At 36.1% G+C, this 67,019-nt stretch overlaps 2 protein-coding genes, 1 long non-coding RNA gene and 1 pseudogene across 4 annotated transcripts; 3 read left to right on the plus strand and 1 right to left on the minus strand.

Moving 5' to 3' along the window:
- Positions 1-8,419: 8,419 nt before the first annotated feature.
- On the plus strand, positions 8,420-22,423 carry LOC129264603 (glia maturation factor beta-like). 2 transcript variants are annotated; one of them, XM_054902505.2, is made up of 5 exons: positions 8,420-8,513; positions 10,188-10,237; positions 11,949-12,081; positions 13,103-13,176; positions 17,060-22,423. In XM_054902505.2, coding segments are annotated over exons 1-5 (330 nt in total). In that variant the 5' UTR covers positions 8,420-8,512; the 3' UTR covers positions 17,132-22,423. The 2 variants fall into 2 exon arrangements, with proteins under 2 accessions (XP_054758480.2, XP_054758479.2); XM_054902504.2 differs by having other exon boundaries at positions 8,423-8,517.
- Positions 14,059-16,427, plus strand: LOC129264601 (protein-glucosylgalactosylhydroxylysine glucosidase-like; annotated as a pseudogene).
- A 2,602-nt stretch (positions 22,424-25,025) lies between the features above and the next one.
- On the plus strand, positions 25,026-49,057 carry LOC129264600 (amino acid transporter heavy chain SLC3A1-like). The gene is made up of 12 exons (XM_054902502.2): positions 25,026-25,351; positions 30,778-31,041; positions 31,658-31,837; positions 32,037-32,200; positions 37,394-37,519; positions 38,173-38,307; positions 38,906-39,021; positions 39,962-40,175; positions 43,294-43,479; positions 45,140-45,280; positions 45,698-45,814; positions 47,765-49,057. Exons 1-12 carry the CDS (start codon positions 25,213-25,215, stop codon positions 48,047-48,049), a joined length of 2,067 nt encoding a protein of 688 aa, XP_054758477.1. The 5' UTR covers positions 25,026-25,212; the 3' UTR covers positions 48,050-49,057.
- A 6,060-nt stretch (positions 49,058-55,117) lies between these two features.
- LOC135154751 (uncharacterized) lies at positions 55,118-65,638 on the minus strand. The gene is made up of 3 exons (XR_010294160.1): positions 65,467-65,638; positions 59,171-59,437; positions 55,118-58,409 (listed from the first exon to the last, which is right to left on the minus strand). It is a non-coding gene; the product is annotated as an uncharacterized LOC135154751 (long non-coding RNA).
- Between the last annotated feature and the right edge of the window lie 1,381 nt (positions 65,639-67,019).

The following is a 67,019-nucleotide window of genomic DNA, read 5'->3' on the forward strand; positions in this document are numbered from 1 at the left end:
TCTTATATTTTGTATGAATTTTGAAAGGTATTCTCGGAGGATCTATTTTCTCACCGATACCGCACAGGTAAGTGAATTTCGATAACTTCTTGCTTTTCGGTCAAAATCTTACGAATTAGCGTCGATATGGCATCGTGTTCGTTGGAGTTTGTAGAGTCTATCGCAACGTGTACAAAGTCAATTGATTTCCGGGTTTCGGAGCGTCTCGTGAATATGCATGAATTGTCGAGTCTCGATAATTTTCGATCGATACTGGAGCGATCCGATCACGAACCAAGACCATTTCCCGCGTAGACAATGTGACCGGATATCGTTATCGCTATCGATACTATCGCACGCAGTGAGAAGGAATTATTTTGGCAACCACGTAGTCATGACGTGATCTGCACGATTGGCCAATCAGCGATCTCCGATTCGCTGAGCCGAGACAGTCTATCTGTGTTGTACAATTTGCCACAGCTAGCTAGCTGTGCGAAGATCGAAGGTGCGCTGCAGTGGTATACCGTATGCACGTAGTAAGTGCATATTTACTGCCCTGCGATGATTTGGAACTTGTAATTTCGTGATGGAGAGCAAGGAAATGATTTTTTTTTTGAAATAATTAAATTTTTTAGAAATAATGAAATTTTCATGCGGGAGGTTTTGGAGCATGCGGGCGGTGGACGCAAATCTAAAACTTTCATTCTCTTGGCCCAAACTCAAAGCAAATTGAGTTGGAATGGGGACATGTGGCAATAAAGTGTACTACTGTTTCGTCTGCACTATGACAGTGCTGGCAAGTTGAGTCTGCGGTCTTAGCAATCTTGTTCGGTCTAGTTTGAAGAAGGTAGGTGGAAGAAAGAAGCTGTGCTCTCACTGTCAAGGCCTTTCTTATCAATATCAAGGAGGATGGAGGGTTTCTTGGATAGAAGTCCTTGACATAAATAGGCAGATTACCTACCCAGACTGAAAGACTGGATTTTAAAAGGATGGTTTGCTCTAAATCCTTCTTGACAATGACTTTTCTCCTCACTGCTATGTTGATGATGCGCTTCCACTTGTTGTATTTTGGTGGATCTGTAATTAGATCTACAGGTGGTGGGAGATGATATTTGGACAGAGTATCAGCAAACATCCGGATGGTTCGAGTTGATTTATCTGAGGCATGAAGGAAGATTTTAAACTCAAACCGACAGCAATCAATAGAAAGAACTAACCCAAGGAGGAGGAGTCTGTCCAGTTCAATCTGAGCAGACACTGTAATCAAGTCTGTGAGAAGATAGACAATTTCATCATCTGCAGTGATTGGTACTCCTATGATCCTTTTGAATCTATAGCTGAAGCTGTGTTTCGTTCAGTTTCTTTAGCATTGCCTGGGTGAACTTCAGAGTAGCACAGCCATAGAGTATACGTGGGATGCAGTAAGATGTCCATAGGCGGGCAGTCACTAAAGGCACAAGACCCTCCGAGTATGCACCAGTTCCTATCATTTCATAGATTGGTCTGATTTCGTACTGGTCTTGAGAATTCCTAGATGGGTGTGTGAGTCCATCTATCCTGGTTACTGGCTTTGCGAGGATTGGTGACAACAATACCGGTACCTAAAGTGATGTTCGTGCAGGCTCCACTCCACTTCACTACCGCTACACTACGCTCCACCTACCCAAACCTTGAGGTACAAAACTCACTCGGATACTCCGAGTGGCAAAGCCAAAGGTGGGAAAAAATGCATATTCATTGTAAAAATTATACGACGAAAAGTCTTTATTTCTATACAACCTAATCACTCCATATCCATCCTCCGGTTAGCCTAAAAATTGGTGATTTAGAGCCAACATGGAGTTCCTCACACGTATATAATTCGCTGCCGATTTCAAACCATCGCATGGGCATGCGCGAGGGTCTGAGCTCCTCACGCCTTGATTTTGTTAATAGTCTTTTCTTTAATATACCTAACTCTAAAATTACCCGACTTCAAAAACTTCAGAATTCAGCAGCTCGGATTGTTTCTCTGTTAAATAAACATGATCACATCACTCTTGTTCTTAAAGACCTCCATTGGTTGCCCATAAAGGATCACATAGTTTTCAAATTTCTACTTTTGGTTTATCATATCATAAATAGATCCGCACCCGATTACAACAAGTCTATTAGGCCGTGTTTATGCTTCCACTTTTCAGGCCAGAATCAGCGTTTCCATACGTGATTAGTCCAAAACACTGTTGCGTCCATGTATTACGTCCATGCTTACTTTCATTTAAACAACGTTTCAAAACGCCTAATAAACTCACAAAAAGGTGCGTTTGTAAATGTCGTTTGACCAGAATCAGGCTTTCTGGGGAAGTATAAACAGAACCATGATCGTAAACGTGTTTAAATGAGGTAATTGGTACATGCTTCCGGTGAGATGAAAATCCGCCGGCAAATGCTGTCGCAATTGCTCCATGGTCGCATATGTTACCTCCACGGAATTACTTCTCATCTCCCTTGTTAAATTTGACTGTGTGATAATTAATTTAAGTACTATCACTAGTATTACTCTTCCAATTTGTCATCACATAAATGTTGAGGGATTTACAAAAAAAACCTGGAACATAAGTTATAATTATAATGAGGAGACATCGCCAGATGCCCCAGTAGCATAAACAAATAGATGTTTTATTATTTTATTATGTATACTTAAAGGAGAATGAAACCTTTGGAACAAGATAGCTTGTGTGGAAACAGAAAAATAAAAGAAATAGATCAACGAAATTTTGAAAAAAATCAGACAAATAATGAGAAAGTAATGAGCATTTGAATATTGCGATCACTAATGCTATGGAGATTCTCACATTGGCAATGCGATACAGATGTGTGATGTCACTTGTGAACAACTCTCCCCATTTCTGCCTCTTTTATCACATCTATCAGCATGTACCAGGTTTGAAGACAGATATTTTTCCTCATTTGTAATTAACCCTTTCTTGTTCTTCTCTTAGTTCTCTTTACTTTTATGCTTTGCTCTCTTCTAAGCGCCTTGAGCATTTAATCAAAATGGAAAAGACGCTATATGAATCATATATATTATTAGTTATGCATATTTATGCTTAACCAAAGCCCTTTGCTGAAAACCTTGCAATTGCGTGAAACCTTATGCCTACATAAAGATCCTGCTTCAGTAAAACCTAAGGTATAAACAAACATGCATGAACAGAAACCTCATGCTAAAAATCATCAATATCCTATGCTAAAAAATCATATTATAAACAAAACTTTATGCATCAACGAAAACCCTTGGCTTAAAAACCATATACTTGACCAAAAGCCTTATGCTAAAAAACCTTATACTTGTCCAAAACCCTATGCTAAAAAACCTTATCACTGACCAAAACAATGTCTAAAAACCTTATTCTTGACCATAAGCTTATGCTAAAAAACCTCATGCCCAAAACCTTATGCTTAAAAACTTTATAACTAACCCAAACCTTATGCTTGACAAAACCTAATGCTTGTCCAAACCCTATTCTTAAAAACCTTATGCTTGACCAAACTTTATACTTAAAAATCTTATGCCAAAAAACCATATATCTAAACAAAACCTGAAGTTTAAAAACCTTATGCTTGACCAGCATCTCATGCTTAAAATCCTTATGTTTAACCAAAACCTTATGCTTAAAAACCTTATGCTTAACCAAAACCTAATGCTTAAAAACCTTATGCTTAACCGAAACCTTATGCTTAATAATCTTATACTTAACCAAAACCTTATGCTTAAAAATTGTATACGTTACAAGACCTTATGCTTAAAACCCTTGGGCGGTATTTTGAAAGCTCAATTAGCAGTCAATAAGCATTTTGGTATTCTGAAAAGTCACTTAAGTGACCCTTTCCTTATTTGGCAGGGGTGCGTTGCACGCACTTGCAATAGTATGGGTTATGACCGCGCGAAGACTTAATTGAGTAGTTACTAGACTTTTGGTTTTTTGAAGTCTCATAGCACTCAATTAGCTGACTTACCAATGGGGAAAGATAATGGTGATAAAAGGTCCATTAAGTTTCATCATCTCTTAATATATTTGGTAATAAAGACATTTGAAAAGAGGCAAAAAGGAAACAGAAAATGTGTACATAACGGAAATATGACAATTTTTTCTATATTTCCTTTTGTTATTTGCATCATACAGTATTGTATTTTTGCACATTATTTTAAATCATCCTCCCTAAGAGAGGGAAAATCGAATATTTCAAAAGAAAAAACAAGCTACAAATGGATTCAAATAGGTGGATGTGAAAATCAGAACACGTTCGAAATTGAAAAAAATGAAAGCAACAAAGGTACAAGAATAATGACAGAGAAAGAGATAAGACAACAGTTAACTTAAACAACATAACGAACCTCTAATGCAAAAATATTTATCATTCTTTTTCAGTAAAATTTAATTGTATTAAGCTCGTGGCGCAGTGCACCTGCAGCAGCTGGGTGCTGCAAGCCAGCAAAGTGAAGAGACACTGCGCGCTTGTACAATATAAGTTGTAAGAGCGCAATTGATTGACCAATTCGGTTCAGTAAGGGAGTGACCTAAAGCAGAGGCGGCAGAACCGGGGGGGGGGGGGGGAGGGGAGCAGGAGGGGCAAGTACCCCCTCCCCCCCCCACCAAAATAAAAATCCCCCATGGAAAAAAATGCCTTTTTTTCAAAATGAAATACCCTTTTTGAAGTAAAACTAAATGAAGTCAATTGAGCGCTAATAGAGTTGTCAGAATCGGAACTTGGAGATCCATTAGTGCTTCATTAAATGGGGACTAATGAGGAAACTTATGAGACTTTTCAGAATACCCCCCACATGCTTAAGTATAATAAAGCATAATGTTTAAGTATAAGAACCTTAAAATTAACCAAAACCTCATGCTTAATACAACCATTGGCGTAGAACTTGATGTTTCCATACAACCGTAAGTTTATGAAAACCTTAACTAAATATATATCATACACTCAAACAAGACATTAAGTTTAGTGTTATGCTTTAAAACTTTTCTTAACTTATGATAAAAATCTGATGGGTAACGAAAACCCTATGCTTTATAAGCTTAAACGAAACATCATGCTTTATTAAGCCATGTATGTAAACTGATGTTTGCATCCAACCGTAGGCCTACTAAAACCTTATGCTTAACTAAAATCACACACTCAACCAAGACATTAAGTTAAAAACAAATAGGCTAGAAAACTACCTTAACTTAAAAAAACAACCTTGTGCTGGCTAAAAATACAGTTTACAATCTTAACATTCTTTGCTATCAAACCATATGCTTAAATCTTACCTCTCTAATTATGGAAATGCGAAAATTTGCTCTTAGGTAGTGTGAGATGCAATCTTAAATTTACTAGAATATGAAACAGTAACTCAGTAGCTTTTCATTAAAATTATGAAATCCTACTCATGTAAAAAACAAATCGAAAAAGTTCAAAGGCGAGGAAGCGAAGTTACCGTGCTGCTCAGTAGGGCAATTTTGTGGGGTGTTTTTTTACCAGTCAAATGAATGGATTTCGTGCACTCTTTTCGTAGCTTTAAGAATTAATTCAATAAAATATTCAGAATTTCTGAGGGCATCTGTCCCCTGCTCCCCCCCTCCCTCCCCGCTGCGTTCGGTTATGAAAAATTACTACTGCTAATTGTCTAAACTCATAATATAAATATTCATAGCATCGAATAAAGAATCATTGAAATAGGCTAGGTCAATTGATTTTTATATGTTATAGAATGAATATGCATCATCAATCATTAGTAAATTTAGGGTAGTAAGGACAACAATCGTGGATATGCTCATAAGGTGCTGATTTTTTTTTTTTTTTAAAGATGTCTCTTACATGTAGTTTTGGATATTTTGGGCATCCTTTTCCATCTTAGCATGCATTCGCTCCCGGGCACGTTATGGCCATCCCCTTAGAAAAATGACATGCTCTCAAGTTACAAAAAGACATTCATGGCCATGCCTACTGAACTGAATAAGTGGGATTTATCACAAAAGCATGTACGCATCAGTTTGAGTTTTGACTGCATTTATGTGCTTCTTATATACATGCGATACGCGTTTAAAGAAAGATCTGTTCTTGGGGAACACAGTTCAAAATTTGATACCTTGCACTGCTGGAAATGGCAGAAATTAATGAAAAGGATAAGGTGTCTGTATCGGAGCATGTAGTAGAGTCATGTATGTATTTAACTTCCTGTTATCCTTTCAGTCATTCACCTTCACTTGTTTACAAACTCCCCCAATGTCATCTAAGAATCCCAAAACCCCCAATACCATTAAAACTCCTAAACCTTGACCATTAAGACCAACCCTCAATGACGTCAGCTAACTTCAAGGAACATAAGTTATAGGAAGTATGACTCACACTTCCAGTCCCAGTCACTTGCAAAGAGCATTACCACACCCCTTATACCAGAGAAAGTTTGATAGACAGTTAACTGTAGACCAATCAGATCAAGTTTATATCACTCCCACCTTAAACTTTTACACCCCCAAAACTAATGATCTAAATAAGACTTCTTGATTTTTAGCGAGAGATATAATACTAGACCCACATTCATCGATATAGACTGACTGACTTCAAGACTTAGACGTCCATTCTAACTTCAGAATTTAATCATATACTTAAAATTAGCATTTTTATCGTCCTATTCAGTAGGTCCATGATCGGAGTGCCGGAGCTTGATTGAGTCGTGTTAGGAGGGATGTATGTTACTGGAATTTGTGAAAGACAGTAGAAAATGATTTGTGATTGTCGGATGTGATAGTTATGTACATTATAAAATACCGGTATTTAAAAGAAAAATACAGGGGGAACCTGATTTCGTGGGGGTGATGCCTATGGAAAATAATACACGCATCACCCCCAGGAAAATTTCTAGGGGTGCTGAAGCACCCCGCACCCCCAACACCCCCACTTCCCAGGTCCATGCCTGCCTGGATCTACGTCTAGACTGAGAATCCGCTGTTTTGGATAAGTTTTTCTCATCATTTTCTCAACATTTCCTGATTTAATTTTCCCCACTGAAACAAGCCCTCAATATTTTTTTTGACAGAACAAAATCTGCATATTTCCGCCTGTAAATTGGAATATCTCCGTCAATATTTTAGACAATGAGTTGATTCGCACACCATTATTTTTCTTATTTCACAAACTTTCCAATGGTATCAAATTTGTTGGGATTCCTTCGAGATTTCAAAAAGTCACTGAACTCCCTACCCAGATCTAAGTCTAGAATGATAAATCCACTATTTTGGAGGAGTTTTTCAACATTTTTTTATTTTGTTTGTCCTACTACACAGATGGATGACGGCCATTGGGCTCGTAATTGTGGAGCAAACAACCGCCGCTTAACTACAGTGTCTATGGAGAAAGGGTGCAAACGATTACTCAAAAATTTTGCTTTTTGACGGGGGAAAATTGAAGAAATAAGAAAGAGAAATTTATACCAAATACAATCAGCTTACATCCTTTCTGAAAAATATGCTGGAAAATAGCAAATTTTGATGATAAACAGAACAGGATCAGCCAGGTTCTTCATCGCTTGCCGTCAGCTACAGCTGAGCATACAGACGGACCAGTGGATTGGCTGGCATGTTCGTGCGCTAGCTCAGCTGTAGCTGCGCTGACGGTGATTGAGTGATCGAAGAAGAACCTGGCTGATACTGATCTGTTTGTCCTCAAAATTCGCTATTTTCTGGCATAATTTTCGGAAAGGTGGTAAGCTGAATGTTTTTTATATAAGTTTATCTTGAGTATTTCTTCCCTTTTACTCTGCCAAAAAGCAAAATTTAGGAGTAATCGAGGAGGGTGCAAAAGTACACCCTTTCTCCATAGACGCTGTAGTTAAGTGGCGGTCGTTTGCTCCACCATTACGAGCCCAATGGCCGTCATCTGTCTATTGATGGAGGGGATGCCGCGGAGCCAGAAGAAGTCTCAGCAGAGCATATCCCAGACAGAAATAGACCTATATATCGGACTAGATTTGAAAATGCGTTACCTCGCCATCTGCAATTTTTAAAAAATTTTAGACACCTGAAATCTGTATGTTAGAGGATTTTTAAAACATTTTTTTACTTTTAAAATTGTTTAATCGTACATGGGGCAGATACAATCGAATAAGATGTAGTCTAGTGCCACCGAAGAACAGAGACTGAAGCTTTTGTCTAAGTCAAAGTTGGACTTAAACGGTCCGTACAGTCCGCGCAACTTTTCTTGGGCGATGGTTTTAGCTGCCCCAACTATGCAGTTGATGTTCCCAAGCTGCCCCTGCAAGTTACCAATATTTGGTATCAAAATAATGATCATATAAACTTGCTTGTGATCTTTCAATGTTGAAAGTGGGGGCGATAATTGTTATCATAATAAGAGGGGAGGTGCCTCTTTTTTTGTATTTATTTTTCTTTTATTTTTTCTTTATGCAGGCAGCAAACTTAAAAGTCTGTGATATAGACGAGAGTTTAATACCGCTATTCAAGAAATTTCGCTACAGGAAGGACACAAATAATGCTGCAATAGTAAGTAAGTAGTACACTGCTGAATGAAATATAGGAAAATGAAACCCTTAGAACAAGCTCATGTGAAAAAAAGTTTCAGAACAATATGAAAAACAATAATAATTTTTTAAGCATTAGAATGTGGATATGGATAATGCTACTTCCATCACAATGGTGACCAAGATGTGTGATGTGACACATAAACAACTCTTCCATGCTTTGGACTCTGAAAATGTTTCCCCAAACATCTATTTTAGTCATTCTGTGATAGCACAAATTCTTTGTCCATTTTACATTTTAGGAAACATGTATTACATGTCCTCCCATAAAAGAACACTTAGGCTATGGATTTCGATAAAGTGGGGATGTAAGTGAAATGTATACATCAGTAATGTGGAAGTTGTTCAATATGACATTACAGGTCTGAACATCCAAATTCTCATAGCCTTATATTATCATTTATTCAATTTATCAACATTTCTTTGATTTGTCTGTTTTAAATAATTCTACTGGTTTCAATGGTTCCATATTGCCATTCTCTCATTTTACACCATGAACTTTGGATGATTATAGGCCTATCTTATAAAACTATTGTTAGTATTACTGATGACAGTCCAGAAATCAAAATTGTAAAGTCCTTCTTAGCTCCAGAAAGTAGAATTTGGCCATGCAACACATCAGTATGATGGCCAAATTTTACTTTCTGGAGCTAAGAAGGACTTATGGCCAAATTTTACTTTCTGGAGCTTAGAAGGACTTTACAATTTTGATTTCTGGACTGTCATCAGTAATACTAAAAATATAACAGGCCAACTGATGTTACTGCTCTACCAGAAATAATTGGTAGCCATTACACATGGGAAGGTTAACATGGTATTATGAGAAAACTTTGGAAAGAGAAGGCTTGAAGGACTATAAATAACATCAGGAAGTTAGTAAACTTTATAAAGCAAACAGACAGTTTGGGCCTTTGATGGATATTCATGCAATGCAATGATACCACACTGGAAGTATTTACCATCTCAAATAGGCATGTTAATTCCCCCCCCCCCCCCCCCAGTGAGCTCACTTGACTATTAACGTCCTTGTCTTGACCCCACTGGATGAGGACTGGATAAGGACTTCTAATAAAATGATACTTTAAAATTTAAATGAAAAAAATAGACACAAAAAAAAAACTCGAAAAATTATCCAATATTTTGCCTTCATATGACAGTTCCTTGGAGTTTGAAATTTTCCAATTATTACTTTTTAACAGGAGGACTGAGGAGGCCAAGGGGATAAGATACTATACACTATTTTGTTTAGTTTAAGAAGACAAACAATTTGACTTGTCACTTGACACAATCAGGGCATTTTAAGAAATTGACCTGACTTTAATCCTTCAGTTGGTCAAGATGGTCATTAGAAATTTCACAGCAAGCAGAAAGTTGTTCCTTGTGATGTAATTGAAGACATAAAAGGGAAAAATCAAGCTTTGAGAATGTTCTGAAGTAGATGACAAATGCTGCCTGACTAATTTTTTATTGTCAGACACTGGTTTTATTAGTACAATATTCTGTATTTCTTTATTACATCAATCTATTACAAACAAATCCGGTCTGCCAGGAATTGTTCTGGTGACTGGCAGCATTTGGTTTGACTTAGCACTAATGTTTAACATATGTATTTTCTGTTTGATTTCTCATTATACAGTGAAGATAGACAAAAGTAAGTTGCTGGTGGTGTTAGATGATGAGTACGAGGTAAGAATATCGTGCAGACCTGCCAACTGGTACTGATTTTCAGTATTTAGTACTGACAAATGAGAAGAATACCGATGGTTTCAGAATGCAAATTAATACTGATTTCTCAAATTTCTGTTTTATGTGTTTTCCTATGGCAGGGGTTCTCAAACTTTTTCTATGAAGGGCCAGATGAGACTCGAAATACACCTGAAAGGGCCAGGGTGAAGTGGATACTTAGAAGGAAAAAAATGTGAACGAAGCGCGAAGAACCTTGCGGCCGGGGTCCTAGATGCTCTCTGGTGCAATCTGGCCCGTATCTTGGGAGAATTTAACCCAACAAATTTATAACAGTTTCATATGAAACACAGGCAAAATTAGAAAAGATTTCAATTACAGCGAGAGTCAATAGTAATGACAACAAAATTGTACTTAGTTTAAAGGAATGTAGATTGTATCTATGTAAATTTTAACACATACCTGGAATTGAAGAGACAGACAATGTTTTGTAGTAGGCCTATCAATATTTTTTGAAGGCCAACACATTGGACTTCTGCTCGATTGCGGCAAAATGAATGCATACTTGTCTGTCCATTCTTTATGGAAAACACGATTTCAGCATCCATCTTGCTTTTCTTTGCCAAATTTGATGCCATCTTGACCTGGCTAAAAATTAATGATGACTAATGTACCCCTGAGAAACTCAGCATAACTGAACCGGCAATTAAGTTCACGTTTTAACCAAATTGATAGCGTGTTGGAATTTGTGCGCACGTGTTTTCAAATGAAACGTGTTATCAACGTTTGACGTGAAACTACTTTTTTTTCAATGTGGCGCTGCGCTGGTCATCTAATAAGAAAGTCGAAAAGACTCCACTAAACATTGTTTAAAAGTCAAAGTAATTTGACTGCCATTTCTTTTATTACAGTTTCATGGATACACAATGTAATCATATTGAGCTATGTTTCATATTGTGACTTAAAATTAGTGATTAAAAAAAAAACAGCAGTCTCGCGGGCCAGATCCGGGCAGTATTTTGAGAACCTGTCCTATGGTATTTCTTTGAAAATACTGATTTCCTCACCAAAATACTGATTTTCAGCTTTTCTAATACTGAAATGCCCTTTTTCAGGTTGGCAAGTCTGTTAGTGATAATGAAAGGACTTTAATTTCAATATTTTGGGGGCAAAGTCACTTTTTCAATAGGGTGCATATCTATATTATGTTTGCACAAATGGGGATTATAAATGAAGGGCACAAAAATTTCCAAAGCCAATCAGAAATGCATCAAGATCAATCAAGGCCATCCACAGCCATGTTTTTTGTTGGCCTTGGATTTATGAGTTAAGCAATTATAGACACTCCAGTTATCAGTTTATCTTCCAGCATGCAATGGGTCTGGCAAGCAGCAGGGTAAGGTCTCATTTTTAAAAAGCCTGTGATATGACTCAGGCTAGAAAATAGATTACAACTAGCTCCACATTTTGTGAAGTTACAGAAAATTTATTTTGTGTAGCAAGTTTTTTTTACATAGGACTGTACAGAACATGGATGAAAGCTTTTTTCTTACAACCAGAACTGCTGATCGAATTTGAAAAGTGAATTAATTTCCTGTAATCTAAAAAGGTATGTTCTGTAATTGATTTTTGCATTGTGGCCAAAAACCAAAAATACTTTTATCGTCATTATTTTTTTTATTGTATGATTCACTTCTTCATGTGTCATTTTTAGGATATGACCCCAGACGAATTAAGAGCTGAACTACCTGAACATCAACCAAGATATGTACTCTATAGTTACTGTTATCACCATGACGATGGAAGAATATCATATCCACAGGTGTACGTTCACATACATCCAGAAGGTGTGTATAACATTAAAAGAAAGTGTGTTTGGTGTATAATCAAGTAAAACAATAGTTTAAGATAAGGAGGGTCTTTTTTATTCAAAAAGGGTCCAAGCCAAGATTTATTTTCTGCAATTTTATATGAAATTTTTAAGTTATGATAATAACATATCACTGTTCCATGAAATAATGTACAACTACCAACTGTCAGAAATTCATATTAAGTTTTCATCCAAATTTGAGGGAATGTTCTGTTCTATTTTATTCTTTCATTTGCTCTACAGCGGCGAGTAGAAAACACCCGTTTTATTCATTTTAATTTAAACCACCTAAACATGTATGTAGCTGTTACAAAAAAGATGTTCAACCAGCTGTTTTCAACTCACTGTATGACTGCCTTAGAGCAAACGTGACTGGGGTATAATTTACTTTGCCTCAAATGCAACGTATTAGGATGCATGGCAAAAATGCATGAATGCATGTAATGCTTATGAGCTCTGAGGTGACTTGCTTACAGCTAAAAATCAATTTCAAGTGAGATGAAATTTACTATCTAATGATTGAATTGGTCTACTGCTTGGTTGAATCAAAATTGTATGCCAATCAGAGTTAAAGATTATGCAATATTTTCATCCTCTAAAAATGATAGTTTGGTGTTTTAGTGTAAGCTTTATATTCATACATGAGTAATCTCCCCACTGCACATTACATGTAGGCCCTATATAACAATGGTTTGGGGGGGGTTTTCTGGGTGCAAGGCAAAAATTTTGGTATGGGCATCTGAAATGATGAATTGCCTTGATGCTCCAAGCACCTAATCAGGTCAGCCGTGCTAAAGACCGGGTAAGAATTGCACAATTTGCCGTGCTTACAAACATTTATATTTAAGGGGTATTATTATTTTTTAACTGACAATATAGCAACGACTTCCATCAGCAACCAGAAAAGGGTAAATGAAAACAAAAATTGGCTGTAATGATTTATGTGTGAGGATGTATAGACTGCTTGACATCTGTTCTTTCTTTCTTTTTTAATTTAGGTTGCCAACCAGAATTATCTATGATGTACAGTGGGTCTAATAATTATGTTGTACAAGCAATTGGTGTTACTAAGGTATGTATAAAATACTTGATGACAATTCAACTACATTATCTTAGTAAGTAGTGTATGATGATAGTATTCTTGTTTTGTTTGTTGAATATAATGGAAATGGTTGATTAATTATGGGTACTTTTAAATCGTGATAGTTTATAAGAAAATGTAGGCTATGGATGGGCATTTCATGGAAGAAAGAATGTGAAACATGAATTTTCAGCTTTTAAAATAAAGTAATTTGAGGTTTTTGATATTTTTTTTTGGAATTTCAATTTTTGGCAAGGCTGCATTTTCTTTGGATTTTGAGGGTCTTGTTGTGAGGCCACCAACCACTTATTGCAAATCAGTAACTTTTACCCTAGAACTATTCTTCTTTCTTAGAGTGTGAATCCTTTTGTTGGAAGAAGGCCCATTGTAGAGTCACAGTTAAGATCCTAGTTGCTTTAAGTTCATTTTTAACGTCTTTGGTTCTGCTAAATTGTCATTCAAATTTTTTTTTCAGCATTTCCTTTTTCAATTTGGAAGACAAATCATTTTCAGAATCAATTAGAAGTTGATTAAACGCAACCATGGCTTGAACTCAACTTCTTTGAAAAACATGTTTCTTAAAAAATTGAATAAGCAAAGCATTACTCTTTGACCTAACTTTGGGAGGTTGCAAGCAAATACATGTATATCTTTCATATATGACTAATTAGCTTTCAATTCATAATAAGCTGTTAGGCAAGGATCACTATGAATGTCCAAAATATTAATTTGGGCTGTAAATTCAAACTCTGTATTAGTTGACAGAGTAATTCCCTCTCAATCTTCGGACCTGATATCAGTTTTCGAGTCCAGGTTCCTCTCCCTTTAAAGGACACAGGATGTTAAACTTCCTTGCCTTCAATCGAAAGGAAGTAGAGGACCTGTGAACAATTCTAAAGCTTTTGTACCCATTTAACTTCTTGCCATCGTGATTTGTAGCATTTCTAGTTAGAAAATGAGGATAAAGGTCTGTGAGATGGCCAATAGATATCCAGTGATGTTTTATGTATTCTGCATGACCTGTGTTTCAGTTGTAAAAAGTGCTTGTTTGTGCTCTGATTACCCCGACATCTCTCCAGAAGCTTACATATTTGAAACCCCTAATCTTCCGCAAGAAGCTTGCTGTATGCCAACTATTGGTAATGGATATCTAGCCACTACTGTGTATGGTAACTTCATTCATGTGAATGGTATCTATAACGGCAGGTATGGTGACAGTCACCATACAGAGGTCCCCTCCATGGCAGACATTCATATAGAAAGCAATGGCAAGGAATTCTTCACTGAATCTTTCATGTTGAATGTAATCAAGGGAATATTTTACCACAAAATAACCCTCAAAGCAGGTAACATAGAACACAGAATATATGCTCATCAACATACGACTCGTCTCATTGTGAACGAAATATTAATCTCCAGAAAGCAAGAATCTACTGAGGAAATAACAGTCTCTTTGACTCACAAGTTCAACCCAAAGAGTGATGATGTTAGATTACAGGTGGTAGCTCCCAAGACAGAAGGTGATCCATGGTTCTCAAGTGGGAGTACAATTACTTCTGAAACACCTACAAGTTCAACTTCACAACTTTATATGTATTGGGATGATGTGCCTAGAACCCTTACATTGGTGTCAGGTGCTGATTCTCAAGTGTGGACATTTCTTTTTGCAATATCTGGAAGGAAATCTGAAGCCTTGCTGTCACTGATAGCAGGATGGGAGTTGAGGGATGCAGGGATGCTCTGTCAGATGCATGAGCATGCCTGGCAACAAAAATGGAAGGATGGGAAGATTGATCTAGATGGAACCAACCTGGAACTGGCCAAAGCTATCTATGGTAGTATGTATTATATTACAAGCTCTCTACCTCCTCAAGGAAATGATGTTCAATTTCCATTCCATTTTTATGGCATCAGTCCCGGAGATTTGGCTCATGGGGGACGTGATCCTGATGGTTATAAAGGACACGTTTTCTGGGATCAGGAGACGTGGATGTTCCCACCAATACTGATGTTCCATCCAAATGTTGCACTCGAAATGTTGAAGTCTAGATCTCACCACCTGCAGGCAGCTAAGGACAATGCTGCCAAGAATGGCTACAGAGGTGCACAGTATCCCTGGGAGATGGCATTTACAGGTGTGGAAGTCTGTCCTGCTACACCGTACCTACCAACGAACTTCACATCAGTGGAGACATTGCTTTTGCTGTGCAGCAACACTTGTGGGCAACCAATGATACAACATTCCTTGAGGACCACGATGGATTTGAGATGATCAAGAGTATTGCAGAATTCTGGGAGAGCAAGGTGGAGTACAACCAAACGTTGGAAGCATACACAATTAGCAATGTCATGCCACCAGATGAATATCATGAAAGTGTCAATAACTCTGTCTTTACCAACACTATTGCCCAAATAAGTCTCAGACTACCAGCGTATGCTGCTTCATTGATTAACAAGTCAGTTCCTGCAGAATGGGCAGACATTGCAGATAACATGTTCATTCCCTTTGATCATAAGCTACAGTATCACCCAGAGTTTGAAGGCTACACTCCTGGAACCATTGTCAAACAAGCAGATGCCATCCTGCTTGGATACCCATTGATGGCCAATATGACAGCAGCCACCAGGCGGAATGATCTTGAGATCTATGAGACCTATGAAGGAGCCAATGTAACCGATCCTGATGGGCCTGCAATGACTTGGGGAATGTTTGCCATTGGCTGGTTTGAAATGAAAAACCTGTCCAAAGCTGAAAAATTTATTGCTCGCAGCTATGCCAATATCCAAGAACCATTTAAAATTTGGACAGAAACAGCCACAGGGGCAGGTGCTGTTAACTTTGTCACTGGAATGGGAGGATTCCTTCAGGCCATTGTCTTTGGTTATGGTGGAATACGACTACAAAGAAACAGTCTCCTTGTTGACATCACACTTCCTGCAAACACAGATACTATAACCTTTAGAGGTCTCAACTATTTGGGAAACTCCCTATGCATCTGTGGGAAAAATGACACTGTTCATGTCACTGTCCTTGACAGGAATAACCTTTCCTTCCATGCTGATCTGCAACTTGTTCAGGGATCTCATGTTATACCGTTATATCTCAAAACTACAGTTACTGTTCCTCGTTTTACATTCAGCATAGAACCAACACACTAGTAGATATTAGAGGTACATTGTCTCATTTAGTATAAACTTATGCAGTTTCTATTTATGCATGCATATACACATAAGATATGGTCAGATTGGTGGAAATGAACTAATTGTTTTTTCTTTAACCTTCAAACTATATTATCTTGTTGTCAATAAACACCTTTCAACTGCAGCTACTCATTACACTCACTAAATTGGTAATGCAAGACAATAATATAATATGCAATACTAAATTAGAATTATAGAACCACATTTTTCTAAATTGCAAGTGAATCATATTTCTCAAAATGTGTTATAAATCCATATTTATTTTCTTCTAAACTATGTAAAGAGTTTTTTTTTAAACACAAATGATTTATGTGCAATAATAATGATTCAAAAGAACCTCCCTGGTTTTTCCTATTTTATGGTCAATTGAATGAGAGTAACATAAAATTTATTATTTTCTTTGCCCAAAGTAATTCCATTTTGATAGTTTTCATTATGTTTGCTGCATAATGTTCAAAGGTATGTTTATGAAAGATTTCCTTTGTGAACGCTTATTACTTCTAAACTTGTTATATGAATAAGGCCCTTTTTTCAAAAATGCATTTGATGAAATAATACTATTTTGATATATTATGTTTTTGTCAGAACCTACACGTATGTGCTTTCAATTTGCACTTTGATGTTGATTTTACATTTTGTTTTGTCTTTCTTTTTTTCTCTTTTTCTACTGCAGCATTTTGAATTACGGGACTTGGATGAGTTCACAGAGGAGTGGATGCAAAAAAAACTGAAATTTTTTAGATGAATACAAGGAATTTCACTTTCTTAGTAGTCAATGCAGTTTATGTTTCTTGATATCTATTTAGCCAGGTCAAACATTGATAATATATAGTACACATTTTTTATCATGAAAAACTCTCAAGAAAAAACATAGTTGTCCTCGTGGAATTAAGAAATACCCATGAACAACTTAATTGAAGATATCATGGTATGTGATATTGATAATATTGTATATTTCAAAAAAGTAGCATAAAAATAAAAAAAATATGTTTATGCAAGTGAGAATGTAATATATATGTTGTCACTCTTCATTGTATGTACTCATGTGAATCAGATTGAATCTTCGGCAATAATGATGGAAATATAAAGCAATTTCATCACAGAATATCAACCAGTTTTCTGATCATCGTGCGCTGTTCATGGCGTTAATATTTTGGCCAAATCAGTGCCTGATAAACATAATGCTTGATTTCCATTGATGACATTTGATCTATTTCCCTCATTAAAGTCCATATATATTGTTCACAAATTTTTAGATTTCAAGGATAAATCAGGACAGTGACTATTAATATTTTGGAGAGCTGTAGCTTCAGCATATAAGTTAGTAGTTTGCTACTGTATGCTGAATTTGTGTGTTTCTGCACATAGATCAGAAGTGCAAACAAAATGAATTGCAGTTTGGGTCACGGTAAGTTGGTATAATGTATGCAATTTTAATCACTGAATGCTGAGCATATTTCTTTTCTTTTCGTGAATTGATGAAAAATCTTGGCTTGCCGAGAAGAGGTCACAACAGCAGCCTGGATCCCATCTTACAGAGAGTTGTGACTGATCTGATCAACCTCAAATATATGGAAATCCGTCAATGTCATAATTTTTCCTACAGGAAATTTGTACAATATCTTTTGGTAAACAAAAATTAGCACACTGAATTCTCAAGACAACAAGGAATGTATGAGTGTTCATCATCATCTAGAAAACAGTTTGAACAAACAAGCATTTTAGATGTTGCTTGCTTTCCATAGTTGTGGTTGATCAAGATCAATCACAACTCCTTGTAAGACAATACCATGATACCATGGCAACAGGACCACCACTAATGTTGAGCCTTGCCATTGATCGCAACTGTAACTATAGTGTTACAACACTGAAGTTCATATAGGTCAGGAAATTACTGGAATATTCAAGAAATGTCAGGGAAAGTCAATGAGTTTGTGACTTTCGGAAAATTGTGAAAACTAATGTATAAAAACAGGTTTGTTTTGCACAGTTCCTTGGCACTCAGGTTGTCTTTGTTCCTCCAGCATACTCTATTTACTTCTTACTAAAACAGCACACACAATCAATGACGCAGTCAGGGAATTCAGAAAATGTACAAGTGTATAAACCCTGTATTTATCACTTTTACCTCTAAGATATTGGATGACTACATTTTTGTTGTAGTAAGAATATTCTTTGTCATGGAAGAAACTTTGATATTCAAATTTGATTTATCTTTCGTTATTTATTCTTGCATCCAATTCTAGTTCAGCATTATTTGTGTAAATTTATTAGGTTTTTATAAGCTTAGATAGTCAGTTTTGCTATTATTGAAATAATGATTTAGAGTAGCAAAAACATTTCTACGTATAGTCTTATTTGTGCACAAAGGAGTCACTTTCAAATTCAGTATGTCTCTTGAACATATTGATTTTATTACATGTTGCTGTAAGAGCATGTATGTGTGTGTGTTTAAGTGATTTATAAGTGCAAATGATAAAATATTTTTTCAATATTTCCCTCCTATTATAGTTTCATGTAAGGACAATTTCTCTACATATTTGTTTGCCAAGAACGTCACATTTTCAGACAATCTTGATCTAGGATTACTATTTTATCTTGCCCATACTATTTTTAAGTCTGTACTGGCTTTGTACACAGTATATACAGGAATTACTTGTACGCTACATTAATAACAACACTGTAAAAGGAGCAGATGAATTATGCTGGAAGTCCAAATTGCCAACCCAGGTATCACATCATCCAAAGAGAAAGAGAAAAATATATATGGCTTTGTTTTTCACCTAGTTGCTAATTGTGATGAGTCATGGATCAATGAATAATAAATCATTAAGAGCAATCATGCATATTTTCAGACCTTCCTGTGGTCATTAAAGGGTAACTCACCATGATCAGGACTAATTTCATATTTATTTATCGAGAGAAGAGATGATATGCTCTTATTTGATATAAAATTCTGATACTTCCTGTTTTATTCATTCAGCCAGGAAATGAAATATGAATAATTGATCTAATTGCACCCCTTTTTCAGAAGTCAAAGAGGCAACAGCAGTCATGCATTCATTTGTCTAAAATTGTTTGCAAAGTGTGTTATACTGATTAAAATACTCAGATTTGTATATCAAAAGAAGGCACTTCATCTCCTCTCTCAGAAGAAAAAAATATGAAATTAGACATGAACATGGAAGCAAAGCATGATCACAGCCAGGTATAAAGATTTGCATTATTGCATATAATCATCCATACTTGACTGCTCATAATTTGGAAGTAGGTGTAAAACAAAGGCTATGCTTTTCATTCATATGTTATGAAATTTATACACTGTGATTGCTAGATCAGAGGTTTTTTTTTCATTTCCAGCAAAGCTCATCTTCTTTTTCAGTGTTATCTTTTTACACTGTTTTAATTTACAGTGTACAAATAACTCATTGCTATTGTTTTATTCAGAGGTGTGAAAATTGTTAAAATCAAATAACAAAGGGCCATGGTGATCAAGTGCTGCATTTCTAAATATTTTACAATTGTAATAATGAGTGATATCTTTACTAATTACAGTTTAACAATATTGATATTGACAGGAAATTATACAGTTTACTTATCTATGATACTGTACTGATGTTCTCACTTAGCATTTTGCATACTATTATTTTAAACATTAATCATCCTACAACAGAAAGACACAATATTTGGGGGCCTTTGATAAATCTGTTCATAAATCCATTCATGCCATCATCTCAATATATTTTGTTTTTGCCATAGGCATACATCATTAATTGCAATAAATCTGTTCTCTGAATATTTCAACTTAATGGAATTTTGCTTAATCTAAAAACCCCATTAAGTTAATCCTATTCCATTTGAAATGTGGGCTGGTACTAATTAACTTCCTACTGTGTATGCTGTTGTTCACATCATCATATAGTGATGTAATGCTGTGATTTTATCTATTATTGAGAACTAAAATTGTATTTAAAAGGTTTCCTGACACTTGACACGGCTGTCTCTATTAGGACATATTTCTTAGTTCTTTTAAAGTCTTCCACTATTCTACTTTCATCTTTCTACTTCAGGTTCTTCATCACATTAATGACTTTCAACTTTTGTATGCTCCAAACAAGCTAACGTTATAGAATTATTATGTGAAATATCAGATTGTGTTTGATAAAAGAGGTCAGTATGCGTATGTGTATTTCATACTCCTGATATGACTAACAGTTGTATTTGATTGAGTTAGTATACTTGTACATTATGCACGAATACCATTTTTTGAAATTTTTTTATGATTAAATATGATGGATAATCATGTTTTGAAATGTATTTTAGATCGTTTAATGATGTATTAATAACTTTTAAATAAAGTTTGGTATTGCAGGTCTGGGAAGACATATTTTTGTTCACATTTATATCATATTCTTATTCAACTATATCCCCCGTTTGGCAATGCTGTTCAAGTTATGATCATATCAAGAGACTAAGGTCCAAATTCCCAAAGGTGGTTTTTAAAGCCATCGGTTGAACCCATGGTTTATGCAGATTTCCTGTATAAATTACACTTATTTTTAGTCATTAAACCACTGTTTGAAGAGTGGACTCATGAATAAAATAGCGTAGATAACCACGGCAACAGGCGTCAATTGGTGCACTGTGACAAAAGCGTGCATCAGCATTGGATATCTTTTAATATTTGTGGTAAATAAGCGTAATTTATACAGGAAATGTGCATAAACCATGGACTCAACCATGGGTTTTCAAAACCTCCTTTGTGAATTTGGGCCTAAGGGGCTTCTGGATATATGAAACTTAGTAAATAGTGGCATGGTGCATCCTGTCAATATAACATTATTTGTGCCATTGGAGAACATTGGTAATATTGACCAAACTAATAAGATAATTTTTTACCAGAGTTGAAGATGAGTGCAATATTGACTTTGTACATTCAAAATTTCTGATGGGTGTATATTCCCATCATTGGAGGGGCATGCCACATTCTAATCAAACAAAAAGATTGGAGGGGCAAGTCACATTCTAATCAAACACAAAGATTGGAGGGGCAAGTCACATTCTAATCAAACAAAAAGTTTGGAGGGGCAAGTCACATTCTGATCAAACAAAAAGTTTGGAGGGGCAAGTCACATTCTGATCAAACAGAAGTTTGGATGGGCGAGCCATAGAGCTATGTGGTATGCCTGGGGACACTGGGAATGGGTAGAATATTGAAATATTTCCTCGCCCAATCATTGTAAATTATCATTGAGGAACTGGGGCTATGATTTATAATTAATTTATCATTATGGCAAATAATGATTCACCATAATATGTATACGTTTTCTATCTGTTCATATTTATGTGATCTCAATCCAATCAATTTTCTCAGAATGAACATTGTGATAGAATTATAAATCAATTATGTAAAATAATGTAAGTTGAAAAACTTAATATTTTGGCTAATTAGCTCCATTGATATCATGATTACGTTCAATTTCTTTAATCCACACATAGCTTCTATTTGTTTAAATTTTCAAGTAATATTTTTGGTGAAATGATGGTTCTTCAAAAGGATCCTCATATTTGTCATAAGCATGTTGGGAATCTTATAAAGAAAAGAGACCAAATGGAATTCAAGATAATACTATTGGTGTGCTATTTGAGGCTTACTTTCTTTATATTTACATCCTTGAAAACGAATGGAAATTAATGTGACCAACTTTTTGAGAAAACAAGATTTGCAAATGAACTAAATTGTGTTTTTGATTTTTTCAGTGTAATCCTCATAATATTATGTTGCTCAAGTGTCATCTAAACATTTCTATTTGATAATTAGTAAAGTATTCGTTAATAATTGCAATAATCACATACATAGACGTGGTACATGATTCTCCTTGGATTTTTCACTGATTAGATGGCTAAGGCATTGGAATTGTGTATTTAAATCCTGCTGTAAAAATTATTGTAGATTTAAATTTGATATTTAATCATTCAATTGGGACATATTGGTAAACAGCATTTTGTACACTAATAAAGATTTCGAAGAAATATACTCCTGGCTTAAGTCACTTGACATAGTTTTTGTCTCACCTGCATAGCAGAGTGAGACTATAGGCGCCGCTTTTCCGACGGCGGCGGCGACGGCGGCGGCGACGGCGACGGCGACGGCGGCGGCGGCGTCAACACCAAATCTTAACCTGAGGTTAAGTTTTTGAAATGACAGCATAACTTAATATGTATATGGACCTAGTTCATGAAACTTGGCCATAAGGTTAATCAAGTATTACTGAACATCCTGCATGAGTTTCACGTCACATGACCAAGGTCAATGGTCATTTAGGGTCAATGAACTTAGACCATGTTGGGGGAATCAACATCAAAATCTTAACCTAAGGTTAAGTTTTTGAAATGTCATCATAACTTAGAAAATATATGGACCTAGTTCATGAAACTTATACATAAGGTTAATCAAGTATCACTGAACATCCTGCATGAGTTTCACGTCACATGACCAAGGTCAATGGTCATTTAGGGTCAATGAACTTTGGCCGAATTGGGGGTATCTGTAGATTTACCATCATAACTTTAAAAGTTTATGGATCTGATTCATGAAACTTAGACATAATAGTAATCAAGTATTACTGAACATCCTGTGCAAGTTTCAGGTCACATGATCAAGGTCAAAGGTCATTTAGGGTCAATGAACTTTGGTCAAATTGGGGTATTTGTTGAATTACCGCCATAACTTTGAAAGTGTGTTGGTCTAGTTCATAAAACTTGGACATAAGAGTAATCAAGTATCACTGAACATCCTTTGCGCATTTTAGGTCACATGACCAAGGTCAAAGGTCAATGAACTTTGGCTTAATGGGGGTATCTGTTGAATTACCATCTTAACTTGGAAAGTTGATGGATCTTTCTCTTGAAACTTGGACATAAGAGTAATCAAGTATCACTGAACATCCTGTACGAGTTTCAGGTCACATGATCAAGGTCAAAGGTCATGTAAGGTCAATGAACTTTGGCCACGTTGGGGGTATTTGTTGAATTACCATCATATCTCTATAAGTGTATGGGTCTAGTTCATAAAACGTAGAAATAAGAGTAACCAAGTATCACTGAACATCTTGTGCGAGTTATAGTAGTTTTCAAAATCAGCACTGCTGCTATATTGAATCGCGTGATGCAGGTGAGACGGCCAGAGGCATTCATCTTGTTTGTTGTTGATTTTGCATTCTTCATCTTTTTTTTTTTTTTTTTGAATGAGAAGTGGATAATGAAAGGTAATAAGAGCGAGGGGTGATTATAGGGGGGGGGGGGGCTATAGAGAGGGAGAGAGAGATAAAGGGTGAAGATATACTTGCATTATCGGCATTAGTTATGCATTTCTTCTTTTATCTGTTTTGAAAGAGGCAAGAGATGTGCATTATGCATTACATTACATTTCTTTAGGCTTTGATATTCATTCCATATCAAACTCTAGTATAATTAGGCAAATGTAAAACACTGTCATGCTTTGCTGATTATGAATGGAGATTGTCAGTTTAAATAAAATAACAATGAATATAGGTACTAATAATTGATGTAGACATATACGTTTTAAATGTATTTCTATTGGTTCAATATGTTTTGGGGTGAGATTTGCTGAATGCTAGCTCGTAATTATTTTTTTTGGGCAAAATATTAATGTCACATACTATACATGTCATCTACAGACGTAAATACGATAAACAATGGCACTTATTAATATTGACATGGTTCAAATAAGAAGGGGCCGTGGACTGATCATTGGAGCACACCTTTATCGACAATAAAATAGGATTTATAGTAGACACAATACGATAAACAAGTCATGAGTCAAAATGTGTACCACTAGCAGTAATACTGATAGCTAGCCATCAACTTTCGACAAAAACCTCTCAGCTGTCCACTGTGATTTGACTTGATTTTTTTAAAAATAGATTTCCCACATCGCAGAATCTGTCCCTGTTGCAATTGCAAAATCCCTATAGCTCACCAGGCTAGATCCCATTAAAAAAAATTCTTATCTTTTAAGAGCGAGAAAATAGCCACATTCTTATTTTGGTTATGGTTGGGGCAGGCAATACAGCATTGAAAGAGACCGTATTATTTAACATCGGCGAACTTAATGACTCTCAAACTTCATTCTTTCTCATTTTTGTCCTTTTCTTTTAACTTATATTTCCACCTGATCTTATAATGCATATTTCCCTTTCATTTTTTTACTAACTAATTCTCATATAGACTTTAAGCCCATTCAACTCCACTTTTTTCACTTTTGTCATTTTCTTTTGAATTATATTTCCGCCTGATCTTATAATGCATATTTCCTTTTCCTTTTTTATTTTTGCTTTCCCTTTTTACTAGCTAATTCTCATTGGCTTAGGCTCATTCAACTTCATTCTTTCTCATTTTTGTCCCTTCTTGAATTTTTTATTTATTTTTTAGTTCCATGTATTTTTTCTTTTCATTTCCATGTTTGTTTTGTTGCCTCTTCTTTAATCACTTGCTATTCATGACGGATTTAGCCCAATCATTTGACCTCTTTCACGAATGATTACAACACCCCAGCCCCCCCCCCCCCTCATATCCGCGCCCCAATCTCATTCTAATACGGGCCTTCAAAAAAAAACAACCACGTTCTGATAAGGCGAGGGAATCAATATTGCCTCGCATCTTCGCTTGATCGAACTAGTCTTGACGTCACAATTAGATCGGAGACAGCAGCGCATCAAACCACAAAGATATAGCCTGATCGAACGACGACGAAGAGTTTTCTTTTGATTTTTCCTTGAAGTCGACAACGTTCTCATTGTCGAGATGGAGAACAACGGCTTTGATACTTTGGAAATGAAGGAGACTTCTAAGAAGATGGAAGCAGGGGAAGGGGTTTCTGAGGTGAATGAGGTTGAACGAGGGACTCCAAGTAGGCCTCAGCTCAGCTCAAGACCTTACGCAGGTATGTCTCTAAATTAGCTATTATTCTACTTCAGCTATCAATCTTCCTGTAATTTAAGAGTATTCCATGAACCTTTTCATCGTTTTGTGAGATATACTTATATAGAGGCACTTGTTTCATTTCACAATTGTCTTTCTTTCACATCCCCTCCCCCTCTCTCTTTCTCTATTAATTTGGAAGAGTAGTTTAATTACTTTATACATAGTTATGTCTATATTCTCGTAACTTTAGGGGAGTCATGACTGGCTTACATCCATAAGCCATGATTTCTAAAATACCATTTTATTTTTTATGAGAGATACATGTGCTGTTAAAAAGTGTTGAGAAGCACTTGTTTCATATTTCACATTTTCCCCTCGCTTTCTAATTCCCACTCCCCTTTCCGAACATCTCATTTTCTGTTTAGTGATAGTTATTTTGGAGAGTGCAGTATTTCAATTTCTTTATTCCGATTTATGTCTATTCTCCGGACTTTTGGGGAGTCATACCAAGCTTATATCCATAATTTATGATACGATTGAAAAATAAATCTTCTTGATATTTTCAAAGATGACGGGGGATATTGTCGTGATATGCATGAACTCTGTGACAAAACTTCCAAGCAAGAACATGAAGAAAATAGATTTTTCAATAAGACGTAATTTAGATTTTAATCTTTGAAAAATGTTTTCAACCATGATGAAGGTATGTGCTTCGCAAAGTAAACTGCAACATCCGCTGGACAAAATATTGCAGTTTTACATCGAAAAACAGCATTATGTATTAGCTCTTGGATTTGTGGGATCTTTATTTCGTTGGGTGTAAAGTTCACATTTACACGGGGCGTATGATATTTGCTTTAATCATCTGAAGAGACCTTTCACGATGATAAAAGGTGATACTACTATCGGTACAGTTTTGTATGAAGGAGTAGCTGCATTAAATAAACAGATTTCATGTATTTGCCCTAATGATAATTTTTATAGACGTTAAAGGCCATTTTCTGAGGTTAACCACTATTGTATCAACCCAAGGTGATCTGCACTAACTATATATCGCGTGTTTGTTTCATTTATTAAAACAAAAGTTGAAAGATTAATGAAAGCCCTGTAGTCTGGTAGGCACAATGACCACCCCCCCCCCCCCATTGATTGATTAGCAAAAGATAGTAATAAATAAATAAACAAATAAGAAAGAATGAATGAAGGAATCAAAGAAAGAAAAACGAAAAAGAAAGATAGAAAGAAAGAAAGAACATGAGGATGGAATAAAAACAGTGTTGTGGATTTAATGTTTTAAGTTCCAGTTGTGAAAACATCAAATTTTGTTGCAGTATCGCACTTTAATTCATCACGTACATTTTATGTGGGTTCAGAATACTAAATTTAACTGGGGTATATACCGATTTTCTTATTTGGTCACTACGCTCCCTCACACACATTTAATCTTATTGTCACTAAAATGTCTCATTAACATTGTTTCAGGCAAAAATACTGTTGAAATTTAAAAAAATCTCGCTTCGTCTTGGATTTCAATGATGAATACAACATGATATTGAAAAAGAAAACTTTTTGAATGTCTTGAGTCGATTGTGTTGATCTAAACGTTGGAATATTATGACACATTTCAGATCAACCTTTGTCAATAATTAACTTTACCATGGTGCCTCAGTCACAATCATCAAACCGACTCGGGGACCGATTAAAAACTATTTCGTTATTTTAAATGGAAAATCCTTAATCGGTTAAGAGGGGCTTTTTGGTGTGACGGTGTACGGGGTGTGGGATTGAAAGAACTGGTACTAACCGGTCTTACAAGAAGAATGAAGACAAATATAATATCGGTCAAAGTCTCAAACACGCCTCAGATTATTTTAGTCTTCTCATAACGTTGATCATATATACTTAAGAGAAAAAAATCTATAAAAAAACATTTTCTATAAAAAATAAATAAACATAATAGGGTATGATAAGTAGAAAAACTAAATAAACTTGCCGATTTTTTTTTTATATTGAGCCTTATCCCTTTTTATACCACATGCAAGTTCCTTTAATGCATGCATGAGGACTGAACCCAAATTGAGAATTATCATTTTAAATTTCTTTTCAAATAATCGCTTATTCGTCTATTCTTGTTCTTTCGTGCTAATTTTTTGTAGTATCAACAAATATATTAGACAATATTAAAGATGTGTGCTTCCTGAAGCCCGAAAATGTAAAAAATATAGTTATATGCATATGACATCCATTTTAGAAAATAGAGGATTCCGTCATGTAGCACCCAATACAGCACATAATTACCCACGACCTCAAATGGCGTCTTGAATTGCAAATGGAGGCTTCTTTCAGGAAATAAACCCCTCGTCTCCATCGATTTCTGGCGCGGGAATGTACGCCAAAATCTTATACACAGCAAAATTTATCCCCCGGGGCTTAACCCTATAGATCGGTCTTGGGTTAAATTATATTTGTGGCAGCATGAAACGCTGTACACTGATGCATTAAAGGGCCATTCAAACGTTGAAATTCATTGGAATATAAAATGGAATATTATAAAGAAATATAAAAACATGTTTTTTGTCATAAGGAGAGTGTGTTTAAAAAAAACTAAATATAATATGGAAATCTGAAAATATCAAAAATTATCTTTACAATAGAGTTAAAATAGACACATACATGTCTCCTGTCTGACTAGCTTTAAAATATCAGTAGCCACATGGTCGGTGCTATGGTTGGGGGGGGGCAAGGGGCGACTGTCTCTATGGTTTTTTTTTTTCAAGTAATGAACAGAAAAAGGAAGGGAAATGGGGTGGATGATGGGTGCAAACGAGTAAAAAAAGAAGAACATCCTAAGAGATGTCTGGATCATATAGTTGTTTGCCAATGTCTCCCTGGGACCTTCTCACATTTATATTTAATTTCTAATTTAAAGGGGATATTTTGGGGATATCCGTGTCTCAGAAGTTGTGTCGAAAATATTTTTATCTAAAGCTGCCTGTACTTTGTTCATCGCTCAGCCTCAGCTAAGGGTGTCTCATTTTTCGAAATAATCGTGTTACATTTCAAAGGTTTCTTATGGTGCAGGGGCCGCGGAACGGTTTTCAAAGTGGGGGGGGGGGGGGGCTGACCATGCAAAAATCACAATCATATGGTCATTTTTACGTTTTTGTACACGGTTTTCTGCATGGTGGTTGTTACCTGACTGATACGAATCATTAATTCTTGTTCCTAAGCAACCTGATGGCAGATCATTAGGTCCTCTCTGGGGGAAAAAGGAATGAGGATAGTCTCATTATTTCAGGCAAAATGCGCATTTAATTACTACCGAATTCGGTCTCCTGATTAAAGAGCTTTGGCGTTTCCTCCAATATCAATAATTCAGCCAATTTCATATTAAATTGCATGTTGAATTGCCGATGAGATTTTCAAACATTAATTTTCTGAGTTGATGCTAATTATGTATCCTTTTGTCGTATGCAGGAGTCGCAGAACGAATTTGAAAGGTTTTTTTTTTCTTGGGGGAGGGGCTTAAACCCCCCCCCCCCGATTCCGCAGCAGCTGCATTAGTCTACGAAGGTTCATTATACTTAGCCCCATTGGGAAAAAGGGGGTTAATATTAATATTGCTTGATGGTTCCACAAGGAAATACAATGTGACGTCAGTCATCAATAAATGACGTCATGAAGGTTGGCATGAGATTTATGCCGTTTAGACGAAGATGGGCTGAGAATAAGAATGATATTGAGAAAGAGATTGTTTATAAAGGAAATATTTCATATAGTAATACTGTAAATGGAGTTTTTTCAATCAACCCCATAGTTCACCTAAATTGGATGAAATTCATTTTCGGAAGCTAATGCAAGCATCGCTAGAAAAGCCTCAAAGGCCATGCACTATATGAACCTAGGCCTATATGGATAAGTTGGTTGATTTTGAAGATTCCCACTGTTATAGAGAGAAAAAATCGACACTATCATCAAAGTGTCATAAATTTGAACGTTCGTGAAACCAAATATATTAAACAGTATGTCATGAAATAGTGATTACTAGTATTTGACATTCATTTAATTATAAAGTAATAAACAAAATTATAACTTCTGTATTGTAGGCTACCAAATCATGTGAAATTTATCCAAAAATAACGCAATTTTATTTCGGTCTTCACATAAAAAAAACGAAATGATGTGAGAGACAGGAATAAAACCCCCTGATTTATTAATCGAGTGGTATGATCCTCAAACAAGTGATTGATGTATTTCGACAACTCTCTATGTTCCATTGAAGATTTCAAAAACAGTATACTATACATGTCACCTTAAAATTTCACACTATTGTCATTATTATAATTTACTTTCACTCTTTGCTATACTGGGGCCCGTTTCATAAAGAGTTACAACTGTTGTAACTTTGCCATTATGACAACTACCATGGCAACCTTGATTTTGATTGCCTGCTGAGCCCCGTTTTCATGGTAGTTGCCATAATGGCAAAGTTACAACAGTTGTAACTCTTTATGAAACGGCCCCCAGAATTTATTTGTCACACTGCATGCTGTATTATTATAATTAAAAAAAAGTTTCATTTCATTGTGTGGATTTTGTGAAATATGAGAATAAATTCAAATCAAATCAAATCAACCTATCAGCTAACGGGCAATTACAGCTTGCCCAATAAAAGTCTAACAAAAATAACAGAATATACAAAAACTAGAAATCTGAAATGAAATTTTGTAATTTTCTTGTTAATATGAATTATAATTATGAGCAGTGACGGCACCAGGAGTGTCAAGGGGGTATTTTCCCCTTCAGTTGGAACCGTTTTCCTAAGAAATTTTGAAAAATGAAAAGAAAAAAAAACAATTGTAGAGAAAACGACTTTGCCTGCCTCCAACATTCGACATTTTCTTTTGCCAGCATTTATACTTGCTCCCACATTAAAAAAATGCTCGTACCGTCACTGAGTGTGAAATTTATATTTTGTAATACATATTTACACTAGTAGGGCACACCAATACAATTTACCTGCTCTTTGACATTATGTATATCCTTCGCTTAATTTTTGCTCAACTGATCAAACTGTTACTGCATTGATAACATACTTTGTAATGACGGGACGTTGTCTATGATAAAAGCTTTAACAATGTTTTGCTGATAACCTCGGTCATTATATTCGGTCTTGCTCGCACACAATATAATCATGCACAATCTCCACTCCCTGGGGAGCATTCTAAATATAATAAGTCAGGTCTTTCAAATTGCTCTGCCTACAATAACATTTTGGACGTTTGCATCACGCTGTATAGGCCTACCAATTCCTGCATTGGATAATGCAGTGGTAAACCTAGGTGGAGAGTGGCAAAAGTATATCATCTTGATTCAACAAAAATCATTCATGTTTTATTCATCTACTTTGATATTGTATATTTTTTCATCAATATTATGATATAGGCATGGGCAAGGAGGAGCTACTGAAGTTTTCGCAGACCCCTGGATGGCGGGCTGCTCGTTGGATCTGTCTCCTAATCATCCTAGCTGGGTGGTGCGCCATGCTCGGTATGGCCATCTACCTGATCATCACCACACCTAGATGTCTGCCCTGGTGGCAATCCGCTGTCGTCTACCAAATCTTCCCGAGATCGTTCGCCGACTCGGCGGCTGCCGAGGACCCCGTCGAAGGTGACATCGGAGGGGATGGCATTGGGGATTTGCAAGGTTTGTTTAAATATCATCTGCTTTCTACTTCTGTTCAACCTGTGGACCATTTTAAAACAGACTTAACTATGATAACTTTGCCAAGGTAACAGCAGGGCCCTGGGAACGATTTTTTTTTGTTAACAGGGGTTGTTGGTTTAATTTTGACAAGCCCTTACCCTAAAAAAATACTAATAAATACATATATCCTACTAGATTTCCAGGAGGTGCTGCAGCTGCTTATGGTGCGCAGCACCCCGAGGTAAATCTTGGGGGTGTTTCAGCACCCCGCTTCCCAGGGCCATGCAGCCAATCAACAAGGTTTCTCTTGTAGGTTCACGAATTCAGCATTCATGAAGTTCTCCCTGGAACTTGGAACATGGTTTTTGGTGCAAAATTATTTTCCAGCATGCTCTATTATGAAAATTAAGGTATAAATAATCGTTTACCAATTATCGTATAAAATGCAAAAAAATACAAGAAATTAATTTTGAGACAATTATTTTGAAAAAAAAAAGAGCTATAATATGCATATAATCACAACACCTTACCGTTTCTAAAAGTACAAAAGGGCATTTTTCATTAATGTTTCTAATTCATTTACAAAATAATAATTCATTTTCTTTATAACCTGCAGGAATCATTGACAACGTTGGCTACTTGAAAGAGATTGGGGTGAATGCGGTCTTGCTTTCTTCCATCTATAAATCAGGAGGCTGGGACAATGGAGAGGATATCGTGGATTTCACCATGGTCGATGAGCAACTCGGAAGCATCGACGTGTTCGAGAACCTGGTCCAAGAACTGCATGATAATGGTATATTTCTAAATCTTAACAATGATGAGAAATTTTCTTGCGTCTCGAAGTGCTCTACCGATATATCTTACGGATGTTTTTAGTTATAAAGTGACGTGTTTTTAATAGTGATTATTTATGATTTCTCAATACTTTGATATAATGTTTATAGACAACTACAATAGAATTGTTGAATCATTTTATTTGCCTGCTTTAACAGATATCAAGCTAATCTTGGATTTTATTCCGAACCATTCGAGCGTCGAACATGACTTCTTCAAGAAGAGCGAGAAAGTTGTTTCTGGAGATTCCGAAGTGGATACAGATTTCCAGAATTACTACACATGGGCCGATGGCCGACAGGGCGATCTTCCTAGTAACTGGGTAAGCTTAATTTTTTTTTTCATCAGTCCAATACGGCAGTAATAACGGCAATGTCACAAAATACAAAAAGATGCGAAATAGCGTTCAAATTTCTGCCTTATAACATCGAGGATGAACAGGTGGTCATATTGGGTAATAGTTGCCTTAATATTGTTCAAATCATGGGTTGTCGCTACACTTCTTTATGACTTAGGGGCTAAACCCGGGGGCTAAAAGAGATAATCAGAATATATCTCTCATAATTATGTTATGGACCCCTGTTCTGTGTGTGATCAAACTGTTCTGGCAACGAGATTGAATATCGCCATCTCATGGTAAGATTGTGAAAGGTGGCGCCAAGTTACAACACCACTGATCCCGGGCGCGATATTATTTTTCCCACCGAGTTCTGGACCAACATATGAATATTTATGACTTGCGTCTTCGGATTGAGAGTACGCATGCGCGTGGACTTAGTCTCGACCAGTGCCGATCGTAAGCATTCCACGTTGCTCAGAATGAATTAGCATCGTCAAATTACCGGTACCCTTACATAGTTACATAGGTCTTATAGGCTTAGATCTATATATATATATATATATATATCAAATTCTTAAACACTTAATAAACTAGCTGCCATTAATGGCAAGACATGTGCTAGGGTAGGGCTAGCTCCTAGCTTAGGCTAGCGCATTAACTTTACCTCAAATCTTGACCTGTCTAATTAATGCCTAGAACTAATCAGTGTTGTAGTGCCTTGATGCTCGGCCTTGGCCTTAAGGCGCCTTAATGCCTAGCTACTTTTTCAAAGCCTTGGCCTTGAGGATTTTGAGCCTTAAAATTTTAAGGCATTTTCAAGGCATTTTGTATTTTGTACTTTCATTTGTTTTAAATAAGTAATTATAAATGTTTCAATTGTTTTTTTTATATATATTTAATAACATTATAATGGTCAATACTACCAATCACCAGTAACAGTAGCAGCAGCAGTAGTAAGTGTACTAGCAGTGTCATCAATTGTAATTGTCACCATTATCAAGAAATTCAAACAAAGAATACATCAGTTATGAAAAATAGCATTATGTATTGGTAATGTGTTGTAATCATATGATGATAATGACAGTAAATAATAATGGTCATGATCAAGATAATAGTGCTTTGATGACAAGAATAATGTTTACATCTGACTGCAATTTTGACAACAATTTTCATACTTTAAACATAGCTAACTCTAAAGAACGATAACAAGGTTGATTTCTATTCCATTAGGATTTTCCTTGTATTATTTTCTTTGGCCAACAAGAATGTTTTAAGTCTTAATGATATTCTGAAAAGATTTGGTAAACTTGAACACAGTCTCCAATTTTGTCATATCCAAATGGGTTATGTCAATGGCATGATGAGCCAGAAACTTTGAGGGGCCAAGCATGGCATATATAGAGCAAAATTTCTGTCAAAAAAAAGAAGAAAGCGATTGAAGCGAGCGAGTGAACAAAATTTGTCCCCCTCTTTCTATAAGAAAAGCTAATTTTGCAATAGATTGTTTAAAAAATAATATCACATTTACTCCATCTTTTCATTTCCCTTCCCCCCCCCCCTTGTCTAAGTTTATTCTTGGTGGTGGGACTTCTTCTTCTCTCTATCTCTCTTCTAAATTTTATATTTGTTTTGGGTCAGATTGACAAAACAAAGGGGAAAAAATGTTTACTTCTTTTTAATCATATATCGTTCAACATTGAATCTCATTTCTCTACAGTTTCAAGGAAATAAGCAACGTATTTGTTTTTGTGTCAATATGGTTTCAAGAAATAATAATTAACAAAAAATAATTTAATAATTATCAATATTATCAATAAGTATTAATAATTAATGATTAATTAACTGTTTGATAAAAGTGGTTGTAAGGAGAGAAAAAATATGAAAACTGACAAGAGTCCTAAAAATGACTCATTTTCAGTTTAAGCATTTGAAAATTTTAGCTTGCGCTTTGTGCTCTCTTGCCCCCCCCCCCCCCCAAAAAAAAAAAATCCCTGTAGGATTTTTTTTCCAAATGAAATATGCCCTTTTTAAAAAAGAAATACCTTCTTTAATAATAAAACATAATACATTTTAGGTTCGAAAATCACAGATTTTGAATCGTGCTTGCATCAATTATTGTTTAGTACAGTACTGCTAATGGTTGCAAAAATGTATAGAATGTTGCTTTATGGTTGAAATATCACAAATATTTGGCTCGCTTCCTGCACTCGCATCAATTATTGTACTCGTTCTCTTCTCGTTCACAAAAAAATGCTTATATAGAATGTCCAGTTTTCAGGTTGGAATATCACAAATTTTTGACCTCGCGCTTTGCGCTCGCATTATTTTTTATTGGTGAGTTATGTATCTTATTTAAAATGCAGTAATTAACTGCTTTCTTTACTGGTCAGTATATAAAAAGAATTAGCGAGCGCAAAGTTATTTTTTAGTTAGATACACATCTTTTTCATGATTACAAAACCAGCTCAGAATAAAATAATTTCCATGTCTTATTACACGACATGTCAAGAAGTTTGAGCTGATGATTCGCGCTGGCAACATCGCGCAAGGAAATTTCAACAATGATTAGCCCCATAATTGACCATAAATCAAGTTTTACAACATCAGAATTGATTTTTTTTTCAAAACCGCTTGCTCGCTATGCTTTCTCGCTGAGAAGTAAAACCTAAAGCAAAATATCTATCTTATAATTAAAAATCACTTTAGAAAGCCTTTGCTCAACTTAATTTTTATAAAACACACAATTACTTACACGCAGTTCATAATCTCATTTTGAAAATACATGTATCTGTTTGCACAAAAAAACTCATTTTGATAAATGGGTGCCTTTTTGGCGTTGACCCCCCCCCCCCCATTATAATTTTCTGTTGCCCCTGTCCCAGGGAGTGGAGAAAAACATACGTTGAGAATGCCAGGATCAGATGACCGTGGTAATAATAATTATTGCAATGTAAATCGCCTATAGAAAAATTATGGATTATGTGTACACAGGTAACTATCATTATTTTAATATGTCTCTATCATGAAATTATTTTTGTTTTAAATGTACAAAGGTTAATTTTTTTTCTCGCTCAGTCCCCTCGCTCACATACATTTTACCATGTGTGATGGCTGCCGCCTAAGTATTGTTAGTTCATTGTTCTGTATATCGTAAGTTTGAAATGCCTTGGCCTTGGGTTTCCATGCCTTGGCCTTGGCCTTTGGTATTGAAGCCTTGGCCTTGGGTATTAAAGCCTTGGCCTTGGAGGTTTGAGCCTTGACTACAACACTGAATAGCCGACTAATGCCATGGTTAACTTCGAACTGGTTAATTCCGAACTTCACGTTTAATTAGGTTTAGACAAATATTAGCTTATTTGCCATGGTTTAATATGTCTAGTCCGTATACAAAACCAGTCCTAGATCTAAAAAAAAATTATCTTAGTTCTAGTCTAGTCTCTATATCTAGACTCTGATCTACGCTGTATCAGCATGGAACCACTATATAGTGTACCAAGGGGGGGGGGGGGGGGGGGAAAGACTGTCCCTCTGACTAGTCACAACTGATTCAGGGGACGTGCCCCCTTTGAGAAGCCAAATTAATAATTTGTAATGTAAAAATGCAATGAAAAAGACGTATGTCCCCTTTTTTGAACGTGAAGATCTTTTTTTTTTTTTTTGCTTGTCAATTTTTTTTTCAGCTAAGAAATCCATAATTTGGGGTGAAGACCCTTTTTTTTTTTTGGGGGGGGGGGCTTGTCACATTTTTTCGCGGACGAAATATCCTCTAAAAAATTTGCCCCCCTTTTGGAAAATCCTAGGTACACCAGTGCGTGCATGGAACGTATTCTAACGTCAGGCACAAATTAACGTCAGTGATCTTGATCCCCGTCTTCACCCAAAATTAAGGATTTCGTAGCTGAAAAAAATTTTACAAGAAAAAACAAAAGATCTTCACGTTCAAAAGAGGGGACAAACGTCTTTTTTCGTTGCATTTTGACATTACAAATTATTAATTTGGCTTCTCAAGGGGGGGCACGTCCCCTGGATCAGTTGTGACTCGTCAGGGGGGCAGTCTGCCCCCCCCCCCCTTTGGTACACTAGTGGTTCCATGCTGATAGCGCGTAGATCAGAGTCTAGATCTAGAGACTAGACTAGAACTAAGATATTTTTTTTAGATCTAGGACTGGTTCTGTATACGGACTAGACATATTAAACCATGGTAAATAAGCTAATATTGGTCCAAACCTAATAAAACGTAAAGTTCGGAATTAACAAGTTCGAAGTTAACCATGGCATTAGTCGGCTATTCCTATTAGTATTAGGCATTAGACAGGTCCAGATTTGAGGTAGAGTTAATGCGCTAGCCTAAGCTAGCCCTACCCAAGCACATGTCTTGCCATTAATGGCAGCTAGTTTATTAAGTGTTTAAGAATTTGATATATATATATATAGATCTAAGCCTATAAGGCCTATGTAACTATGTAAGGGTACCGGTAATTTGACGATGCTAATTCATTCTGAGCAACGTGAATGCTTACGATCGGCACTGGTCGAGACTAAGTCCACGCGCATGCGTACTCTCAATCCGAAGACGCAAGTCATGAATATTCATATGTCGGTCCAGAACTCGGTGGGAAAAATAATTTCGCATCCCGCGCACTGATCTGACATGTCTGACGCGATTGATAATATAGGATTTGTGATTCTTATAACATTTCACACTTCATTGCACTTGCATCATTGCTGAATGTCATCTTCCTTATTATTATTCAAGCTAATATATCAAGCTAATAATAATGCTGTATATACAAGGATATACGTGATATATAAGGAGGACTAAGAATTAATTATCATTCAGAATTCATGAAAAAGGATTAGGAATAAGATTATTTATCGATATTCAATGTCTAAGAAAAAATCCTGCCATTTCATGGCAAAAGAGTTGTTAAACAAGCATTCACTGCAGGACTGAAATAGTTCATACTAGGTGACTGCATGCTAGTTATTATTAAACTTATTGAATTTTTAATATGCTATAAAAATATTCCCTTGCAGATTATAGCTTCCACATTTCCCATTTTCCTTACAGCGGATCCAAAAGTCGAAAAGTATTAGAAACTTCATAATTGCATTAATTAATTTCAAATAAATGATATTAAGTAAGGCTGTTGTCATGTTTAATTTACTCCGTAGATAAGTCTATACAGCGGGAATGCTTGGAATTGCAGTGGTGTGGATGAAATATGCTTTCTTCATCAATATTCCGATCGACAGCCAGATCTTAATCTTAACTGGCCTGACGTCAGAACACACTTAACGGTAAGTATATTATACTTCGCATATTCATTATAGGAGTTCGTTGAAATTGTCCGAGGCGAAGTTATATTAGACTTAGATCTAGGCTGGAATCACCATGCAGTCATCTCTAGATATTTTAAAATTATGATTTTTTTTTAATAGTGTCTATTTTTTTTCTAAATAAAATTTAATAAATTTTTAAGTAGATTCTTAAAATTGCAATGGTTTTAGATGCTGTATGATGATGATGATTATGAATGATTATGATGATGATGTTGACGATGATGATGACGATGATGATGTTGCTGATGTTGATGATGCTGTTGATGAAAATGATGATGTTGATGACGATGATGATGACGATGATGACGATGATGATGATGGTGATGATGATGATGACGATGATAATGTTGATGACGATGATGCTGTTGATGATGATGGTGATAATGATGATTTGATGATGGTGATGATGATGATGCTGTTGATGATGATTATGATTATTATTTTGATGATGGGGAAGATGACGTTAATGATGTCCGAAGCTATCCGATCGTCAGCGATTCTTTGTTATTGTTATTATTAGTAGTAGCAGCACTATGAAGTTTTTGTTATTATAATTATTTACATTCATTTGTAATTTTATTTCTTTAAATCCCATTTTCATAATAATCTAGAATGCTCTTGAGACGTGGTTTACCAGAGGTGTAGATGGGTTTAATATTCGAGGTGTCAGGTATTTCTACGAAGTCAAAGACGTTTCTGATGAACCTGAAAATACAGCTTACCTTCCCATCGGCTCCGATAACGTGGTAAAATTTTGTCCAAAATCATGTTTATTTAGTTATGGTGTCGTTGCATGAATTACAATTCATTTGGTACAGAATTCGTTCTTTTTGTATAGCTCCCTCTGTAAAATACTGTTTAGATGTCGAACGCTGTTTACTATAACTATCGTTTATAGTTCTAACAAGTGTTAACATTTTAAACAGCTATGCTTAATTTATTTGTATTAAGTATTAAAACTTAAACTTTGTTATTTATGATTTTAAACAATTATTTAAGTGTCATTGTCTATACGGTATATTGTGTAAGCCAAGTATGTTGTCTTCCACTGGTATACTTGTGAAGGAGTGCCGGATCCCCCATACTAATAATATAAAGCAAAAGCACTACATTTTGTCTAACTGGCTGTATTGCATTTTTAACATAATAATTTTCATCGAATTTCCTTGAATACCTGCCCTATTCGATTTAAAAACTAAGCAATCTATGACAGAGATTGAAAGAATTTTTAATTAACTATTTATATTTTCAGAGTGCAGCGTAAATGACTCGACCCCCTTCCCCGTTTTTTATATAAATAATCTTGTGTCATGCGTACACCATTGTTGCCCCTCTCTCTTTTAGCAATACGATTCACTTCGACATGACTACACTGCCGAGTATGACGGTTTGTCTCACTCGCTTCTGCATTCTTGGAGGGATGGTGTCTTCTACAAATTTTCCACCGCAGGAACTTACAGGTAAACAAAATCTAAACGAAAATATACCGAATCAAGCGTGAGAGTATAGCTGAGGATGGGGGTGCCCTCATATTATTTGCCTATATAGGTACACAATTAAAAATAATAGGACGTTATTTAAGCCGTCACTTTAACAACAGGTTCTTTAAACTTTTAAGCAAATTGTTTGTTTTATTTTTTTCTTCAAATAGTTTATGCTTTTCAAAACAACCGATTTAAAACTTTAAACAACTTGTTTAAAACTTTAAACACTAGTTGTTGGAATGATTGGCTTAAACAACGCGCTCAAAATTAAGCAGCGTTTTTCATAGTTGTTGTTTATTCATATAGTTTACGCCACTGGCCCAGGCACCGCTGAGGTAGACCGCCTAGAATTTTGATTTAGCCACTTTCAGTGGCGTAATGAGCCAAAAATTTCAAGGGGCTCGATATGGCGTATCGCGTATTTCGAAATTTTTATTACAAAAATCCTAGTTGTGATAGCTTTTGACATATTCAGAAAATTATATCATATTTCACCCTTATCCCTTTTTTTTCTTTTTTTTCCTTTTCTATTTTTTTTTCTTGGTCGTGATTTTTTTTTTGGGGGGGCGGGGGCAAGAGCCCCCAGGCCCCCATCTGTACGCCCATGACCGCTTTTGATCAAAGATGATCATCAACGACCTATAATCCATCATCAACGTGCTCTTGAATGCCTCCACAGCATGGAATATGAATCGGTTGATATAATTTCAAATGTATGCTATAATTTTAATTTATTTCAACGCAGTGAACATTGAATTTTAAGATAGAATAGAATATATAGAAAAGAATTTGAAAGTTATGAATTTTTAAATCAAATTTTCAATTTGCATATAATTATGATATTTATGAATTATCAGTGATAACTGGAAACAAATACACAGAGAAACAAACAGGTATATCATTTGTTAATATACAGAGTGATGCTGACCGACTCTGAGAGCAATACATCTTATGTCCAGTCATACTACGGCACTTCCGATGAAGAGGAAGCAAATCTACCAATGAACTTTAACCTTTTGAAGATGGGTGACCCAATGGGTCAAGGTGGAGAGATTACTGGACGTGAACTTGAAGACTTGATCAGAGATTGGCTCACTAAAATGGACGACAGCAACTGGCCGAACTTTCAGGTATAATGAGATTGTTTTCAATAATAATAATAGTCAGTTCTTGTATAGCGCATAACACATTATGAATAACGTCTCTGCGCTTCCAAAGGACTTGGATATTATTACTACGGCTGTAGCTCAAGCAGCCTTCAAGCGCTCAGTGCATTTCAAGGAATAAATTCCTGCCAGGAACCCATTCACTTCACCAGGGTTGAGTGCAGCACAATGTGGAAGGAAACTACACCCTGGCTGGGATACTTCAAACAAACTTCAAACTACTTCAAACAATTTTCTATAATGTCTTTGTATTCTTTTCAGTTTGTAAGCTGTCATTATATCACTTCTAATTCGCGGTTCTATATTGACACTACAGTGCGTCCCAAAAAAAACTATACACTTTTGAAATTGCTGCCAAATAAAAAAATATATCACTTTTGGGGAAGAGACTTATATATATGGAAAGCCAATAAAGTCAACTTTCAAATGACACCAAAAACTTGGGAAAATATTTATGCTTGAGCGAGCACTGCCCAACGAAACAAAGGGTATGAAAATTAGGGTGGGCTGGAATTAGCCTCCCAATTTCTTTCAGGCTTTTTGTTTGGTACTTGCAAAGTTGAGGGCTATTTGGTGAATTAATGATCAGTTGTGATCAGTTTGTTGTTTGTGAAAATTACATGCGTTATCAAATTGAAATTTAATGCATGAGTGATCATGAATTGCAATTTTTAGTGCAGCATTTTGACTTTATCATGTGGATCTCAGCAATGTGTTCATGAGAGTCAGATGAGGGGATAATATGACTTAGGTAGGCGAAGTACGTTGATGGGATAAAGGTCAGCAGAACATTTAGCAACCCCTCCCTCCATCTCTACCCCCCTCCACTTCTCTCCTGAGAGACTAAGCTCGACTAGGCTGGGCAGGAATTAGCCTTACAGTTTTTTCTAGTGGTTAGTCCTTTGGAACTTGCAAAGCTAAGGGTGTTAAGCTAAATTAATGAATGAGATAACTTTGGTTTCTTAGGCAAATTTTATGAGTTACTAAATTAAAATTTAATGCATGAGTGAACAGGAATTGTAATTTTAGTGTAGCATTTTCATCTTGTTGACCTCAAAAGTGTGTTCGTGAGAGTCAGAGTAATGTGATGGTACCTGTTACAAGCAAAAGGGCGAGATATGCTTGGTTAAAAGGGCATTCCTCTTCTTTTTGTCCTTTTACAAATTTAAAGTCATATGTACCGTCCACCTCCATTTCCCAGTCCCCCTCTCTCTCTGTCTCACTTCCTGGATTGTAGCCTATTCAAAGCTTAACTGCCAAGTGACCAGTGGCTGAGTTTTTTTCATTGAATGATTACCAAGAAATTTACTGATTATGATGATTAATGAAATAATTTATTGAAAAAAACCCTGAATGTTTGATTGATCACATAACACATTGAATGAGTTGGTTTACTGATAAATTTTTGATTAAATGATTGATAGGAAAAAGTTGAAGCCCCAATTCAGAATTTATCATTAAAATCAACATTCTGCTCTGGACTTCACGCGTACATGACAATAGCCATCAATCTCTCAACAGGAGGGGAGGGCAGTGAAGAGTAAGGGGGCGGGAGCTGAATGTTCTGTTGACCCTTATTCCTTCAACCTACTTCTCCCACTTAAGTCCTATCTCACCCATGAACACATTGCTGTGATCCACATGATTAAGTTGAAATGCTGCCCCAAAAGAGATCCAAATGATAAAGTTAAAATGCTGCCCAAAAAGTGTAATTTGTGTTCACTCATACATTAAAGTTCAATTTAATAATTTATGAAATTTGCTTAAACAACCAAAACTGGTCACGGTTGATCATTAATTCATCACAACGCCCTTAACTTTGCAAGTTGCAAAGGATTTGCCTCTCAAAAACTGACATAAATTGGAAGGCTAATTCCAGCCCACCCTAATTTTCATACCCTTTGTTTCAGTGGGCAGTGCTCGCTCAAGCATGAATAGTTTTCTAACTTTTTGGTGTCATTTGAGAGTTGATGTAATTGACTTCCATACATGTAAGTGTTTTTCCCCAAAGTGCTATATTTTTCATTTGGCAGCCATTTCAAAAGTGTATAGTTTTTTTTGGGACGCACTGTATATAGAAATACATTTTACCATTTGCTTGTATATATTGATTTTATGTCAGCATTTTGTTTATATCTTTCGTTACGTTTGAATAATGTAATCCGAGAAAGCGTTGCAACATACAGATAATCAGGTCACTTTTTTTTTCTGTATTCACGTATCGAGTACATTATTTTTGTTTCTGCATAGTTATTGTTGTATGTAAATGCTATCGTCAGTATTCAGAACAATTCTGCGAACATAATACTTTCTGAGAGTGTAGTTGTTTTTCTGTAATTGATTTGAGGTTTTGATAGATTCACATTTGCAAAGTAACAAGTAGATATCTTAACAACAAAGCCTATAATGCAAGTTTTATATATTTCATTTAAACGGTAATCAAACAGATACGCAGTTCAGACTTTCATTTTTGTCTATGCAATGTGAATTCAGTATAAAGTTGGTCAAGATCATTCATAACTATGTAAATATACATTTTTTTCATTTGCCACCATTAATGAAGACTCGTGTTTCACCCTCATATGTATATACTGTAGACAAGAGTGGATCCAGGATTTCGAAGGGGGAGGGGGCATTTTTGTACAGATATAAAAAAAAATAACAAGCCACCCCCCAAAAAAAAAAAAAGTTGATTTATGTCAGGAATAGTTTTTTTTTTAAAAGGCATTCACTAAAAAATGGAGGTCATTTTGCTCCAGGTGAAATTTGACAAGCAAAAAAAAAAAGGATCCTCACTGGAGTTTGACCGACATATTCCCCTTTATAATTATTTGCTGTCTCTCAAAAGGGTGGGGGGACAGCACGGGCCAGATGTGCTCCTACCTGGATCCGCCACTGACTAGATTTAAATGGAGTGAACATTGAATAATCTGATGGAAAATGAAGGGCGATCAAGGCGATCATTACAATGTAATTTTATCTTTTTTTTATTTTGGTAAAATCAAATCGAATTTCCTATTCTTGTATACTGTTGATGTAATATTCCTGTACAATGAACTCCTTTGATTGTTTGATATTTCAGCTTGGTAATTATGGTGCAAGTCGCATTGCCAGTCGTCTCCGACCTTTGTACAGCAAAGCGGTCAACATCCTACTCCTGACCCTACCGGGCACGCCCATCTGTTACTATGGTGACGAGATAGGGATGGAGAACCTCCGCGACCTTGAGTTTGATCAAGTCAAAGATCGCCGGGGTTTGGATGATCCAGTAAGAGAAAGAAAAATAATTTTGATTTATCATTTTTTGTCGACTATAGTGTAAATTGGATGACACTTATAAACTATCAATTAACCCGAACTAATAATGACGAACTGAAAGGGTCAATATTGTGTAATTTTGATGTCAAAATTAATGTCAGTAATTTCTTAAAAACTATTGACTATTGAGTAGTCCCGTTGGATTTGGCACAACAATTATGACGACAATATCGACATACTTTTTTAACCCCAGTTCACTCTTAATCTAGTATAAAACGTTTAGTGTAAAACTATACACTGATATAGCAGTTGTGTCAGGGAAGGGGGTGGGGGTAGGGTGGAAGGACAACAATATCTAAAGGTGACGTCATCATGGTCATAGTATTTCTAACTTGAATAACCGGGGTATAAAGACTTTCATTATTACACAAATCAGGTATATTTCTATATACTCCTATTTCTTTTTACTTTCATTTTCCCTCCCCGTTTTCGCCTCTCGAAAATCACAGGGGTCACCCCTGCCCCCATGAAACAGAGCCCCTAATATACCTGACTAGCACTTAGCACCACTAGCGTACCTACGGGGGGGGCAGGGGGGGCACTCTGCCCCCCCTGACGAGATTTTGAAGACCTTTTTTTTTTTTTTTTTTTTTTTTTTTTTTTTTTTTTTTTTTTGCTTGTCAAATTTTTTCTGGTACGAAAATCTTTATTTTGTATTGATGAACCCTTTTTTTTTTTTTTTTTTTTTTTTTTGCTTGTCAAATTTTTGGGCGGCCAATTTTGCCCCCCCTGTGAAAAATCCTAGGTACGCCACTGCTTAGCACGATGTTCATCCCCAATATATTGTTTTAAGAGTGTGCAGCTATACGCTGAGGGTAGAGGGGTAAAGGGGGTGGGGTAAAAGAGTACTTGCCATTGATTTTTCCAACTGATAAAAAAGATGATAATGTTAGGAAAAATGGGAATGGAGTATGGGGGATACCAGTGATTAAACTAAATGCATCTTATGTTTACATTATTTTAGAAAGCCAAAGGATTTACCTTATTCCATCTTCATTTATTGTTGTTTGGATTTTTTTAAAATACACTTTAGATTATTTCTTGGGCAGTACTTTATCATTATGTATATATTGATTGATTGCATTGATTGCATTTATTCTTTTTCATTCCAAAATTTAACAAAAGTTACAATGTATAGCAAAACACAAAAATATAATATACAGAAATGAAAAAAGGAACCCACTGGAAAGCAAAGCTTGTTAGTATGGGTTCCCTGCAATAAATAGTTAATCAAAGTATATCTTTGATCACTGAAATTCAAATCGTAAATTAAAAAGGTTTGTACAATGAAAAAGAATACTAGTGGGGTCAAGCTTTTTATGCCTACTATGTTACAATTAACAAAAAATATTATATCATATATACCCCTGCTGTGTATATCATATATACCCCTATAAAACGATATAACAATTCGTTGAATTCACTTGACTTAATTTATCGTTATATAGATTTTAAAAATACACTTCAGATTGTTTCTTGAGTTGTGCTTCATTATGATGATGTAAAGCAATGCAATAATAATAGGTGAGAGTTTCAATTATCCATTCATCTTAAGAAAATAAAAGATCGTACAGTTTGATGGTGCATTTGATAAATATTTTGCTCTCCAGAGTGTATGGCAACTGAAGACTCGTGATTATGAACGATCTCCTATGCAATGGGATGCAACTACCAATGCAGGATTTTCATCAGCATCCGAAGATGATCTCTACCTTCCTGTTCATTTTAATTACCAACAAGTCAATGTCAAGGTATATATTGTATTTGAATATGAAATCGAAAAAAATGAGTTAAGGACATGATGTTAGAAATTTCCAAACCAGGGAACAATATTAGGAATCATAGTCTAGATTTAATACCTTTGAAAATAACTTTACTACGTGATGTTGTAAAACATTGCAAGTGTTGGCCATGATTAAAACATATTACAAACGAGTTATTTTGGTCGGATCAAATAGTATTTGTTGAGATAATCCTTTTTTATTAATTTATCGTTCTAAAAATATTTGTACAGTCATATTTGCAATAATCTTATAAACAATAAAAGCTGTACCGTAAAGAGTAGGCTAAGTTTATGGTAAAAATGACGTTGATGATGATTCAGTAATGAAGAGGAAGAACCGGCAAGATTATAAAACATCTGCCCACTTCTTCTATCATAATTATAGGCCCAAATGGGTGACGAAAATTCCGTGTTGGAGGTGTTCCGTCGATTGGTGGCGCTTCGCGGTGATTACCGAGCTTTGACCACAAACACCATCAAGTTCGTCGCATCTTCAAACGAGGTAAAGCGTTCCCTTTTCAACGACATAATTTCTCATTTCTGTGGGTGCCCCATTTGCGGAATACGCCAAATATTTATTGAATTTATTTTAAAATCCATTGATATCTTTCATGAATTGAATTTTATGAAGGTACATAGTCATTAGGCCGATCAACGTTAAATCATATACTGTACATTCTTAAAAATGACTGGTTAAAAAAAAACCCACTATGTGTCAGTTAATAAATTATGGTTCCGTCCAACCAAAACTAATTAATGGTCAAAATTAACATTAATTCTGGTAGATTTTAGCCATGATTTCATAATTTTGACCATTTTTTATTGGGGGGATGGGCGTACACGATGAACCAACATATTTTGTAGGATCGCAAGGCCTGCTTTACTTTTCGTCAGCCCCTGCTTCAGACAGTGATAATAAGACCATGGACCTATTACGAAGTCCATGATAAGACATACCATTATATACACGTTTTTCCTGAGGTAGACAAAAGTATAAATTAATATGTTCTGTCTCCAACCATGGACTAGGTCCATGCTCCAACTAATACAAAACTTTGAAGGAGAAATAAAATACAAAAAGAATTGAAGAAAATAAATAATACAAAAGTGACATTGTTTATGCTAGACCCATAACGGATCCACACTTTACAAGCTTTGCTTTTTAGTGGACCCTCTCCCTCATTTCCATTTATGCTCAATATTATACTGTTTTTTGTTTTACGAAGTAAGAATGCTCGTCTGTAAAATTGTGTTTGATTTGTATTACTTTATATTACTTTGTATTATGTTTTGAATGGAAATGGAATAAAGAATTGATTCACAACCAATAAAGCACAATTCACAAATTAAGCCCTTCTCCATCCCGGCAAAATCTAGTAACCATGCTAAATAAAATGATGATGATTCTGTTTCCTTTTCTAATGCACTTTGGCCGAGGATTATCAATAAAGTGGATCTGTATTTTCAAATTTGAAATTAATTCTAAGATATCTTTACTAATAGGTTCGTATATACGATAATCTGAATTTCTTCGCTTTGATATTTATTTCGCAGCTCTTTCCAGCGCTTCTCAACTTTTTTTTTTTACTCGGGGACCACTTTGACTCTCAGATTTTTTTCGAGGCCCACCTACTCAAACACAATGAATATAATGAGCATATTAGTGCGTAACTTTATGATCTGCTGTGAATTTAATCCAGCCTTTTTCCTCTCGAAAACTCTTTTGGCTTTCCTGCACTCTTCGGATGTTTTGTGTTTATAGGTGTCACTGCACTGAAGCTTTGACGGTTTTAAGCGCCTCATTCAACAACTCGTCAGGACATTCGACACACATATTGCTTTTGGTTTGCATCACTGCCCTCTGCCAGTCATGATGAATTCAAATTTATCCAGGGTTGTATTATTTTACAGTTTATCTTCTGAGACTTTTCAACAGTAAATTTTGTTTCCTCCCTCACCCTTTCGTTTTAAAATACGGTCCATTTTGATGAAAGTGTGTTTCGTGAAATTTGAATACAAAGATCTCAACCACACTGGAAACAAACATTTTGAGAAATAACTGCATTCGCAAAGGTTCGGTAAATGGGCGGCGGTTAAGTACATACACAACATCCATGCACAAGAGGCCCGAGGTTCAAATCAAAGTTAGATCGAAACCATATTACAATGTGCACGTTCATGCATATTGCAACATGTATGATGCATTAGCGTGCTTTAGCCCCGGGCTTTAGCTTGTTTTTTTTTACCCACGTAGACCGATCGAACATAGGTTCGGACAGGTCTAAACTAGGCCTATACAGTCCCCCCCCCCCCTTTTTTTTTACAATCCTCTGGGGCTTCTCACGGCCCACCTGGGAGAGCTTCACGACCCACCAGTGGGCCGCGGCCCACCGGTTGAGAAGCGCTGCTTTAACCTAATTCTTCCATACTGTTCTCTCCATTAATACTGCAGGTTATTTCTTACATCCGTGAGAAAGATTCCGAAAAGGAGCGTTTCTTTATCGCCCTCAATTTTGGGAACGCTGATAGCGAAGTGGATTATTACCACACTGGGGATGGCGTCTCATTGCCTCTCCAAGGCTTGGTGAAAATAGCCACGGACCACAGGCGCGAGGGTTCGAGGGTCGAGCTCAACAAGCTGCACCTTACACCAGGCGAAGGCGTGGTGGTCCTCCTGGACGAGATCGTAAACGTCGGCAGTGGATGGTGGTACAAGTTCTTCACACCTGATGCATAGTGCTGGAAGATATAAAGCATAAAAACTATAATTGAGAATCATTATGGTCTTATGATCTTATGAAAGATATAGTGAAGTGTTCCAAATTTGTCTTCCTGTAACCCATGGTATAAACATGTTGATACTGATGTGATACTTGATCTTCCCTCTGGCTCTATATCACAATCATGTCTCCCGCCTTTTCAACTATACCACATAACTATCCATGTCCCCCTCGATCCCCCTCTCTCTCATAACGTTTATTATTCATGTACGAATTCTCATGCACACACAAAAATCTTGTCGACCTATACAAGCATTTTAATGATATTCACTGAACTGGTGTAGCTTGCAAATCATTGATCGTTCATTTTGTAAAAGGCCTTTATCCATTTGCCGCTCTCTTTCTATGCATGGACCTACTACTACTCTGACAGAGTATAGTTTCATGCTCTATAATATGGAACCGCGTATATATATATATAAACATGTACAAAAACTTAAAAATAACCACCCAATTGTCATTTTACTTGGAACCCCCATCACACTTTCAAAACAATCCCTGCGTTAACCCAGGGACGACTCAAGCAAGGAGACGGTATTAAAAAGTTGATAAAAAGGAGATATAAAGTGAGAGAGAGATAGAGAGTTCCAGAACCCTATTTTGGATAGCATTTTGTCTCGTTTTCCATTTTCTTTCCGTTTTCCTCTCCTCTTCAACTTTTCTAAAAGTATTGGAGGCTGATCACCCCTGCCCCCACGCAGCTGGCTTTCAATCATACCATTATCCACGATAGTACGTATATTCACAGGCATGATTGGATGACAGAAAAGTTCGACTGTATAAATACTTGACAATATTCCTCTCATGCACATTCCCAATTTTTAGGTAATCTCTCCATCAAGGTTTCCCTTTTGATGCGGTATATACCCCGGCCAATCACTGTATACTTTTTGAGACATGTATATCTCTATGACCCCGTCCTTGGTGTTACAAAAATAAAGTTCAGTCATTTTTGTCAAAAAGCACTTTCATATTGTTTGCCTTTTGTTTGCACTTTTCGCTTTCACATAATCGAGTTTTTAAGTTCAATGTCTCTTTATTTTTCACATAAAGACACATTGAAACAATGTATACCTTTCCCCACTTCCTGGGGCGGTATTCTGATGTTTTTATCTTTAAAATATTTTATTTTATCTGAGATAAAATGGATCTCAGAATACCACCCCTGGATAATAAGTGACAGTTCAGAGGGAATAAACACCTGCTGTAATATAAAAAAATAATAATAACATGGATTACATCAATATAGAGGCAGAAAAGGGGGATTGTTAATATGTTATACTTCTGTGTAAAAGACTTATACAAATAGCAAAACACTGCACATGGGTTGATGGGTATACCCCTTGTAAAAAAAAACCATGGTTTGATGTTAAGGTAAAACCATGGTTTTGCATTGGATCCATCGTACAGTAATTTCATAGTTTAACCATAGTAAGATATGGTTTAATTATGGTGAAATCATGGTGCACTAGTGTTTAACCATAGTTAAACTATAGCTTTAGCATGGGTAAACCATGGTAACCATGGTTAAATGGTGTTAAATTGGAACGCACTTACCATGACATTACTATGGCATAACCATGGTCACAACTGTGTTTTTACCATATTTTAACAATGGTTAAGAAAGTATAAAACCATGGTAAAGAGAAGGTGAAACCATGGTTAGAAAAAGGTGAAACCATTGTTTTACAGCTGCCAAACCACATAATTACAACCCGAATCACGGTAAAACCATAATCAATTGTATGGTAGACCCACCTTTTGACCATAGTGCAATATTGTATGATGATGGTTAAACCATGTCAAAGTACTGTCTAGCCATGGTTTAACCATGGTTTACCACGGTTAAACTATAGGTTTAGCATGGGTAAACCATGGTAACCATGGTTAAAAGGTGTTAAATTGGAACGCACTTACCATGACATTACTATGGCATAACCATGGTCACAATTATGTTTTTACCATAGTTTAACCATGGTTAAGAAAGTATAAAACCATGGTAAAGAGAAGGTGAAACCATGGTTAGAAAAAGGTGAAACCATTGTTTTACAGCTGCCAAACCACATAATTACAACCCAAATCACGGTAAAACCATAATCAATTGTATGGTAAACCCACCTTTTAACCATAGTGCAATATTGTATGATGATGGTTGAACCATGTCAAAGTACTGTCTAGCCATGGTTTAACTATGGTGTACCACGGTTAAACTATAGGTTTAGCATGGGTAAACCATGGTAACCATGGTTAAAAGGTGTTAAATTGGAACGCACTTACCATGACATTACCATGGCATAACCATGGTCACAACTGTGTTTTTACCGTACTATAACCACGGTTAAGAAAATGTGAAACTATGGTTAAGAAAGTATAAAACCATGGTAAAGGGTAGGTAAAACCATGGTAAAGCAAAGGTGAAACCATGGTTAGAAAACGGTGAAACCATTGTTTTACAGCAGCCAAACCACATAATTACAACCCAAATCACGGTAAAACCATGATCAATCATATGGTAAAACCACCTTTTAACCATTAGTGCAATATTGTATGATGATGGTTAAACCATGTCAAAGTACTGTCTAACCATGGTTTAACCATTGTATACCACGGTTTAACCATAATGTGCCACAGTTAATCGATGGTTTCATTGTAGATAAACCATGCCTACCATGGTTTAACCGTGGTTACAACCTTGTTTTTATTGTGGTAAATCCATCGTTTCAAAGTGTCTTTACTATGGTGAAGAAAAGGTGAAACAATGATTTTAAAACAGAAACAGCGATAATAACATGGTTATGCAATGAAATCCAAAGTATAACCATGGTTTCACTACAAACCAATCATAGAATTACCATGGTCTTGCATCCTCAAAATCATGGTAAAAGCATGGTTAATATTGGATCCATTGTGCGACATACCCATGGTTTAACCATGGTGCATGATGGTCTGATGATGGTTAAACCATGGTGCACCTTGGTCTGCCCATGGTTTGGACATCCTTCAACCGTGATCGTACTACAGTTACTGTGATTTAACTATGGTAAATTTGAAAGGATTTACAACAGTATTACCATTTCCATTCATGAATTCATCGTGCATAAATTATCTCGGCACGAGCAGACGACTTAGACTCGAACTATGATCGAAATAAACTTCGAATTAGTGGTGAATAGGCATCATAATTACACAATAGGTGTTATTTTGGGGGCAATGTAGATCAAGTAAGTAGTAGTCAAGTTGGACATTACTGTTTATTTTGATGATTGTGTTAACCAAGCAAATCGGCCGGTCGACGTATTTTTTTTTTCTTTTCGATGCACCGATTTCGCAAAATCTGCACCGGCGCTCGATGACATCGATCAAACACCGATTTTAAAAACGATCAGTTATGATATTTCAAAATCTTTGAGTTTTTTATATTGACACCTAAACATGGCCTAAGTTCAGTAACCCCAGATGACCTTTGACCTTGATCATGTGACCTGAAATGTATAGCAGATCGATCAGTGATACTTGGTTACCCTTATACCCAAGTTTCATGAAATAGGACCAAATTCTTCCAAAGTTATTATACCATTTCGAAAACTTAACAAAGGTTAAGATTTGGTGTTGACGCCGCCGCCGGAAAAGCGGCGCCTATGTCTCACTTCTGCTATGCAAGTGAGACAATAAAACCGTGGTTCTCAAGCTCAAACCAAAGTTTAACTGTAGTTTCACAGCCAGAAACGATGATAAATCCCTGGTTCTACAAACCAAACCACAGTAGAGCCATGGTTTTACAACCGACCTCTGGTATAACCATCAACTGCTATACCACCCAAACCAGAGTATAACCATGGTCGTATGGTCATACACAGCATACACGTCATCCAACCTGTCTGCTTTTTACCTCTATCATATTATCTGCTGAAATGAGATCAAGTGGAAACTCAGTATAAGGAGGACCTTGGGATCATGAACCTTGTTATTATACCTGGAATCTAACTTCACCAGGGCACAAAAACAAAAGGACCTTGGACCAGCAAATTTGACTGTTATATTGGGAATCTCTGTATATTGAGTTTCTAGTGTATCAGCGAAAGAAAAGAGTCAATTAAAATACAGTTACAATGTACACATTCGGCTACATCATCAAAGAGCCACATTGGTGATGGTATAATAAGAAATTACATTTAAAATTGTAGGTCAGTCAGACAGATATGACAGAGGTCATATTCCACACTACACATCGCCACTTATTGTATCAATCAGTGAGTGATCACACAATGACCTAAAAAGGGACAAAATGCAAATCAGTGTTAAGAACAACGCAATGAAAACTTTTAATAAAAATAAAGTCAAACACATCTAATACAGTACTACATGTACAGCTCTGGAAACATTACCCAAGTTAGCTGACAAAAGAGGCAAGTCTTTATACATGGCAGGTTTGAATACATATCTATAAAAGAACCCACATAAATTTTAATACATTCTTTATAAATTTTGTACTTTTCACACAAACAGTTAGCACAGATATGGCAAGCTAAATTAAGTAAGGAATGTATACATGTACTCCTGAAAACTGTTTTATTACTGCTGATTTCATATAACTGATTTGGCCAAGAAGACATGTTAGAAAGACTTTATACGAAAAACAAAAGAAAATAACTAGATGGATTCTTGACTGCACAGTCGAAATTTATGCCTCCGCCATTGCCACTAGATCAGAAATATGTTGCACAGGTAATTTCCCATAAATCTTCAAATTTGTTCTATTCTTTTTATATTAAATAATTTATGCCTTATCCCAACATAAATAAACACTGAATGTTCAGTGCATGTTTGAGCTGCTAAGAAAAAAATTTACAGGCCGGCTCGGGTAGGAATCGAACCCACGACCATCTGGTTATCAGACAGGCGTCATACCACTTGACCACCGAGAAGCCCGATGGCTGGTAGCTGGTTTGATTCACATAATAGCAGCAGGTACAGTACTATGTTGATATATCACATAATAGCAGCCAATAGCCATCGGGCTTAATTCCTGGTGGTCTAGTTGTATGACGCCTGTCTAGCAACCAGGAGATCGTGAGTTCGATTCCTACCATAGCTGGCCTGAACATTTGGTGTTCACTTATATTTGGATAAGGCAAAAATTATTCAATAAAATTAAATCTACCCAACGGAAAACCTTGATTGATATTTTCTATTATCATATTGATCACTCTCATATATGCATCCAAGAACCATTAATATTGAATCTACAAGCAATTGTGACAAGAGACATGAACTCTCAGACCTTTGAACTTCTCAAGTCAATGTCATAATGTATGCATTGTCCATATTTGAAATTGATCTATCGAAGTCTTTGGTTTATCACAAGAACAATTTCATGCATACACTGACCTACAATCAAACTTGATATATGAAAATAATTTTTAGTATTCATAAAACACAAGAAAATTACTAAATGGATAAAAAAGTTGTGACCTTTATGACCTTTGAACTTGGCCCTGCAACCCCCCCAAATTACCCCCCCCCCCCCTATATCAAGCATATATGTACCAAGTTTGGAGTTACTTCCTCTAACATTCCTTTTATTTAGTTACACAAGAACAAGATATTTTAAGGCATACTGACCTCTGTGACCTTTGACCATGTGACCCCAAAATCCAATCAGATCATTCTCCCTCTATTATGTATATAAAGAATGTACCAAGTTTGAAGTTATTAGCTCCAATGGTTAAGTTATCACAAGAACAGGACATTTTAAGGTATATAACGACCTCTGTGACCTTTCACCCGTGACCATAAAATCAAAACAAAGTATTATCCCCCCAGGATATACCCTCATACCAAGTTTGATGTAAAACCACTCCACGGTTCTTGAGATTTCGACAAAGCAAAAAGGGGCGGACGTACGGACGACCCGAAAACGTAAAAAATTCAACAAGCATAACACTGAAAATTTCATCAAAATCGGAAGTAAAATAAGAAAGTTATGACATTTTAAAGTTTTGCTTCATTTCACAAAACGCTTATATGCACACCTCAGTCGGTAAGCAAATGAGGGAACTGATGACATCACTCACCCACTATTTCTTTTGTATTTTATTATATGAAGTATGAAATATTTTGATTTTCTCGTCATTGTCATGTGAAATGAAGTTTCATTCGTCTCTGAACACGTGGAATTCGATTATTTTAACATTTTGTGCTTCAGGCAAGGAGGTCCTAATCATCAAATTCGTAAAAATTGAAATATTGTATAATTCAAACAATAAAAAACAAAAGAAATAGTGAGTGACATCATTGGCTCACCTAGTTGTGCATATCACTGTTTTGTTGAAAATAAGCGAAACTTTAAAATTTCATGCTAGTTTGATTTTTCTCTATTTATTCAAATCAGCATTTTCCTGGGGTGGACTAGACCTTTAATTTGAAGATTAGAGACATTGAGTCAAATTTTCAAAAACAGTCAATGAAACATACACTACTCAATGCATACTCTTCCCAGTGATACATGCTAGCAGGTTTTACATCCATATTTCATACTGTTAAGGTGACATTGCATTAACAAAGATATTACCTGAATTTCACAAATTTACTTTCGAGCTACATATTCCAAAATATATCCAGATCATCTCCTATAGTGGTACATGTTAGCACCAAGTTTCACATTTATATTTCAAATTGTTAAGGTGACAATGGCCCGTATTCTGATAGCGTGGTTTAACTTAACCCTGGTCTAAGTGTGGTAATAAACTGCCATATTTAAACCTAGGTTTAAGTTTCGTATTCCGATAGCAAGGTTTAAGTTAACCCTGGTCTAAGTGTGGTAATAAATCTTCAAAAAGTTAAACTCGCGCTGGGGGTAGTTTAAGCCTGGTTTAAATCCAACAAATCATGGCCAACAATTTTTTAGAATGTATGCCTATATTGCATTGCAAGCTACTTCCTCAGTTTTTAACCGATTTTCATGGAATTTGGAACACACATTGTTCTCAAGGTAAGGAGGTGTAAGAATTTTTTTTTTCTTTTTTGGAAATTGTGTTGCCATGGAAACAGTATATTATGGCAAAAATTTTGCCGTTTAAAATACTTTTATCAGTTTTCTACCAATTCTCAAGAAAGTTGGCTCACACATTGGTTTTGAGGTAAAGATGTGCAAGACACATATTTCCATGTGTCGGAAATTGTGTTGCCATGGTAACGGTATATTATGGCAAAAACTATGTATAAATCTTGCTGTTCCAACTACTTCCTCAGTTTTTAACCAATTCTCATGAAATTTGGCACATACATTAATGTTGAGGTGAAGATGTCCAAGATATATTTTTGTCTGTATCAGAAATCGTGTTGCCATGGTAACAACATATCAAATAAAGAAAATAAGGTGAGAATTTGGTAGTTCGAACTCCCATCTTTTTTCAGCCAATGCTCATAAAATTTGGCACACACATTAGTCTTAAGTTGAAGATGTGCAAGACATATTTTTGTATGTATGAGAAATCATGTTGCCATGGTAACAACATATTACATAATGAAATTAGGTGAAAATCTGAACTCCTTCATTAGTTTTCAACTAATTCTTATAAAAGTTGGCTCACACATTGGTTTTGAGGTATAGATCTGCAAGACATATATTTGTGTGTGTTGGAAACTGTGTTGCCATGGTGACAGCATATTAAATCAATAAATGTGTAAACACATCTAATGGATTGAACTGCTTCTTCATTTTATGACATAGGCCTACATGTATGCTCATGAAATTTAGAACACGAGGTTTTGACTTGAGGTAAAATAATCTGCAAGGCACATTTTCTCATTCATCAAAATATGTGTTTGTACGGTAACTACACAAACCAAAATAAGATTAAGACAATGCTAACTGTTGTTTGGCTACACAGAGAACAACATGTAGCTGTAGGCTTAGTACTAGTTTTAAGGGGGTTGCTAGACCTCTAACTTTAGATCTCGAACTACAGTCCCACTACAGTCCCTAGCTTTAGATCTAGGTCTAGATCCTTTAGATCTAGTAATAGAAATAATCCAACGTTAGATCTCCAGCCTACTTTATTTAAAGGCCTAACGTTAGATGATTAGATCTACTGTAGACTAGCCTCGAGACTAGCCAACATTTACTTTTTTATTTATTTAGAATCTACATTGAGCATGTTGAGAGTCTACAAATCTCTAGATCTAGACCTATTACATGTATTACATTGATATAGATCTAGTTCTAGGTCTAGATAGGGTTTAACTTTTAGTCTAAGTTATTTAGTCTAGATCTAGGCCAGCGTTAGATATTCTAGATCATACAGTAGACTAGATCAGCCAGTTAGGGCTAGGCTAGAAATCTAGAATGAATATATAGCACAGACTAACGTTAGGCCTAGGCCTAGATCTAAATTCTTACATAAATCTAGGCCAGGCCTAGTCTAGTCGAGACTTAACCCAGGGAGCTCCCTGGGTTAGTCAAGACTGAGCTGTTGGTCTAGGTTTGGGCCTGTTTTCTAGTCCTGGATCTGGAAACCTAAACGAGTCCCCAAAAATGTTTGAATAAAAAACTCTTCAAAGAAACAGATATGGACCTACAACAAGAGTAGAGAGATGTCTTGGACTAATTCTAAATTTAGCCAGGCCCAGTTACTTGGCAAGCAATGCAGCGATAATCAGATCTAACACTGTACTGTCTGTAGACAGGAATAACCGTTGTTTCTGGGGATTTATTTTAAAAATTCTGACATTTTACTGTCATATAACATTGCCTTGGTGAGAGAGGCCAACGTAGAGTGTCATAATTCAGCGGAACAACCAATACAGAGACTGTTCAAAGCTTTTTGTCTAAGACAAATCAGATCCATTCCACTAGATCTAGCCTATGCCTAAGGTTACTTTAGAATAGTACTATAATCTATCCCTGTCCCTAAGCTAAGCCAGCCTAAGTCATGAATGCTGTTCTAGGCCTAGACCAATATTTATCTTCAGTCTTGGTTGCTCCACTAACTCACTAGACTATGTTTTGCTTCAGGAAAGTAAAAAAAAATCAAATAGGCCTAGGCCTAACTTAGTTAGTAAAAACTATGTTCAATTCTCCTCCAAACAATTGGGCCTAGGCCAGATCTAACTATAGGCCTATTTAGACCCAAGACTACTCTCAAAAGTTATAAAAAAATTCCCTTACTTAAAGTTAGAATAAAGAGGTCGACCTCTTAGCTTATTGTTTTAGATCTAGGACTAGGGTCTAGACTCTAGTCTAGAGTGGTTGAGGGGAATCTATTCAATTTAGATTTTGACAAACATGAAAATAAATAAATGGGACTGATACTCAAAAAACTGTGCAGGTCACTCGGTTTGGGGTTGAAATGTTTTAGTAATTAACAAAAATAAATATAATTGAAATGAAAATTTCTTACCATATATGGGTGATGAATGCTTTTCTTTCACTACAATAGTTGTTATTAGTTTCCATAATATCAATTTTTTTAAGAAAAAACGACTTTAGTGCCATTTTTTCAACTTTGTTGCAATCACCCCTGCAGCAGTAATTTACCAAAAAGGTGCTAGTCTTGGTTAAAAGAGGGTTATTATTTTCAAAAAGAATTTTAAACCCGGGTTTAACCCAGGTTTAGTTAAACCCGGCTATCAGAATACCAAAATAATTAAACTACACCTGGACCAGAGGTGAGGTTTAGAGGAGGTTTAATTAAACTAGGGTTAACTTTAGACTAGGGTTAAATTAAACCTGCTATCAGAATACGGGCCCATGTGTTTAAACAAATAAATTTCACAAATTGACCTTTGACCTACATATTCCAAAATCCATTCAAATCGTCTTCCTAATGATGGTACATGTTAAACACCAAGTTTTTACATCCATACCTCAAGCTGTTTAGGTGATATTGCTTTGACAAGAAAATAACCTGAATTTTACATACAAGGACCACATATGAAGTTCACACCTTACGCAGTCTTGAATAAATTAAGTTTATGAGCAAGTTTGGATAATCCATGTGGAGTTAGAAGTTTCCAATACATTCTGTAAATCACTGTAATAGGGAAACATTGAGTAAGCAACTCTATCAACGTCCGTCAGCATTCAATCAATCTCGGGATATTCAGTATATTTCAAAATCTGGTGAGAAAACTCTGCATAGATTACCTGATCCTCATCAAAGAGCCAAGGATACTTCAGTCGGTCATCAGTGATCCTTGGCCGAGGGACAGAATTTATGATCCATGCCCTTCTGTCTGCCAGTGTCTTCTGCATGCAGAACTCAACTCTCTTGAAGTCTGGCTGCCTTTTTTTCAGTGCTCATCCACTCTATGTGCCTTGCAACAGTGTCAGATTTGGAAAGAATAAAAAATTATACTTAAAAAAAGAAAAAACAAAGAATAAAAAATTATACTTAAAAAAAGAAAAAACAAATAGATTTAGAATCCTCATTCATTTAGTTTCTGTCAAATCACTTTTCATCCGAGTCCTTAATAGATATTTACAGCAAATTTTACTATAATAGCAAGTTTTATGCAACGACACGCCAGTCTTGTTGCCAAAGACAAGAACAGAAAAGCTCCACTTGGTCACACTTTGCGACTATCTGTCACAAACACACTGTACCAGTTAACATTTGGTGAAAGACCATAGCAGAACCATATACATGCGAATTAGACTAAAAAATTAACTTTAGGTAAAATCTAACAGAGAAATGCATTACAAAATGTCACAACAATGTAGCCACTGTAAGATTCCTGCATCAATAGTGATACTCAAACATTAGTAAGTTATAATGCAAGAAATATTCTCATATTTTATGCATTTACTCACATTTACTTAATTCATCAACTCTTAAAGCGTTTAAAGCGTTTTTACTGGCCAAGTTCTAATCCTCTTTAATAATCCTTCTGGTTGAGTCTCATATATAACTATGTCATGTGAAAAAGAGAAATGCCTTTAAGTTTGGCCATTATCAAGTAAAATATTTATCTAGAAGGATGAATCAATTGCCAAAGAAATTAAATGGCATGCACTTGGGCAAGACTATGGCACATTGAGAGTTAATTGGGGTTTCTGTTTGGTACCAGATACTTACTCTCCACCATTCACCAGTTGCTGTGCACCGAGGACCACAGGTAGTTTGTAATTTTTACTCTCAATGGCCCTGTCACAAGTTCGTCCTCTTCCATGTCTGCAAAATCGTAGAATTTGTCTTGCCATGTCTGCAGGAAAAATGTCTTCTTCTTTCACTCCAAATGTTGTGCACACCACCCTAAGCAGCTCCTGTTTTGAGGTCTCCTCTGACATGTTGGTTACCAACACCCTTCTTTGATTTTGGCCATATATCAATAAAAATTTGTACCTGGAATGAAAAGTAATTGATTTTCTTACTAAACCTGAATTTTGAATAAATAATGTATGCAAAGAGCTTTCAGGATAAATGTGTGTAATCAAAAGATATTGCATGTACATGGACACAAATATTCAGTTTTTGCCTCGATGCAAGAGGCAAACAAGACATATTCCAATGTTTGTCTGGGTTTGGTGATACATATTCCATTCATTTATCTTTTTTTCTAGTATTAGTTTCCTGTCTTCGAATATTAGTAAAATTGAAGGGATGGTCCAGGCTGGAAATATTTATATCTCAATAAATAGAAGAAAATTTACAGAGCAAAATGCTAAAAATTTAATCAAAATCGAATAACAAATAAAGTTTTTGAATTTCAAATGATATTATTCCGGTGAAACAGTTCTAGGCATGTCTTTATGAATATTCATTAGGTTGGCTGGTGATGTCATATCCCCACTTGTTCTTTTGTGTTTTATTATGTGAAATTTGGTTTAATAAAAAAAATTGCTACCAAGAACTAAAACAATTGGATTGACAACTGATTAAGTGGACTAGTTATTTATTGCCTCAAGTTATTTCATCATAATGGAGACACATCATTTACACATGTATGAAAAAATGAAACATTTACGATGTCATGTAATGACATAAGAAAAAATTGAAATGTGACATCATCAGCCCACCTATTGAATATTCATGATGATGTTAAGATGATGTTAAAGTATAGATCTAGATCTAGACCCTAGTCGATAGTCTAACGTTAATTAAGCCAGTAGGAGATCTAGTACAAAATTTTTCTTCATACTCGATGGCAGCCAACAAGTTTTTTTTTCAGGTAGGCCAAGCGCTAGCCTAAGTTAGGCCTAGGCTAGGGCCGGGACGCGAAATTATTTTTCCCACCGAGTTCTGGACCAACATATGAATATTCATGACTTGCGTCTTCGGATTAAGAGTGCGCATGCGCGTGGACTTTTCCTCGACCAGTGCCGGTCGTAAGCATTCACGTGTCGTTGCTCAGAATGAATTAGCATCGTCAACTTACCGGTTCCCTTATAGTTACTTGGGCCTTATTGGCTTAAATCTATATCCAATTCTTAAACACTTATCAAACTAGCTGCCATTAATGGCAAGACATGGGCTAGGCTAGGGCTAGCTTAGGCTTGCGCATTAACTTTACCTCAAATCTGGACCTGTCTAATGCCTAACTTGTTAATACTAATAGTAATAGCCGACTAATGCCATGGAACTTCGAACCGGTAAATTCCGAACTTTACGTTTGATTTCATTTACTATGGTTTAATATGTCTAGTCCGTATACAGAACCAGTCCTAGATCTAAAAAAAAATATCTTAGTTCTAGTCTAGTCTCTAGATCTAGACTCTGATCTACGCTGTATCAGCATGGAACAACTAGTGTACCAAGGGGGGGGGCAGACTGCCCCCTGACGATTTACAAATGATCCAGGGGACGTGCCCCCCTTTGAGAAGCCAAATTAATAATTTGTAATGTCAAAATGTAACAAAAAAAAAAGAATTATGTCCCCCCTTTTGAACGTGAAGATCTTTCTTTTTTTTTGCTTGTCAATTTTTTTTCAGCTAAGAAATCCTTAATTTGGGGTGAAGACGGGGATCAAGATCACTGACGTTAGTTTGTGCTTGACGTTAGAATACGTTCCATGCACTGCAGTGGCGTAGCTAGGATTTTTTCCTGGGGGTCACTGGGGGGGGTCCTTGCTTTTTCAGTGGGAGGGCACCGGCCATTTTTTCCGGTGTTTGTGTATGTGTCACAAGGGCGGATCAGACTTTCGCCAATAGGGGACGGGGCCCGAAATTATCTTTACCTATATTTTCCCCGATCAGTCACTTCTTAGTTTTATTCTTATAAAACAACATAAACATGAAATAATATCATAAGCCTTATAAAAAGTGTGAGCGCGAAGCGCGAGCGATTAAAAAAAAATATTATGGGCAATGGAATGTGTGATCCTGAACAAGATTCGTATGCATGGTATGTAACTAGATGGTTACTGCAAACGCCAAGCACGAGCAGAAATTTGTATTAAATGTTCTAGCATTATCGAAAAGGGACCTGTTAAGGACTGCTTTCAGTTACCCACGAAGACGGTATATATTTCAATGATGCGAGCAATTTTTGACATTCCGACCTAAAAAATTGTCATTCTAAGCACTTTTTGTATTAATGAATGGGATAGGTATGTAACGAAACGATTGATGCGAGCGCGAAGCGCGAGAGGAAGAAAATTGAAATTTTAGACCTAAAAGCAGCACACTCTATTCATTTTTGTAATCATAAATAGGATATAGTTAATTGGGTATCATTAATAATGCGATCGTGAAGCGTGAGCAGACAATTATTGATATTCTGATGTGAAACTGGATAATTTAAGCACATTTTAAATAAAGAACATGCAGGCTATCGCGCATGTTTTAGATTTAGACCTAGAATCTGGGCATTATGAATACATTTGTTTAATGGAACATTACGGAATACACGTAGACATTATAAACTTGGCAAATCAAACAATGTGACCACGCAGCGTGAGCTTAAAATGCTGATATGTAGACCATAAAACGGACATTTTACAGAGCACTTAAATTTGTAAATGAAAAAAAAAATCATAATGAAAGCTCGAACGATGTCCGAGCTAAAATATGTTTTGTATATTGACTTCAAAACTTGCTCCATATCAGCCTATTGAGCAAGATGAATCTCATCAAACAGGCAATTCTGGCGCGAAGCGCAAGCAAAAATTTTATATAGTAACATGAAATTTTTTTTTTTCAAGTCTTCTCCTCACATTATTTCATTCACTCGCGTTCCTCCCCTTATTTTCCTCTTCTTTTTTTTATTCTGTCTTTATTCTTCTTTTCCTTTTTCTTTTCTTTCTCCCCCCTTTTTTCTACTCTGCCAATTTTTTTCTGGGGGGGGGGGCACCTGGAAGGCTTACCAAATCTCGGGGGGGGGGGGCACGTGCCCCCAGCCCCCCCCCCCCCGTAGCTACGCCACTGATGCACTGTCGTACCTAGGATGAAAGGGGGGCAAATTTTTGGAGGATATTTCGTCCGCGAAAAAATGTGACAAGCCCCCCCCAAAAAAATAGCATTTTTACATTACAAATTATTAATTTGGCTTCTCAAAGGGGGGGGGCACGTCCCGTGAATCAGTTGTGACTCGTCAGAGGAGCAGTCTGCCCCCCCCCCCCTTTGGTACACTAGTGGTTCCATGCTGATACAGCGTAGATCAGAGTCTAGATCTAGAGACTAGACTCGAACTAAGATATATTTTTTTAGATCTAGGACTGGTTTTGTATACGGACTAGACAAACCATGGCAAATAAGCTAACATTTGTCTAAACCTAATTAAACGTAAAGTTCGGAATTAACCAGTTCGAAGTTAATCATGGCATTAGTCGGCTATTCAGTGTTGTAGTCAAGGCTCAAACATCCAAGGCCAAGGCTTCAATACCAAGGCTTCAATACCAAAGGCCAAGGCCAAGGCATCGAAACCCAAGGCCAAGGCCTGAAAACCTCAAGGCCAAGGCATTTCAAACTTACGATATACAGAACAATGAACTAACAATACTTCAGACGTCACACATGGTAAAATGTATGTGAGCGAGGGGACTGAGCGAGAAAAAATGAACCTTTGTACATTTAAAACAAAAATAATTTCATGACAGAGACATATCAAAATAATGATATAGTTACCTGTGTACACATAATACATAATTTTTCTAGGCGATTTACATTGCAATAATTATTATTACCACGGTCATCTGATCCTGGCATTCTCAACGTATGTTTTTCTCCACTGGGACAGGGGCAGCAGAAAATTATTATTGGGGGGGGGGGTCAACGTCAAAAAGGCACTCATCTATCAAAATGAGTTTTTTGTGCAAACAGATACATGTATTTTCAAAATGAGATTATGAACTGCGTAAAGTAATTGTGTGTTTTGTAGAAATTAAGTTGAGCAAAGGCTTTCTAAAGTGATTTTTAATTATAAGATAGATATTTTGATTTAGGTTCTACTTCTCAGCGACAAAGCATAGCGAGCAAGCGGTTTTGACAAAAAAAAATCGATTCTGAAGTTGTAAAACTTGATTTATGGTCAATTATGGGGCTAATCATTGTTAAAAGGGCATCCTTGCATGCGCAATGTTGCCAGCGCGAACCACCAGCTCAAACTTCTTGACATGTTGTGTAATAAGGCATGGAAATTAAGTATTCTGAGCTGGTTTTGTAATCATGAAAAAGATGTCTATCTAACTAAAAAGTAACTTTACGCTCGCTATTTTTTTAAAATATACTAACCAGTAAAGGAAGCAGTTAATTACTGCATTTTAAATAGGATACATAACTCACCAATGAAAATAATGCGAGCGCAAAGCGCGAGCTCAAAAATTTGTGATATTCCAACCTAAAAACTTGACATTCTAAGCATTTTTTTGTGTGAACGGGAAGAGAACGAGTACAATAACAAATTTTGTTCACTCGCTCGCTTCAATCACTTTCTTCTTTTTTTTGACAAAAACTTTGTTCTATATGCCATGCTTGGCCCCTCAAAGTTTCTGGCTCATCATGCCATTGACATAACCCATTTGGATATGACAAAATTGAAGACTGTGTTCAAGTTTACCAAATCTTTTCAGAATATCATTAAGACTTAAAACAATCTTGTTGGCCAAAGAAAATATTACAAGGAAAATCCTAATGGAATAGAAATCAACCTTGTTATTGTTCTTTAGAGTTAGCTATGTTTAAAGTATAAAAATTGTTGTCAAAATTGCAGTCAGATGTCAAATTTATTCTTGTCATCAAAGCACTATTATCTTGATCATGATCATTAATTTACTGTCATTATCATCATTAGTCATGATTACAACACATTACCAATACATAATGCTATTTTTCATAACTGCTGTATTCTTTGTTTGAAAATTCTTGATAATGGTGACAATTACAAGAGATGACACTGCTAGTACACTTCTGGTGACTGGTAGTATTGACCATTAGTGTCATTAAATATTAAAAAAACCAAAAACAATTGAAACATTTATAATTACTTATTTAAAACAAATGAAAGTACAAAATACAAAATGCCTTGAAATTTCAAGGCTCAAAATCTTCAAGGCCAAGGCCCTCTCAAGGCCAAGGCTTGAATGTTCAAGGCCAAGGCTTTGAAAAAGCAGGCATTAAGGCGCCTTAAGGCCAAGCCGAGCATCAAGGCACTACAACACTCATAGACAGGTCCAGATTTGATTTAATGCGCTAGCCTAAGCGAGCCCTAGCCTAGCCCATGTCTTGCCATTAATGGCAGCTAGTTTGATAAGCGTTTAAGAATTGGATATATAATATATAGATCTAAGCCTGTAAGGCCTATGTAACTATGTAAGGGTACCGGTATAATTTGACGATCGATGCTAATTCATTCTGAGCAACTGAACGTGAATGCTTACGACCGGCACTGGTTGAGGCAAAGTCCACACGCATGCGTACTCTTAATCCGAAGACGCAAGTCATATTGCAATATTCATATGTTGGTCCAGAACTCGGTGGGAAAAATAATTTCGCGGCCGGGACTAGGCTATGAGTACGACGTGTTCCACCATAATAATAAATCTAGTCCAAAGGCAAAGTCCAAGGCAAGCTCAAGCCTATATATAATTATATAGCCATAAATAACTTTTAGGCCCTACATGTAGCCAGCCCCAATGCCTGGCTTCAACTTCAAGTTGAAGTCAGAATACATTTCTAGACCCATGCAACACTCCTAATCAAAATAAATGCAGCAACAGCATTACAGACTAAGGCAAACTCTTGAAATAATCCACTGCACTGACAGTGACACTGCCTGCTGCAGAGTGCAGTACCGTACGGTTCTACTCGGGCTTGGTACGGTACGCGCACAATCCGCCGAGTGTTCAATTTCCGAGTCATGCAAGGCCAAGGAGGTGCCAGGAGTGGACTAATTCACGAGAATGCCCAACAGATTACTGATTAGATAAGCTTACTTACCGTTAACTATCTCCTGACAGTTCCATAATTTGTCTGTTCTCCTATAGTTTCAGTTAAAAAATTAGTTGAATGCAGTTAATTGCCTGAATTTCATGAACTTGAAGCTTAGCTAGCCCTTGGCCTTCGAAGCATTAAGCTGATTGTATCTGCACGGCGTACGTGTGTTGTGTGTGCATTTGTCTATGGTGTGTATAGCATACATGTACTGTGCGGGTTGTGCGTTACACATGTGGTACTCGGTGGTACTAGTACATCGACGCGCATAAAAAAAGGGCGCGAAAATGAGCGGGAGGGGTGGGGGGGGGGCAGGCGGGGAATGCGCGAAATCCGTGTTGAACACAATTATTAAGTAGACAGGTTCAAAATGACAAATGATATATATATACGTATAGACAGACAATGTTTAGTGACTGGGCAGACATATTTTGAAATTATACAAAAAGATAATATAGTCCTATTAAAAAAAAAAAAACACCAGCGGCCACCCCCGGCCCGACTACCTTCAAGATCAACAACAACGGCCCTGCTTAGTTAGTAATTCAGGTCGCAGGCCTTTATTATTTTAGTCATGCCTTTGGATGGCCGAAAGTTAGTTAGTCAGAAACCACAAATGGTGTTAGTCAAGCCTGTCTTTTTACGAAATACGAGTACTAGTCCACAGCTGAGTTAGTCGTGACAAGCTTTATAGGCCCAGACTAACAAAGTTAGTACCTTGGTAAAACGGGAATTTAATCATGCTTTTTGTAACCAATGTTTTTTCACTTTCATTAAACCACGGTTAAAACCATGGTTATATAACAATCATTTTCAAACTATCATAAAACCATGGTTAAAATCATGGTGTATAACCGTCGTTTTCAACCTTGGTAAAACGCAAATTTAACCATGGTTTTGTAACCACTGTTTTTACACTTTCATTAAACCACGGTTAAAACCATGGTTATATAACCATCATTTTCAAACTATCTTAAAACCATGGTTAAAATCATGGTTTATAACCGTCGTTTTCAACCTTGCTAAGACGAATGTTTAACCATGGTTTTGTAACCACTGTTTTGACACTTTCATTAAACCACGGTTAAAACCATGGTTATATAACCATAATTTTCAAACTATCATAAAACAATGGTTAAAATCATGGTGTATCACCATCGTTTTCAACCATGGTAAAACGGAAATTTAACCATGGTATTGTAACCACTGTTTTTACACTTTCATTAAACCACGGTTAAAACCATGGCTATATAACAATCATTTTCAAACTATCATAAAACCATGGTTAAAATCATGGTGTATAACCGTCGTTTTCAACCTTGGTAAAACGGAAATTTAACCATGGTTTTGTAACCACTGTTTTTACACTTTCATTAAACCACGGTTAAAACCATGGTTATATAACCATCGTTTTCAAACTATCTTGAAACCATGGTTAAAATTTTGGTTTATAACCGTTGTTTTCAACCTTGCTAAGACGAATGTTTAACCATGGTCTCGTAACCAATGTTTTTACACTTTCATTAAACCACGGTTAAAACCATGGTTATATATAACAA

This window comes from Lytechinus pictus, chromosome 7 (assembly GCF_037042905.1).
Source record: "Lytechinus pictus isolate F3 Inbred chromosome 7, Lp3.0, whole genome shotgun sequence".
Classification (NCBI taxonomy): domain Eukaryota; kingdom Metazoa; phylum Echinodermata; class Echinoidea; order Temnopleuroida; family Toxopneustidae; genus Lytechinus; species Lytechinus pictus.

Bases quoted from the DNA above. Each gene is read 5' to 3' on its own strand.
- LOC129264603 (XM_054902505.2), top strand. The intron at 10,238-11,948 runs GTAAGAATATCG...TGTCATTTTTAG, and splicing joins TGTTAGATGATGAGTACGAG to GATATGACCCCAGACGAATT. The intron at 13,177-17,059 runs GTATGTATAAAA...TTTCTACTGCAG, and splicing joins AAGCAATTGGTGTTACTAAG to CATTTTGAATTACGGGACTT.
- LOC129264600 (XM_054902502.2), top strand. From the start codon at position 25,213: ATGGAGAACAACGGCTTTGATACTTTGGAAATGAAGGAGACTTCTAAG. The intron at 40,176-43,293 runs GTATAATGAGAT...TTGATATTTCAG, and splicing joins GCAACTGGCCGAACTTTCAG to CTTGGTAATTATGGTGCAAG. The intron at 43,480-45,139 runs GTAAGAGAAAGA...TTTGCTCTCCAG, and splicing joins GCCGGGGTTTGGATGATCCA to AGTGTATGGCAACTGAAGAC.